At 43.5% G+C, this 72,089-nt stretch overlaps 1 protein-coding gene across 1 annotated transcript; it reads right to left on the bottom strand.

The window, feature by feature from the left end:
- Positions 1–32,624: 32,624 nt before the first annotated feature.
- Positions 32,625–69,073, bottom strand: LOC135875136 (opsin-5-like). The gene is made up of 5 exons (XM_065400125.1): positions 68,986–69,073; positions 65,145–65,307; positions 62,796–62,923; positions 60,719–61,053; positions 32,625–33,242 (listed from the first exon to the last, which is right to left on the bottom strand). Exons 1-5 carry the CDS (start codon positions 69,071–69,073, stop codon positions 32,625–32,627), a joined length of 1,332 nt encoding a protein of 443 aa, XP_065256197.1.
- Between the last annotated feature and the right edge of the window lie 3,016 nt (positions 69,074–72,089).

Here is a 72,089-nt window from a genome sequence, read left to right as displayed (position 1 = left end):
TGTTTGAAAACAGGTATATTAAGGATTGGTTACATGAAAGGGATAAGGGCAGAACCACAAGTAAACACATAAAACTCAGCAAACAGTGGACTGCAACAAAGGAGCTTAAGCTCAGACCCAATATACCTCTACTTTGGCAACAAGAACATAACAAATCCCCAGTATAGCCTACTGCTAATCAGATGTCATCTATGGGCAGGTCAGATGGTAGTGAGCGGTGGGTCCAGGACCTTCTACCCTCAGCCAAACACTGGCCTTTGGGGAGGAACACTGGGTCTCGGCAGCTGGATGGTGACAGGCTGCTGGAACTGAAGTTGCTGGATGGTGGACCAAAGGACCCTGGATGGCAGGTAAGTCGATCGTGTCACAGGATCCTTCACAGCTCTTGATCTGGAGACCCGCGCAAAAGCCCAACCGCACACAGCTGTCTGCTGGACGGACAGCCCCGTGACGACATGGCACCATTCCTTATAAGGAGTGAGTGGTGGGAAAGATCTGAGGGGATGACAGTTACAAGTCAGTTTCAACTGGTTTGAATCAGCCCTCACCCCACAGCTTTGGTGCCTTAATTTTCCCACCTTTGGGGACAAGATGGAAATTCGACTCCATATTGGAAAGTACCAGTGTCCATATGGATGAGGGGAAACAATATAAAAATCTTATCCTAAACATTTTAAATCATTTATCCTATGAAATCACCAACAGCCGGACAGTGGCAGCTGCTGACTGAGGGCCTAGCTCTGCAGGCAGCAGCACAGAAGTAAGGGTGGCAATACCATACCATGCCACCCTTACTTCTGCGCTGCTCCTGGTGGCGGCTCTGCCTTCAGAGCTGGGCTCCCAGCCAGCAGCTGCCACTCTCCAGCTGCCCAGCTCTGAAAGCAGCACAACCGCCAGCAGCAGCACAGAAGTAAGGGTAGAAGTACTGCGACCCCATCCCCTCACACACAACTCCCTAAAATTACAACACTGTGAAATTTCCGACTCCACACTGATTTGCAACTGACCGTAGCAGTCTGGAGTTGCCAGCTTCCACATAGTGATCGCCACTCACCCTCATTCTGTTGTCCTTGCACCGCAGGGCTGAGCAGTGGCGTAGTCATTTTCTAAGAGCAGGAGGAGCAAACATTAAAAAGGCGCCCCCCCTTGGCTCCTCCTCTAGCCACGCCCCCTTGGCTCCTCCTCCGGCCGCTCCACGCCCCCCCCCCCACTTGGCTGGCTCCTCTGGTCGCGCCGTGCCACACCCCCCCATGGCTCCTCCGGCCGCGCAGCGGCCATGCTGCGCCCCCCCTTCAAGCCTGGGGTGCGGCAGCCCCCCCCCCCAGTTCCAGCCCTGTGTGTGTGCAGGGAACAGAGGGGTTACAGCCTGGATCGGGGTTACAGGGCCTGGCTCTGCTCAGGGGTTCTGACCCCTCATGGCTGGCCGGGAACGCAGCTCCTGGCGGGTCGGAGCCCCTTGGGCAGCGGGGCAGTTTGGGGGAGTCTCTGCGCTCCAGGCTGAGCGCCGGCCGCCCCGAACTCATCCCCCGCTTGCCCGGCTCAGGCCGGGCGGCAAAGAGCCAGAGGATCCTGACTAGGCTGACATCCCCGCACACCTCTGTTCTTCCCCGGGGCCCGCCCGCTTCCCCTCACGCACCCCGGAGCAGCGAGAAAGCCGCCAGCTCCATTCGCCTGTCTCCTTCCCCTTCCTCGCCCGAGGCCACCCTCGCTCCCCCGGCCGCGCCCCCCCACCATGGCTCCTCCGGCTGCGCTGCGGGCTGCCATGCTGCACCCCCCCTCGCTCCTCCGGCCGTGCCGCCCCCCCCATGGCTCCTCCGGCCGTGCCGCCCCCTCCCCATGGTTCCTCCGGCTGTGCTGCCCCCCATTGCCTGCAGGAGCCCAGCGCCGGCCCGGCAGGCCAAGCTTCAGAGCGGAGCGTGGGCCCCGGCCGCTGGCGCCATGGTAACCCCTAACTAAGGCGCCGCTTTTGGAAAATGTGCTGAGGGGAAGCGGCTGCTTCCCCTGCACTCCCCCTAGCTACGCTACTGGGGCTGAGGTGAGCTCTGCACACAGTTCCAGGAAGGTGGCTTTGCACATCCAAAAGTTCTGCAGTCACTGCTTGTCATCCCATACATGCATCACGATGTGATCCCCCCACTCTGTGCTTGTTTCCCAAGTCCCGTACTGACGGTCCACTGTAGCAAGTTGGTCCATGAATGCCAGCAGCAATCTTGAATCATTTGTTTCCATGGCAGACAGCAGTGCAGGCATCACTGATTCATTGTCTGGGTCATGGCTCATGAAGTACTGCAGGGCCAGCCGAGTTGTGTTCATAATGATCATCAACACACTACTCAGCAGCTCAGGCCATGCTATCAGGCAGAGATGGCGGACACACAGTTTACAAGGACTGTTGAAAAATGGTGCAAAACAAAGTAGGAAGCCCATGGAATGCTGGATGGAAAGAACTGCTCCACTAATGTTATTACAGCGACTTCTGATCGTCGACTTAATTCTGTAGTGTAGACATGGCCTAAGTCAGCATAGCAGGTGAGTTACATCAGTGGGAGCAAAATTTTAATGTAGACACTAACATAGTTAGGTTGACGTAAGCTGCCTTGCATCAACCCAACTCTGTAGTGTAGACCAAGCCTGAGAAACTGCAGATGTTCAATATTTACGCTATTTTTACACTGCAAGTGCTAAAGCAGCAAGCTGTAGTGCTGGGGCTACACCTCTGCAGTCTAGGCACTTGCTATCGTGACAGAAGAGATTTTTCTATTGCTGTAGTAAATCCACCACATTGAGAAGCGGTAGTTAGAGCACCAGAAGAAGGTTTCCATTAACCTAGCTGTGTCTAGACCAGCTGTGGGGGGGGAAAAACCTGACCAATGCAGCTAAGCTAACTCCCAGTGTAGATGCAGCTATATCTACAGAAGAATGCTTCTGTCGACCTAGCAGCCATTGCTCAGGGAGGCAGGGCCGGCTCTGGCTTTTTTGCCGCCCCAGGCAAAAAAGCCTCCGGCAGCCCCCCGCCCCTGCCCCCCCAGCGCGGCAGGGGAGGGCGCGGGGGGGGGGAGGGCGGCCGGAGCCCCGGGGGGAGGGCGGCGAGCCCCAGCCGGGGCTCCGCTCTCCCCGGTGGCCGGGGGGAGGGTGCCGGGGGGGAGGGCGGCCGGAGCCCTGGGAGGAGGGCGGAGTGCCCGGCCGGGGCTCTGCTCTCCCCGGCAGCCGGGGGGAGGGCGCCGGGGGGGAGGGCAGCCGGAGCCCTGGGAGGAGGGCCGAGTGCCCGGCTGGGGCTCCGCTCTCCCCGGCGGCCGGGGGGAGGGCACCGGGGGGGAGGGCAGCCGGAGCCCTGGGAGGAGGGCGGAGTGCCCGGCCGGGGCTCCGCTCTCCCCGATGGCCAGGGGGAGGGCGCCGCGGGGGAGGGCGGCCGGAGCCCTGGGAGGAGGGCGGAGTGCCCGGCCGGGGCTCCGCTCTCCCCGGCGGCCGGAGCCGGAGCGCCGCGCCGCCCCCCTCCAGGTGCCGCCCCAAGCACAAGCTTGGTGGGCTGGTGCCTGGAGCCGGCCCTGCAGGGAGGTACAATCCCTACACGAATGGAAAAAAACCCTTCTGTTGGTGTAGGCTGTGTCTACACTACAGGGTTATGTCAGCATAGCTACAATGTTGCAGCTATGTTGGCATAGTCTCTGTAGAAGACATACCCTCAGATACCTACATGTGCCAATTGTGGGTAGATATTGAGATTTTAACAGCAACTTTTGTACATGGTTTCTGGAATGGAGGGATCATAAAGCAAATTGCCCAGGTGTTTTTATTATTTTTTCCTATCTGAGATCTTATTCCTCTGTTACATCATTGATTTATACTGGTTTTATGAAAGCACTGACAAACTGCAGCAGTACACACATAGAAAGCCTTCTTAATTTTCGCACTGAGAATTCAAAAACACCAAGACTATCCTTGATGAAAATTCCCAGCCCATTAACTGACATTCCATTAGCCAAATTAGGTTGCATTTTACAAGATAGTTCCCTTCTAATGTGTGTAAGCTATTGTTGGTGTGCTGCATTTCATTTAATTTAGGGATTAATGCAAAGATATGTCATTTTATAAGTCTTTCTTAGGGCCATAGATAGTGCAGGATGCATTAGCAGCTGGGCACTAATGGTGCATAAAATGAAAGCCAAGATAAAATTAAGTTGTTTTGTTAAAATTAGTGAGAAGCAGAAGGTATAATGGAAAGTGACAGTTAGTACTGTAGGTGGAACTAATATATTACATCTGGCTTGAAAGCACCAGTAATCGTTTACTGAAAATAAACCACTCGCCAAACGTGACAGAGCCTGCCCTAAGCAATCGTTGCCTAAAACAGAATTCGACTGCTAGGGTCTCATCTTGTGAAAAGCTTTGTGATTTATTTATTATTATTGTTGTTTGTGTTTTTCAAGATTTATTTTGGGGTATTTAATAGGCTGCATTTAATTTTTAGTGTCATTGTAAAACTCCTGCTCATCAATTTAATCAAGTTTTTTGAAGACCAAATCCTGCCTTCACATGCTTGTTTGCAGCCTGTTAACCTCGATGGAAACACTGCATGTGTGTCCCCAATGGCAGCTTTAGTCCTTGGTAGGCAAAACTCACACTGTTTTAATAGCTTTGTGTGTCCTCAATGTGCAAGTGTTAGTGAATATGTAGAGTTAATAAAAAGAGCCCCATGTCTCCAAGCCAAATGTGAGATTCCTAAAGCCTTTTCCTGCCCTCTGGTGCTGGGTTCCCCCCAAGAGATCAGTAGTGCCGGGTGGTTGTCTTTGGAGTTAGCTTTCCCTTTCTTTTTGGGCAACATTGGCCAATGAGTAGAACTAGGTTCGAGCAATAAAATTTATTTTGGATCCAGATCTCAAACACCTCATACCCTGAACCTGCTCTAATTTGCACCGTTGGCTGAAACAGTTCTCCCAGTCAGCTCCAGGATTTGAGGGAGGGGAAAAGAAATGTATAAGTAGCACACAGATTTCCCCCTCAGGCCCTGAACTGAGTGCAAATCTCTGGACCCAAAGATTGGCCCTGCAGAGAGAGATACAGAGAGACAGAGAGTGTGTGTGCATGCTAGGGTGACCAGACATCGCGATTCTATCGGGACTGTCCCGATATTTACTTGTTTATCCCGCGTCCCGACCGATGTTCGGTCAGGACGCGAATTGTCACGATATTTTGCCCTCCGGTGCACAGGCGGAGGGGGCTCTCGTCCCCCCCTCACCCCAACTCCGCCCCACCCTCCTCCATTGGATCCCTCCCCAAATTCCCACCCTTGCCCCGCCCCCAGTCCCGCCCCCTCACTGCCCCATTGGATCCCTCCCCAACTCCCCGCTCTGGCCCCACCTCTTCCCCAAGCACGCCACATTCCTCCTCCTCCCCCCCCCCCCAGGCTAGCGCTAATCAGCTGTATGGACACGCAAGTGCTGGAGGGAGGGGGAGAAGCAGGATGCGGCAGGAGGCAGAGCGGAGGCGAGCTGGTGCGGGAGGGCGGGGCGTGGAGCTGCTGGTGGGTGCTCAGCCCCCACCAATTTTTCCTATGCTCCGGCGGCTCTTGGTTTTTGGGGGGGTTTTTTTTTGCTTTTGTTTTTGTTGTTTTTGTTTTTTCTTCCGCTGCCGGCTCTTGGGGTTTTTGTTTTTTTTTGCTCCACCGGTACACTCCCTCCCTCCCCCCCCCCAGAGTCCCGATATTTCACGTCTCTCGTCTAGGCACCCTAGTGTGCGCGCGCATGCATATACACAGCCATCCACCAGGCCATATATTTATACACACAAGTCATAATTCTGCTCTATGTAGAGAAGAGTCGATGTAGATGGTTTAAACATAATTAACAAAGTTGTTATTGGAACCATAACTTTCATAATTCCTGACTTTTTAAAAACAATTGTGTAACCTTCAGTGTTCCATTAATGTAGGTTTTGCATTTAATGTTTAAGTAAGGGGTATATGGAAGTGGGCGGGTATGCGATAAAATAGCGCTAGGTAGCAGGAAAAGACTGTCATTCTGCAAACAAACAGAACTGAAACTAATCCAAGCTGAACTAGTCAAGTACAATTTGTCTCAAAATGAACCAAGATGATGCCTTTGTCTGGCATATGACATGCAACTGTGAAGTTAAACAGAACGAGGGGAAACAAGTCCCTATTCTGTAGGTGCTGGAGATGCTGACAGTTTTGAGGAGAATTATATCTTGCTGATTTATGAACTGACTGAATAGCTTCAAACAATTTAGTTTTGTAAGATGAGAAGCCATCTGGTATGCAACTAAACAAGTGAGTGTTACCAAAGCAAACAGATTTGATATGTATATTTCACCAGGGGCTCGCAAAGATCAGTGTATAGATTCATAGATTCCAAGGCCCTTGCGTTTATCTAGCCTGATCTCCTCTATGACAGAAGACATAGGACTTCCCCAAAATAATTCCTAAAGTATCTTTTAGAAAAACATCCTATCTTGATGTAAAAATTGGCAGTGATGTAGAGTCCACCACAACCCTTTGTAAATTGTTCCAATGGTTAATTACTTTCACCATCCAAAATTTACACCTTATTTCCAGTCTGAATTTGTCTAGCTTCAACTTTTAAGCCATTGGATCCTGCTCTACCTTTGTCTGCTAGACTGAAGAGCCCATTATTAAATATTTGTTCCCCATGTAGATTTTTATAGACTAATCAAGGCACCCCTTAAACTTCTCTTTGTTGAGCTAAATACACTGAGCTATTTGCATCTATCACTATAAGGCCTGCTTTCTAATCATTTTCATGGCTTTTCTCTGAACACGCTCCAATTTATCAACATCCTTTTTGAACTGTGGACACTAGAGCTGGACACACTATTCCAGCAGCAGTTGCACCACTGCCAAACACAGAGGTAAAATAACCTCTCTACTCCTAAATAAAGTGAAGGCTTTTTGTGGGAAGGGGGTCAATTAGAACAATGGCCAGATATATATTTCTGACTCTGTTTAGTACAAAAGAGCATTCCCAAGGTTGTAGCTGGAGTGTATTAGCAATGTTTATCCAAGTCGGCTCCTACAGAAATTAATTCCAGGCCCATAGTTAAAAGCTGCCTGTCTCCATCACATCATAGCTCTAATTGAGGTTTCAAGCTTTCTCATCACCTCCTCGCCCATCCAAATCAAATGGAACTGAATACCACAGTTGTCTGAATGTTATATCAAGAACATGGTCCACGTTGGTATATTATGGGGAGGGGGACACCTCTGCCTGCGGCCTGGGAGAAGGCAATGTGATGCCAATTAAAAAACAAAGATTTGCAAAACATCTGTAAATTTTACTAACAGGGAAATCCTATTACTGTCCCTGCATACTAGAAAAGGGAATAAGTTGTTGGGAATGACCTGATGTGTCAGCTGGAGGTGGAATTTTTTCCTGAGCATTAGTGCCTAAGAGAACTGAGCAGTTTTTTGGAAGAGTGATAATAAATGAGGGTGAAGGCAGGACAGTGATTATGATTTTCCTGCAGGCCTCTGATTAGGTCTGATGACACCAGCAATTGGTGAACAAGTAATAGAGAAATCTGTTTGCAAAGCAGCAGACAGTGATCTTTTCAAACTGCACTATTACAGGGATGGAATTAAAGATGACTAGCCACAAACACACACTAGGAAATGCTGTGGTATTTTGGCGATATAGACAAATGGCCAACAGGGCTTAATTGAGACTCAGTTCACTTGCAACTTTAATGGGAACCTGCATCTTTAGAGAAGAAAAGGTGGAAACAAAAGCAGAAGAGGATAAGTGAGGATGAAAGGGAAAGATATAAAAAGAGAACTGTTGAGATCTGGTAAACAACTGTAGGTAAGTGAAGAAGCACTGAGAGAACAGTGCTTGGAAGACAAAGGAAGAGAAAAAGAAAAGATGGAAAAAGAAGGAAAAGGTAAAAAAATAGATGGTGCAGGAGACTGAGAAATAAATTAAATGAACACAGAGCTTGGTCCTGCAAACATAGTTCAGGTGAGGAACTTGACTAAATGAGACTGACACAGGTAAAGGTACTCCTGTACGTACAGAGGGCTCTCCTATGCACAAAGCTACACTCAGACTTGAGGCCATACCGACTGGATAGGAAAAGTGAAAGGGAGAGGCAATGAAAAGAGGAGTTATGAATTTTCTGAAAAAAAGGAAGTTTAGATTGAGCATCGGAAACCTTAAGGTTCTGCCATTCCTGGCTATAATGAAAGCATTGGAAGGCAATACCAATGCTCTGCAAGTCTCCAGCTGTTTCTTCTGGGCAGCCAAGAGCTAGGCCGGGAGTTTCCACGCTGGTGAGTACTAACTAAACTTCAATAATCCTCTTCCTGTTATTAGCTACTCCTGGATCCATTATGCGTCTGTCCCCATTTGACACAACAGCATACTCCTGCTTCCAGAAATTATTGCTCATGACTAAGGTAACCATTTCTGAAAATACAACAATGGCACAGATCATCAGTTTCTCCCTCACTCCCTGCTCTGGGCACATTTACCCCATTCTATGTCTGTCCCTCACTCCTCCTCTCTCATTGTTCTCTGGTTTTATTTTCTCCAGCTTTTTTCTCACTTCCCCTCTTCTCCTCACCCTCTCTCAACTCAAAGCTTAGGTTGAAGAGAAAAAGGGGCTGGAAAGTTTCTCCTTCCAGTTCTCATTACCTTTCTCATTCCCCAACCAATTTTGTTTACCCCCGTTTTCTGCATTACAGTTCTCCTCGACCTGCCCCTCTTTAATTCTCTTTACTTCTCTCTTTTTCCAGGCTCGTTTTCTTTTCCCTAATTCTCCTTGCCATTCCCCAGTTCTCCTCTATGGCACAAGTATGTAATCAATACAGATTATTTATAATTTGTATTGTGGTAGCACCTAGGGCACCCATAGACTAGGCCCCCACTGTTCTAGGGCCTGAACAAACCCATAACAAAAGTCAGTCCCTGGAGTTTACTATCTGAGTGATACCATCCTAAATAATTCTCCCTTCAGTTTAACTACAGAACTATTCAACCAGAAACTATAGCCTCCATCTACGCTAGGAATTTGAATGATTGCTCACAATAGTTTTCAGCAATGGATCCCTCTGGCTGCTAGTATAAACAGGAGAAAACAAGTTGCGGTACAATTTCAGAATGAATACTGCGGCTTGGTGAGGTCTTAGTGAAGTTGTCAATATTGGCTCTGCTGGTCCCCCTGCTGAGTAACCTTGAAAGCAGCAGTTCAATTTCATAGTGCAGACGGGGATTATAACTGCCAATTAACTGCCTTGAGTGCTTCTTTTTGCTTGAGACTGAGCCACTCCTCTGAGATACATGTAGCTGTTTTACTCATAACTGGAAATGATGGCTACTGTGCAAACTATTTCTGCAAAATATGAATCCTTTCAATCACCTCCAACAGGATATTTCATTGTATCAGTTGTGCAGAGAAGAAGAAGAAGAAGTTCTCATCAGACGGTTTTCCTGAAGCATCTGTTGAGAATAACGGGAAATCCAACTGCTGATGTTGAATAACTTGTGATTCACATGAGAAATCACATAAGAATATGCTGTTTTTCCTTCCTCACATCTCCTTTACCTCTGTTTGTGGCGTGCAAGAGAGAATTACAATCAGATTAGCTACACCTGTAAGCAGTATACAAGCACAAAATGCAGGGCTTAGAATTCTCTATTGTACTTGACACAGGAATGGAGAGTAGAAATGAAGGGGCTGTAAATCAGTTTCATTCCCATATTTGTCTGGCTGTCCAGGAGCCTACTTGGCCCTGGGCACAAGTTAGAGCAACCTCAGAGCTTATGTTCTGGCTGCAGTGCCCCTACTGGCTTCATACAGATCAGAATAACTGGAGCACAGAGTAATTTGCTCACATGCCCTTCCTCACCTTCCATATCACCTAGGCTTGAGCAGGCACCTTGGCTGGTGCAGTCAGAGCTTCCCTGCTTCAACCTACTTTTACCAGTGGCCAGGGTGTGTGGGGGCAGGGAAGGGATATTGCAGCAGCACCACACCATGTACTAGGATTACACTCTGGAGATCACGTCTGCCCCTTTACACTGCCAGAGAGTCATGAATGGGCCAGGGCAAAATGGAAAATTGCCCCTGCTAAGAGGGCCTGACCCCAAACTCACTAGTTTCACTCCAGTGGAACTCTACTGACGTCATTGGCATTTCTCCACTACAAGGCTGATAGCCATTGGGCATGATACCCGTTTTAGACAGTGGTGGCCAGATATCCAAAATAAGCACTGGCACTGGGGCTTGTAATCAGATACTATTTCCTCCTCTCCTTGGCACCCTCTGAGAAATTACTTCTTCCCCCACCTTCCCTCCACACACTCACATAATCATTCCTGAGCTCCCAAAATAAGCCCAATCAGCTAAAGAAATTTGGGACTCTTCCCTGTCTCTCCCAGCAAACACATTCTGCCCCTCTCACCCAATAGCTTCCCAGATCCTCCTGAAATAAATAGGCAGGTCCACTCTGCTCTGCTCTCTTTTATTCCCTCACCTCCAGACTACAGGTTCCTTTGCTTCCCTCTTTGAACCCCCAGCCACACTGCTGGATCACAGGCCTCCCTGCTTCCTTTCCATACCTGGTCCAGGATTGCCAACCCCAAGCATTCAAAATAATGAGTCAGGCCTCCATTCTAATAATACTACAATGTAGGTTCTTTTTAGTCATGCTCTGATTTTTGATCCTACAGGGGTCATATTTCCAAGCTTTTCTCCTCCACCATAAGGGCTAGAAACTTGCTTTATTTTTAAAAAGCTGAGATTCTTGCAATCACCTGACTCCAGGAGAAGGAACTTTAGGGGGGAGGGGGAAATTCAGAGATTTAGCAATACTGTGGGTCACAGGCCCACTATTCCCTTTTACCCCACTTCCTGGTGGCAGGCTCTCCATTTCACCCTGATCACGGGCCCCTACCTGCTGCCTTCTTGAAATCACTGGCTGTCCAGCTCCTCACTGCTGCTTTCTCCAACTTGGGCTCTTGCAGTTGCTCCAGAGATGAGGGTGTAATTCTGCACTGAGGCTACCTTGATTGATTCTGCCCAAAGAGCAGGGCTCTGATCTCAGCTCTGCTCCATAGTTTCAATGGTGGGAGGAACTCTCTTAGGGGCTAGACTCTCCCCCCAACCCCATCTTTCCTGGCTGCATTCTATGGTGCTGGACTGAAGGGGCTAAATATCTGCTCGTCCCTCCCATGCGACCCCTCCTGCACAGGGTTGCTGGAGAGAATGCAGAAAAGGAAGGCATGGGTCCCAATGAGTGTATGTGTATTTAAAGAAATAAAGGAGAAGGGATTTAATTGCTGGTCTCTTAGCCCAACATTACCAGCCATTGTGGATTTGAGGATTTGTATGGCATATTTAAGGCTCAGGCCCTTCAATTCTTTACTTTTAAAAGGCTGAAGGAAAAATGGAAGGACTTTATTTTGTAAACATTTACAAAAAATTAGTTAAGCTGAGTCCTTAAAAAAAAAAACCCCACACACTGAGCTGTCTGGCTCTTCTGTCCCTGAGCTGGCTACTTTGTGCTGCCCTTAGTCATTCTAAGGACCTGGGCTTCTCGGCAGAAGAGTGACATCAAATATATGGAAATAGCAGAAGTATGCTTAGAACATCATAGGGTTCCTATGGCATAAGGTTAGAGCCAGTCCTGTAGTCATTCCACATGCAAAGCTCTCCCTGACAGCATGATCAGGCCCTTAGTGACCAGTGCAGGTAGATTTTGCCATGCAGCTTCCAGTGATTGCAAGGGCTTAAGTCACCAGGCTGAAAATGTACCTCTTATTTGATTTCATGTGTCTTGTTTTTTCCATCATATAAGTGCCACCATGCTAGAGCCTATACATACTAGACCATTTCTGGTGAAATTCTCATCCCTGCATATGCTGGGCAAAAGGGACAGAGAGATGTAAAGGGGCTCTAAAAGCCTCAGTTCCAGCTGGAGGAGAATTCCCCAAGTGCAAGAACTGAGAGAGACAGCATAAACCAGTCTTTCAAGGACCCTCTTTGGAAGCTTTGGCAAAGGGCTGTAACCAGGGTGGGGCACGAGGGACAGCTGCTCAAGGCACAAAATTGGGGGGGAGGGGGAAATGGGGCAGAAATGTGACAAAAAATGGCAAGAGGTGCAAATATGCTTGCTCATCCTGGGTGCTAGAATGCCTCGTTATGGCTCTGCCCCGACACAAGGGAACATGTTGGGGGGTGGATCTAAGCCTAAGGGGGGGGAGGGCTGGACACAGTTCCACTTCATGTAGTTCTGCTGAAATTCTGGGTAGCAGTGCTGCTCGTAGGGTAGCCAGGGGAGGCTCTCATGACTCAAGCAGCCCTTCTGGGCTGTCTACATTAGGCTGAAGGCTGCTCTGACCCTTGGGTGGTAGGGGGACCTCAGGCTCAGACCAGCCCTGTGCAGTGTCCCATTTTCGCTTTGAGAAATATAGTCACCTTACTAATGTGGATGAAGAATATCTGAGCCTGGACTTGTTACAGCAGTTTTTTAACAAGCCAGTTGGATTTTCATTGATATTGGGATTGGAATGTTACTGCGGGGAGCAGGGGGAGGGGAATAGATGACTTGTCCATGCTACCACAGTAAAAGTTTCATTGACTGGATCCTTCAGTTTTATAAAGGTGGCTGGTAAGAGTTTAGAAAACATCTGTATGGAAAATTACCATGTATGATTCATGCTGTTGGAATACTCTCATGGAATTCCTGTGACACTATTTAAAATAAACTGACAACAAGCCCTCTGTAGCAGGGTATGCACACCCCATCCTCTTTTGGGGTGGGGCGGGGCTGTTCGGCCTGATGGCCAGAGTCTATACAGCTGCCCTTGGGGTCGGGGCTGTTCGGCCCAATGCCCAGAGTCAGGGGCCGCCACCCTGGGGTGATGACAGCAGGGGTAGGGGGACCCAGGCCCTCCCTGCTCCACCAGGTCCTGGCCCAGGGCCCTGTCAATGGTTAGTGTGGTCACCACCCAGTCAGCAGGGAATCATATAACACACTGACTTTCCTCAGGTGGGAGATACCACTCAGCCCACCTCCCCAGACCACTTCCTACCATGTGTCCTGAAGCTGGGGTCCATTCGTTATTGGGGTACTGAACTCCTTGGCGCAGGTAGCTTGCTGGGATTCAGACTCCAGTCGATCTGTAGGCAACAGGTCTCTGGTCTGCGCCTCGGATCTCTGGTTCCTGTAGTCAGTGGCTGAAGTGGCTCCTGGGCTGGAGCCTCCACCAAGCATCCTTCCTCCTCAGTGGTCAGCCTAGAATGAGTTGGGCTGCTCCCTTTTATACTGAAGCAGCAGTTGGAGCATGCGCAGCATGGCCTGAGGGGCGGGACTTCTGCCACCCATAATGTGGGATTAACTCTATCTTGTCCAGTGCAGGGTATGCACACCCCATCACACCCTCCAAATATTTTCTGCTATAGCATGAACAATAGAATTAAGTTTGAGTAACTAGATTTTGATGTGTAATTCTAGCATTTCTTGGAAACTTCCTGTTTGAAACTTTGTTTTCTTTTATTGACAAAGTTTTTGCGAAGGGTTTACTGGTGCTACTAGGAAGATAAGACCTGGGAAAGTCATTTCTCAGATGTTGAAGACCAGGATGATAATAATGCACACTTATACAATGCTTTTCAAACCAGATGAACTTAAGAAACAAAAAGCATGTCTACACTTTGAGCTTGGGGTGTGATTCCCTGCTTGAAGAGACATGCCTGGGCTAGCTCTGACTGAGCTAGCACATTAAAAATAGAGTGTAGTCGCAGCAGTGTGAGGGGGGCTAACCACCCCAAGTGTGTGCCTGTCAACGATGTTAGGTACATATTCGGGACGTCTAGCATCTTTCATCATTTATGCTGTGGCAGCTACCTTCTATTTTTAGCATGCTAGTTCTGATTGAGAAAAGGGGAGGAAAACTGAAAAAGAAAAAAATGAGGCTTTTAGTTTTATCATTGAAAAAAGGAAATTTATGACCATGTCCATTTTTTTGCAGAAAAACAATTTTTCAATCAATAATCAAATTAATTTGAAATTTTCAACCAGAGCTTGCCAACTTGCAAATGGCATGCAGCCCCTTGGGGACCATAACCAACTGGTATAAATTAGAACAGCTGCTCTAAATTACCCCAGGCCTGGTGTCAGGGCAACCTGAGAATCAGGTAGCTGTAACTGGCTCCCTGACAGTCACCACAATCTGTACTGAGCAGCTCTTGGTGCAGGCTGAAATCTGGGTTGTTGTTTTTAACATGAAGTCCTATGTACTGTGCCAAAACAATTTACTGGGTCAATGATGTTTTACTTCAGAAAGGATTTCATTAATGCCATAAGAATCAAAAATAGAAAATTTATATACCATGGGTCTAATCCTCCACTACTCTATACTGGTTTTATGCCAGTGGAATTACATCAGCATAAAGCCAGTGTAACAGAATTGTGAATCAGGCCTTGTCTCACCTTCCAGCTCTTAAACATCAACTTGTCCTCTGCAGCTCAGTAGAAACATATACATTATTAGCATTGCTAATGATTTATCACAACCCAGTCATTCTGGATTCCCAATTAAAAATTGGAATAGGTGGTACTATGTGGAAAATATGGTTAAATTGCACAAGTAGTTCAGATCTCTGTATAATCTCAAACGGGCGTATGATAACCTGCAAAAATGTGCAAGGTTAATTCAGCTTTCCCAAAAGACCATTTTTCATGTATCTAATCATTGTAAACTGGATTCTCACTTAATACACTACTCTGCAATATTTGCTCCCCCAGTATTAACTGCTTCAGTAGCATATCTCAACTCCAGAGCAAAGACACCCCATGGAGAATCAAATAAACAAACAGAATAACAGCACAATCCTTGTTAGGATTCCATAAAATATGGAAAGTGAATGAAAATAAATCCCTGTCTCTTACATACTGGAGCAATATATGTGGTAGACATTTAGAGTATCCTCTACTGTTCATGCTTTTGATTCCTTTCCCCATGCTTTGGAGGAGCCTCTGAGAACATCTGAAAAGCCACATCTTTATTGACCTTCTAATCCCTCCTCAGAACTCTCCAGTCCCATGACGACTATCAAAAAACTTGACAACAGTTAGACTGCTGGTGTGCAGAGACTGTTGGCTATTATGCTGATGAACGTTGTCTCACTGTTTCCTTGTACTCCTATCTGCCTGTATCTATCTGTTGCCTTTTGTCTTATATTTAGACGATAAATTCCTTGGGGAAGAGACTGTCTTTTTGTTCTGTGTTTTTATAGTGCCTAGTACAGTCAAGTAGGGTGTTGGTCCAGGACTGGAGCTCCTAGATGCCATGGTAATAATAAACAACAATATATACAGCAGGGGACAATAGTAAAGACACTTAAAATTCCAATTCTGGTTGGGCATTTGATACATCACTGAAGAAAGGAACAGCAGTGGGTAGGATAATGGACTTTAAGAGGAAGGATAGTGCTGATACTAGTCAGATAGGCGATATTAGCACTAGAATGACGGTACCCAATCAGGCAAGGAATGTGGGCAAAGCCAAGCAGCAACAATTAAGATGCTTGTACACCAAAGCAAGGAGCCTGGGTAACAAAATGGAGGAACTAGAACTACTGGTGCAGGAAGTGAAACCAGATATTATAGGGATAACATAAACATGGTGGAATAGTAGTCATGACAGAAATATAGGTATTGAAGGGTATGTGCTGTTCAGGAAAGACAGAAATAAAGGCAAAGGTGGCAGAGTAGCATTGTACAGTATATTAATAATAAGGTAGACTGTAAAGAAATTAGAAGAGATGGAATGGATAAGAGTCGGTTTAGGCCAAAATCAATTTGGGGAAGAAAGCTATTAAAGGTTCCCCTGATACAGTGCTTGGGGTGTGCTACAGAACACCAGTATCTGATTTGGATATGGATAGAGACCTCTTTAATGTTTTTAATTAAATACTTTTGGGAATTATGCAGTTATGGGAGACTTTAACTTAGGACAAGTGCTAATAATAATAGTAGGGTCCAGATTATCCTGGATGTGATAGCTGACAGATTTCATCACCGAAGAGTTGCTGAACCAACAAGAGGTGATGCCATTTTAGATTTGGTATTGGTGAGTAGTGAGGACCTCCATGGAAGAACTGGTTGTAGAGGACAACCTTGGTTCGAGTGATCATGAGCTAATTCAGTTTAAACTAAATGGAAGGATAAACAAAAATAGATCTGCAACAAGAGTCCTTGATTTCAAAAGAGCTAACTTTAAAAAAATTAAGGGAATTCGTTAGGAAAGTGGACTGGACTGAAGAACTCAAGGCTCTGAATGTGGAGGAGGCTTGGAATTAAGGTACTTTAAGTCAAAGTTGTAAAAGCTATCTGAAGCCTGCATCCCAAGCAAGGGGGAAAAATTCATAGGGAAGGGTTTCAGACCAAGATGGATGAGCAAGCATCTCAAACAGGTGATTAAGAGAAAGCAGAAAGTGTGCAAGGAATGAAAGATGGGGAAGATCAGCAAAGGAAGCTACCTCTTGGAGGTCAGAAGGTGTGGGGACAAAGTGAAAACTGCCAAAAGTCAAGCAGAATTGGAACTTGCAAAGGGAATTAAAACCAATAGCAAAGGGTTCTATAGCCATATAAATAAAAAGAAAACAAGGAAAGAAGAAGTGGGACCACTAAATACTGAGGGTGGAGTGGAGATTAAAGATAACACTGCTCTACAGCCAAAATGCTTCTGAAATAAATGTAGTCAAACTTTACAAATTCTGGGTCACTGAGAATGAAAATGATGCTTAAAATTGTTGATTGGCTCTAGTTTTCAAGATATGCTATTGGGTCAGTATATACGACCCTTGACTTGGGAATGGCGGAGGATAAGTGAGTTATAAAGGGAAGGGATCTCAATTTAAACCAGAAATGATTAAAATACATCTTTGACTGGATCTATGAATAAATCTATGACTGGGTTTGGACAGTACTTGCTTTTTAGGCAAAACAATGAATGATGCAATCTGAAGCTGGTATTGCGTCATACATGATATGAATTGCATCATGTTATTCCTAGAAGTCATGGATGATGCAATCATAACGAAGCTTACATCACTCTGCTGAACAAATTGCCCTATATCAGCTCTAGAAATCATACAGTGTCGTGCTCTCTTATTTGTCAGTGTTTGATTTTGCAAAGGGACACATTTCTGTTTAGCCAAAGTGAGCAGAGATGCCTCGTACTTGTGTGAACAGTGCAGATAACTTCTGCTATGTTTGTGGTGAAGTGACTTTTGCATCACAAAAGCGCAGTATAACCACTATGGTTAAGAAAGCCTATCACCTTTATTTTGGCTGCAAAATTGGAGATCAGGACAAGAGGTGGGCCCCACACATATGCTGCAACACTTCTGCAACAAATCTTCGCCAGTGGTTTAACAGGAAAAGGAAATCTATGCCTTTTGCAGTGCCAATGATTTGGAGAGAGCCAACAGATCATACCAGCAATTGTTACTTCTGCAATGGTGCCTCCAGTTGGGAAAGGTGTGTCAAAGAAGAAAAAGTGGACTGTGCATTATCCAAACATTCCATCAGCTATACGCCCAGTACCCCACGGAGAAGGACTGCCGGTTCCTGATGCACCAGAATCATTCTCACTTGAGTCAGACGAGGAAGAGGAAGAGGATGAAACTTCTGGTCCTGAACCATCAATGTCACAGGACCCACATTTTCTCCCATCCTCCTCCTCTGAACCACACCTCATAACACAAGATGAACTGAATGACCTTGTCAGGGATTTGGAACTACCCAAGAGTAAGGCAGAGCTGTTGGGCTCCAGACTACAGCAGTGGAATCTCCTGGCAGGTGATGTCAGGGTTTCCATGTTCCGTGACCGTCAAAAGGATCTTGTCCCATTCTTCTTCATGGAAGATGATCTTGTAGCCTGCAACAACATCGATGGTGTGATGGCAGCCCTCAACATCGTTCACGATCCAGATGAGTGGAGACTGTTCATTGATTCATCGAAGACGAGTCTTAAAGCTGTTTTACTGCATAATGGCAATGTTTTGCCATCAATTCCAGTTGGTCATGCAGTCCATATGAAGGAAACCTATGACAACATGAAACAACTTTTGAGGTGCATAAACTATGACCAACATCAGTGGCAGCTTTGTGGCGATTTGAAGGTTCTTGCTCTCTTGCTTGGTCTGCAGACTGGATACACAAAGTACTGCTGATTTCTCTGCGAATGGGATAGTCGTGCAAGAGATTCCCACTACATCAAGAAAGATTGGCCACTCCGACAGTCATTGGAGCCTGGGAGGAAAAGTGTTCAGCATCCACCACTTGTTGAATCAAGGAAGATTTTGTTACCACCCTTACACATCAAGCTGGGTCTGATGAAGAATTTTGTCAAGGCCATTGACAAAACACAAGCAGCTTTCAAGTACCTCCGTGGAAAATTTCCAAGGTTAAGTGAAGCTAAGATAAAGGAAGGTGTCTTTGTTGTTCCTCAGATTCGTGAACTTCTTCGAGATGATGCATTTGACCATGCACTGCGTGGCAAGGAAAAGACGGCATGGAAAGCCTTCCAGTTAGTGGCAATAAATTTTCTCGGAAACAACAAGGCAGACAACTACAGGTTGTTGGTGGAAAACCTCCTCAAGGCATACAAAAGCCTTGGTTGCAACATGTCACTAAAGATACATTTTTTGCACTCTCATCTAGATTTTTTTCCACCGAACTGCGGAGCAGTGAGCGACGAGCACGGCGAGCGATTTCACCAGGACATTGCAACAATGGAGAAACGCTATCAGGGCAAATGGAGCCCATCAATGCTTGCAGACTATTTCTGGACAGTGACAAGAGATGCTCCATTTAATGAATACAAGAGACAAGCCAAGAAGCGCCGAGTAGACACTGAATAGGACTAAACTATGTACAGAATAGTTTTTTGCCTTTTGTTTCATAATACATTTTATTTATATAACCCTTTTGCTGATTTTTAAAGTGTTACATAAACAGGACAGGTGAAATATTATCATGTAAAGCAACCATAAACACATGAAAAGACCTAGGTTTACAATTTATGATTAAAACTCTATCTACACAATATACATAGACATAAAATGTAAAAACTTAAATATCTTAGAAACAGTAGCCAATCAGTTGTTTTAATTGTCATATTTGAATTCAGCACATCAAAATACATAATAAATAGCACATTTTATCTCTGAAGCAGACAACTTCTCAAAAATTGTAGACCAGTGTAATCTAGGCATGGCCCAACACCTAAACAAATAATTTGCCTCAGTTTTTAATGAGGCGAATGAAGTTTAGGGTTGCTAATGGCAACAAGGATATGGAGGCAGAAATGATCACATCTGCGGTGGAAGTCAAACTCAAACATCTTATTGGGACTAAATTGGGGGGCCCAGATAATCTCCATCCAAGAATATTAAAGTAAATGGCACATGAAATTGCAAGCCCAATACAATGATTTTTAGTGAATCTGTAAATTCGGGGGTCATACCCTATGACTAGAGAATTGCTAATATAGTTCCTATTTTTAAGAAAGGGGAAAAAAGTGATCCAGGATACTACAGGCCTATTAGTTTGACCTCAATTGTATGAAAGGTCTTGGAACAAATTTTGAAAGAGAAAGTCATTAAGAACATAGAGGTGAACAGTAATTGAGATAAAATACAACATGTTTTACAAAAGGTAGATCATGCCAGACCAACCTGATCTCCTTCTTTGAGAAGATAACTGTTTTTTTAAAGAAAGGAAATGCAGTAGATCTAATCTACCTGATTTCGGTAAGGCATTTGATATAATTTCACATGGGAAATTATTAGTTAAATTGGAGAAGATGAGGATTAATATGAGAATTGAAAGTTGGATAAGGAATTGGTTAAAGGGGAGACTACAACAGGTCATACTGAAAGGTGAACTGTCAGTCTGGAAGGAGGTTATTAGTGGAGTTCCTCAGGGATCGGTCTTGGGACCAATATTATTTAACATATTTATTACGGACGTTGGCACAAAAAGTGAATGTGCGCTAATAAAACTTGTGGATGACACAAAGTTGGGAGGTATTGCCAATACAGAGGAAGACTGGAATATCATACAAGAAGATCTGGATGACCTTGTAAACTCTAGTAATAGAAATGGAATGAAATTTAATAGTGCAAAGTGCAAGGTCATGCATTTAGGGACTAACAACAAGAATTTTTGCTATAAGCTGGCGATTTATCAGTTGGAAGCGACAGAGGAGGAGAAAGACCTGCATGTATTGATTGATTGCAGGATAACTATGAGTCATCAATGTGATGCAGCTGTGAAAAAGGCTAATGCAGGCCTAGGATGCATCAGGCGAGCTATTTCCAGTAGAGATATGGAAGTGTTAGTATCATTATACAAGGCACTGGCAAGACCTCATCTGTGCAATTCTGGTCTCCAGTGTTTAAGAAATGGCACAGGTACAGAGAAGGGCTACTAGGATGATCCGAGGAACCTATTTTATCAGAAGAGACTCAAAGAGCTTAGCTTGTTTAGCCTAACCAAAAGAAGGCTGAGGGGAGATATGATTGCTCTCTATAGATACATCAGAGGAATAAATATCAGAGAGGGAGAGGAGTTATTTAAGTTAAGTGCCAATGTGGACACAAGAACAAAAGGATATAAACCGTCCATTAACAAATTTAGACCTGAAGTTAGGCAAAGGTTTCTAACCATCAGAGGAGTGAAGTTCTGGAACAGCCTTCCAAGGGGAGCAGTGGGGGCAAAAGTCCTAACTGGCTTCAAGCCTGAGCTTGATAAGTTTATGGAGGGGATGGTATGATGGGGCTGCCTATGATAGCATCTGGCCCATCAGTGATTGCCATAGGAAAAATCCCCAATGGCCAGACAGGAGATTAGTTGGGGAGGGCTCTGAGTTACTACAGAGAATTCTTTCCCAGGTATCTGCCTGTTGGGTCTTTCCCACATGCTCAGGATCTAACTAATTGCCATATTTGGGGCCAGGAAGGAATTTTTGCCCGGTCAGATTAGCAGAGACCCTGGGGGGGAGGGCTGCCTTCCTCTACAGCATTGGGCACAGGTCACTTGCAGGTTTAAACTAGTGTAATGGTGAATTCTCTGTTAATTGAAGTCTTTAAACCATGATTTGAGGACTTCAGTAACTCAACCATAGGCTAGGGGTCTATTTCAGGTGTGAGTGGGTGAGGTTCTGTGGCCTGCAATGTGAAGGTGGTCAGACCAGATGATCACCTTCTGATCTTAAAGTCTATGGGTCTATAATGACTATTTTTCATATTTTCTATATTAAGATAGGACCATAAATATGCATGGTGCTTTAAGGACTTGTAAAGAGACAGACCCCTATTCCAAAGAAGGAGGGGCAAATGGATATAGAACACAGTACAAAATACGTAAGATAGAAACATATAGTATTTACAGCCCAGACTTAAAGGGGAAAGCTACATAAATCAGAAATAAGTCACAACCAAAAAGGTTGTACTTCTAGGGAAATGGATTTCTAGTTAGCAGCAGCAGCAGCCAGGACCCAGAGAGTGAAGAGCCCTTTGTTGATAATGCACATTAATCCCAGTAGCGCTAATACTTTAACTGGTGGGGCAGGAAGAGAGACACAGGGCATAAGACCACAGGAAAAATTGTCACAAATGGAAATGAAGAGAAGCTTGTGGTAGCAAGAGTAAGATTTCTGCAGTAGCACGGATCAGTAGTGAATGTCCCTCTGTACTCACATTCTACACCCTATTGTAATAATCTTTTATACAAAGTATGCCTTGTGAGGGATCATTTGAAAACTCATAACTTGCTGGTAAGCATTGGCATGGTAGGATGTGCTTTATATGTAAAGTTATACATTTCCCCTGTATGATGTTAAAAATACATGTTCAGACTCATGTAGCATCAAACTGGTCAACATACCTGTCTTGAACAAAGCAGTGTATGCTTATCTTAATTTGCATTTAAGCAGTAAACAGAGTCGTCAAGCAGAAGGGGGAAGGGACACTGAAACAATTTGTACAGTGGGGGTGCTGAGAGCCATTTAACCAAGCTGCAAACCCTGTATATAATGGAAACCACTTCAAACCAAGGGGTGCTACCGCACACCCCAACACTCCTAGTCATAGACACAGACTTTCTAATTTCCAGGGGGGGCTCCACCCCAGGCCGCACCCCTTCCCCCAAGGCCCCACCCTGCCCTGTCTCTTCCTGCCCCGCCCCCACCCCGCCTCATCCCACCCCATTCCATCCCCCAAGCGCGCCCCATCCTTGCTGCTCCCCCCTGCCCCCAGCGCCTCCTGCAAGTTGCTGAACAGCTGTTCCGTGGCAGGCAGGAGGCACTGGGAGGGAGGGGGAGATGCTGATTGGTGACTGGGGGGAGGGAGAGGTGCTGATATGGGGGAGCACCCATGGAGTCAGAGCCTATGCTCCTAGTTCCAGCACCTATGGAAGGGTGGGGGAGTAAGATGCAAAGGAAGCTCACACAGGTGGACATCCTTCTATACAGACTCTTGGTCCCTGGTTCTCAGCTGGAAATTTTTTCAAGAGGAGAACTGATATTATAAAAAGGAGAGCAAACACCCCAAGACAGTGTTCCACTCTCTCTCCCTGTCTCTCTCACTCTTTGCACCTGAGAAGACAAAAGCCATCATTGAACTCCAGGGGAGGGGTCCTGACCTGAAGAGTTTGGTTGGTAATGCTGTTGGAAACATATGGTGAGAAACTTTGCTTGAATCTAATAAACATTGTTATGTTAGGCACTAGAAAGTGTATTATTTTATTTTCTTGTCACTATTTCTGACTTTGCCCCTTTGCTTGCACACACTTAAAATCTCACTCTTTGTAGTTATTAAACTTGTTTTATTGTTTTATTTAATCCAGTGTGTTTAAGTTAAAGTGTCTGGGTAGCTCTATTTAAGATAATAAGATGAAGGAATAATGGCCATATATATGTACTGTCCAGGAAAGGGTTAGGCAGTACAAGACATATATTGAGGGGCAGGGGGGAAATCCGGGACTTGGAGGCTGTTGGGGTCACCCTGCATAAGTAACCCAGGCTGGTAAAAGCCAGAGTGTAACCCAAGTGTGGCTGGTAGGCTGCAGTTACACACAGACACTCAGGGTGTGGCTTGCATGCTGGAAGGCTGTTTGTGAGTGGTTCAGGTGAGAGCTACTATAGCAAGGCATTCTAAGGCATCCACAGTTGCATGGCAGGAATGACACAGCCCCTCACTAGTCTGGATTGTACCCCCATATGTCTCACACAGTCACCTGCATATGATTATTAAAATATATCTATTGTGATGTTAACAACTGTCCTGAAGAGGTTTTTGCTTGCGTGGTTTTAAAGCCTCAAAGATAAGTCATTGTTTCAATGAGATGGTCGAGTTCAGGATCCTGACACAAGGAAGAAAGGAGAGCAGCAGAATACGGACCCTGGACTTCAGAAAAGCAGACTTTGACTCCCTCAGGGAACAGATGGGCAGGATCCCCTGGGAGAATAACATGAAGGGCAAAGGGGTCCAGGAGAGCTGGCTGTATTTTAAAGAATCTTTATTGTGGTTGCAGGAACAAACCAACCCGACGTGTAGAAAGAATAGTAAATATGGCAGGCGACCAGCTTGGCTTAACAGTGAAATCCTTGCTGACCTTAAACGCAAAAAAGAAGCTTACAAGAAGCGGAAGATTGGACAAATGACCAGGGAGGAGTATAAAAATATCACTCAGGCATGCAAGAGTGAAATCAGGAAGGCCAAATCGCACTTGGAGTTGCAGCTAGCAAGAGATGTTAAGAGTAACAAGAAGGGTTTCTTCAGGTATGTTAGCAACAAGAAGAAAGTCAAGGAAAGTGTGGGCCCCTTACTGAATGAGGGAGCCAACCTAGTGACAGAGGATGTGGAAAAAGCTAATGTACTCAATGCTTTTTTTGCCTCTGTCTTCACAAACAAGGTCAGCTCCCACACTGCTGGACTGGGCAGCACAGTATGGGGAGGAGGTGACCAGCCCTCCGTGTAGAAAGAAGTGGTTCGGGACTATTTAGAAAAACTGGATGAGACAAATCCATGGGGCCGGATGCGCTGCATCCGAGGGTGCTAAAGGAGTTGGCGGATGTGATTGCGGAGCCATTGGCCATCATCTTTGAAAACTCATGGCGATCAGGGGAGGTCCCGGATGACTGGAAAAAGGCTAATGTAGTGCCCATCTTTAAAAAAGGGAAGAAGGAGGATCCGGGGAACTACAGGCCAGTCAGCCTCACCTCAGTCCCTGGAAAAAGCATGGAGCAGGTCCTCAAGGAATCAATTATGAAACACTTAGAGGAGAGTAAAGTGATCAGGAACAGTCAGCACGGATTCACCAAGGGGAAGTCGTGCCTGGCTAACCTAATTGCCTTCTATGAGGAGATAACTGGCTCTGTGGATGGGAAAGCAGTGGATGTGTTATTCCTTGACTTTAGCAAAGCTTTTGATACGGTCTCCCACAGTATTCTTGCCGCCAAGTTAAAGAAGTATGGGCTGGATGAATGGACTGTAAGGTAGAAAGAAAGCTGGCTAGATCGTCGGGCTCAACGGGTAGTGATCAATGGCTCCATGTCTAGTTGGCAGCCGGTTTCAAGCGGACTGCCCCAAGGGTCGGTCCTGGGGCCGGTTTTGTTTAATATCTTTATTAATGATCTGGAGGATGGTGTGGACTGCACTCTCAGCAAGTTTGCAGATGACACTAAACTGGGAGGCGTGGTAGATACGCTGGAGGATAGGGATCAGATACAGAGGGACCTAGACAAATTGGAGGATTGGGCCAAAAGAAACCTGATGAGGTTCAACAAGGACAAGTGCAGAGTCCTGCACTTAGGACGGAAGAATCCTATGCACTGCTACAGACTAGGGACCGAATGGCTAGGTAGCAGTTCTGCAGAAAAGGACCTAGGGGTCACAGTGGACGAGAAGCTGGATATGAGTCAACAGTGTGCTCTTGTTGCCAAGAAGACTAATGGCATTTTGGGCTGTATAAGTAGGGGCATTGCCAGCAGATCGAGGGACGTGATCGTTCCCCTTTATGCGACATTGGTGAGGCCTCATCTGGAGTACTGTGTCCAGTTTTGGGCCCCACACTACAAGAAGGATGTGGAAATATTGGAAAGAGTCCAGCGGAGGGCAACAAAAATGATTACGGGTCTGGAGCACATGACCTATGAGGAGAGGCTGAGGGAACTGGGATTGTTTAGTCTCCAGAAGAGAAGAATGAGGGGGGATTTGATAGCTGCTTTCAACTACCTGAGGGGGGGTTCCAAAGAGGATGGAGCTCGGCGGTTCTCAATGGTGGCAGATGACAGAACAAGGAGCAATGGTCTCAAGTTGCAGTGGGGGAGGTCTAGGTTGGATATTAGGAAACACTATTTCACTAGGAGGGTGGTGAAGCACTGGAATGCTTTACCTAGGGAGGTGGTGGAATCTCCTTCCTTGGAGGTTTTTAAGGCCCGGCTTGACAAAGCCCTGGCTGGGATGATTTAGTTGGGAATTGGTCCTGCTTTGAGCAGGGGGTTGGACTAGATGACCTCCTGAGGTCCCTTCCAACCCTGATATTCTATGATTCTATAACTCATAGTAGCTACGCTAATAAATCTAACTCCTTACAATGAGAATTACTGTATGACAAGTAAGCACTGACTGATTAGTCATCCTTTAGAAATGCTTATCCCCATTGTGTCAAAAGTATTGTACAAGTAGTTATTTTATTAAATTACAGACATGCATAGCTTGAATCTATGGCACTGAATATACTTGACACTATCATTATTTATTATTTTTACAGTAGGGTCCAGAGGCTCTGAGGCAGGATTGGCGATCCATTGTACAAACACATACCAAGAGACAGTCCCTGCCCAAAGAATTTACAACCTATCTTAACACAAAGACATGACAAGGAGGTGTACCAAATAAATGGAAAGTCTGGGAGAGAGAGGATGAGGATAATAGTTTCATGTGGTTACACAGACTAGCTGTCATAGAAATGTAGGGCTGGAAGGGATGTCAAGAAGTCATCTAGTCCACCCCCCCTCACTGAGGCAGGACTAAGTATATCTAGACCATCCCTGACAGGTGTTTGTCTAACCTGTTAAAAACCTCCAGTGATGGGGTTCCACAACCCCTCTAGATAACCTGTTCCAGTGCTTAATTATCCTTATAGTAAGAAAGTTTTTCCTAATATATAGCCTACATTTCCCGTGCTGCAAACTAAGTTGCTTACTTTTTGTCCTACTTTCAGTGGACATGGAGAAAAACTGATCACTGTCCTCTTTATAACAATTATAATCATGTACATAATCATCAGCTGGTTTTAAATCAAAGGTGTTTATTTTTAAAGTTCTAAACTAACCAGTAATATTAACATCAATCATTCCTACTGGCCACCTGCCTGACAACAAAAGTGCCAGTTCATGGCAGTTGTGATAGCATTTGTGTGTGTGATGAGGTTAGCCATCTGCTAGGATCTGAAATCACCCACATGTATCGCCAAACCTTTCAAACAGCCACCAGATGGTAATGACTTTCAATCACTTCTGATTGGGATCACATTTGAATTGGTGACCTTGAGAGCCAAAGGCTTCATATTCCAGTACAAATATCCTGAGCAATCACATTCTCTTACAAAATGTTTAAACTTTGAGAAGTGTGGTATTTCACAGTGTTGTTGTAGCCATATTGAGTCCAGGACATTAGAGAGTCAAGGTGGGTGAGGTAATATCTTTTACTCTATCAACTTCTGTAGATAGGCATGACATTTTTTACTATATTCTTTCTGTTGGGCATGAAAGACTACTACCTGCAACAGAAATCCCCTTGCTTTTACTACCACTGCTGTTATTATTGACATTTATTCTGAAACCTGTCCTTAAAAGTTGATTTTACTCAATATATTTAAAAATCGCACCACATCATCAGCAACAGTAAGCATGAATTCACTCCACCGACATGATGATATCACTCCTTTTATTGTTTCACCTTGAAAAACAATTTTTTCTTCCAATAATTGACACCAGCGTTTTTCATAAGACCTTAATACATAATGTCAAGAAGACCCTGTAATCAGCAGCATCATGATTTGCAAATACATTTATTTGCAAGTAACTCATAACAATAGTCTAACTCTGAAAAATGATAGATGGACCAATCCAAAGGCAGACAGGTTGGGAAGAATTTTCTGTGACTGATTACACCAGAAAAAGCATTTAACGTAAGAAGAACTTTTTTCAAACAACAAACATAATTCAGAATTTGACTGTCAGTCTGATTGCTTGGGGACACTGGGCATTGCTTCATAATTCTCTTCAAAGGCACAATCCTGCTCCCATTAACTCCAAAAAGGAATAAGCTGAGGGTTCGACGTTCATTGTAAAACAAAAAATGTTCTACCCATCATCTGAAATCTGAACTGTGGAGAAAAGAAAAGTTGAAAGTGACATGTTGATTTTTATGCAAATGTTTTACTCCACACTCAGAACCTATGACTAGTTCAGGCACTCCAATGGAGATTTGGAGGGAAGAAACAGTGATACATTAACTTTATTTCTATACATTATATAATAATCAGTGTATAAATACTCATGAATTTCCCAGAGAACATAGACACTGTATAGTGCAAACTATTCTTATTCCTCCCGCCCCCAACATGTGTTTTCAATTGAAAACCTGAGGGTTTTTTTTCTGAGTTCCTTATATGGAGCAAACAAACAAACAAAAACAATCTTCACTGTTCAATCTGGTTATTCCGAACATTAGCTCATCAGATAGGTGATGTACAGCTTGGCACAAATAGGAGATACAGCGAGAGGCTCAAACTGGTTATTCCGAACATTAGCTCATCAGATAGGTGATGTACAGCTTGGCACAAATAGGAGATACAGCGAGAGGCTTCAGAATTTCCTGAGTGTTTTAAATAGGGAAAAATATTACAACCAATATTGACAGGCCTAAGGAAGATGGGTGCTTTGAAAATCCCAGCCTACTAGTTGTTTTTTCCTGTTTTATATAGTCCTGCATTCTTATCGTATTCCAGTTAATCACAACGTACAGGTCATTCATCTCATAGTAGTGAGTCAACCATCTAAGGCCCCAGTCCTCTAGAGCAGGGGTAGCCAACCTGAGCCTGTGAAGGAGCCAGAATTTACCAATGTACATTGCCAAAGAGCCACAGTAATATGTCAGCAACCCCCCCCCCCCCATCAGCTCCTCCTCTCCTCCACTCCCAGCGCCTCCTGCCCACTGGCAGCCCCGCCGATCAGTGCCTCCTCCTCCCTCCCCACATCTCCTGATCAGCTGTTTCGTGGTGTGCCGGAGACTCTGGGGGGGAGGAGTGAGGGCACGGCAGGCTCAGGGGAGAGGGTGGGAAGGGTTGGAGTGGGGGCCGGGCCTTTGACAGAGCCAGGGGTTGAGCAGCGAGCACCGCCCAGCACACTAGAAAGTTGGCGCCTGTAGCTCCAGCCCCGGAGTCAGTGTCTATACAAGGAGCCGCATGTTAACTTCCGAAGAGCCGCATGTGGCTCTGGAGCCACAGGTTGGCCACCCCTGCTCTAGAGACTTGTGTGCATGTGGTAAGAAATCTCATTGAAACCAGTAGGACTCCTCGCAGGGAATATCTACACAGTAGTGGGAGGGTGTTTCCCAGCACATGCAGAGAGATGCGCTAGCACACTAAAAACAGCAGTATGGCTGCAACAGCACAGAGAGCAGCTCAGGCTAGCTGTTTGAGTACCCCTGGGGAAGTCCACTGGGATAGTATTAGGGCTCCTAGCCCAAGCTGCCACCCAGGCTGCCACGGCCACACTGCTATTTTTAGTGTGCCAGCTCGAGCAGAGCTAGCCTGGGTCTACCCAGGCTGAGAAGTACCCTCCCAGATGCTATGTAGACACCCACAGGGCATAGAGTCTTCTTCTTAGCGTATGCGCAAGGTGACATGTGGCCAGGATCCATAATTAGTTTAGGGCCTCATCCTATTCCACCTGAAGTCAATGGCAGAACTTCCTTTAACCTCAGTGATGCTAATCGAAACTTCAGTTTTAATTTGCACATCCTTCAAAAAACAAAACAGCTCATTTATAGGGTGCATGGCTTTTAAAGAGGTGTGGTGTTTTAGCCACACACGAGCTTTTTCTCTAATACAGTCTAAATGTTTTATAGTCTGCAACAAACAGCTACTCATGTAATTTTAAACACTCTGCAACTATGGGAAACTAGCAAAAACATCAAAAGCATCATGTACATGGGAATAGATGGAGGGTGAAGGGGGAGACAGTTTAAGTAGAGGGCAAGAAGCCACACAATAGGTCCCAAGTAAACAAGCTGTATACTATCTGTTGCAATAACATCCATTTAAATAGCGGCTTACTCCGAATTTCAGGGGGGAATACAGTCTGGAAACCATCAAAATACAACACCAAAACCAAACTCAAGATTTATCAGAGCTGTGTACTTTCAACATTACTTTATAGGGCAAAATGCTGGGGAATGAGAAAGTATGCCATGTCTAACTGTCTTCAGTCCATACAACCTGCCTCAGAAAAATCCTCTGTATCTTTTGGCCCAGAACAATCTCAAACTAAGATCTATTGACACAGTGCAGCCAAAAGGATCTGAGCACCATCATTGCCAGGAGGCGCTGGAGATGGATTGGTCATGTGCTTCGGATGGAAATTGATTTCATCATCAGAGTAGCAATAAGATGGACACCTGAAGGCAAGCAAAAACGAGGCCACCTGAAAACAACATGGCGAAGAGCTGTGGAAGCCGAGCTGAAAAATCTGGGCCACAGCTGGGAGCCATTGAAAGACTTGCCAGAAACAGACAGGAGTGGAGGAGCTTCGTCACTTCCCTAAATGCTAAAGGCATAATGGGAACATGATGACGATGATTACTCAGAATCACTAGTAGAGTTTAAATGGTTAGGTCACTGGCATTCAAGTACTTTCCCTATGAGCCACCATAGAAACTTCAACGAAATGTGCTGGTGCCACATGATTATTTATAGAACTAAACACATGCAGTTTATTTCACTGGTGGTTTGGGTGGTGTCTCTTGAGGAACATAAGACTAACTACTTGGATTGCAAGTTCTTTGGGACAGAGACTGCAGCTTTGTGTATGTTTATACAGAACCTAGCACATTTCTGCCCCAATCCCGAGAGAGGCCTCTGAGCACCACTGCAATATAAATATTAAGTAATGATGACTGCATACTTGAACCACAGGGCTGTGGCCTGACCAAGATGGTAGCCTGGCACTATCAGGGTGACCTCTGCTTCCATGATAGGAAATGATATAGCACTTCTTGTTGACTGAGCCGTGAACTGGCAGTATAGAAAAAAGGGTGGTGGTGGTGTTAGGTGAACCAACCTCCTCCCCAGCCCACTACACTCACTAATAGGGGTGTCAGTAGGGTTGCCAACAGTCCCTTATTACAAGGAACGTCCCTTATTTTTTCATCTCTGTACAACAAGATCAGGAGTTGCTGAGTGCTGCAAAAAGCAGCAAGAAAATACCCCAGGCGAATATAAGTGAGTCATGCTTATTAATAATAATGATGATGATGATGATAATAATAATATAATGATAATATTGGGATGAGAGGTGGGGCATGAGATGCTAAGAAAACAGTCCCTTACTTTTGAAATACAATGTTGGCAACCCTAGGTTTTAGAAGTCCTTTTGATCTCTCTCTCCTATCTCCGGAAAAACAAAAAACAAAACACCAGGGTCAAGCAAGTGAACATCATAACCTCTGCAGCTGCACAACCCTGACAGAGATCTATAATGTGGTGCAAAAGGGAGCACCATTGAGGAGGAAGGATAACAAGAAAGGAGGAGGTAAAAGAGACTGGGAACAAATACAAAGAAAAAACCATGCGTATTTCTATCCGGTAAGACTTAAATTGTAAACCAAACAGAAAACCCCGGCACCACAGGCACCAGATCTTCAGTTAGTGTAAAACTGGGCAGCTCCATCAATATCAGTGCAAAGCTGCACTGATTTACACCATCTGATATTCATAGATTCTAAGGCCAGAAGAGACCATTAGGATCATCTAGTCTTACTTCTTGTATAACACACGCCATAGAACTTCCCAAAGTAATTCCTGTTTGAACTAAAGAATGTCTTTAAAAAAAAAATCCAAGCTTGATTTGAAGATTTACAGTTATGAAGACTCCACCACAATCCTTGGTAAGAGGGTTAATTATCCTCATTGTTAAAAACTTACTCCCCTATCTAAATTTATCTAGATTCAACTTCTAGCCATTGGATCGTGTTATACCTTTTTCTGCTAGATTGAAGAGCCCATTATCAAATTTCTGTTCCCCACCTGGGTACTTATAGACTATGATCAGGTTACTCCTTAACCATCTCTTTGTTAAGCTAAATAGATTGAGCTCCTTGAGTCTATCATTATAAGGCATGTTTTCCAATCCTTTAATAATTCTCATGGCTCTTCTCTGAACTCTCTCCAATTGATCAACATCCTTCTTGAATTGTGGGTACCAGACTGGACACAGTATTTCAGCAGTGGTCACACTGGTGCCAAAGACAGAAGTAAAATAACCTCTCTACTCCAGCTTGACATTTGTCTGTTTATGCATCCAAGGATGCTTTTGGTCACAGCTTTGTACTGGGAGTTCATTTTCAGCTGATTATCCACCATAACCCCCCAAAATATTTTCAGAGTCACTGCTCCCCAGAATAGAGTTCTCCATCTGTAAGTATGGCCTGCATTCTTTGTTCATAGATGAGTACATTTACATTTGGCTGTATTAAAACTCATATTGTTTGCTTGAGCCCAGCTTATCAAATTATCCAGAGTCTCACCCTTTGAGTTCTCTCTACTCCTTCTCTTCACCCCAGTTATTCCAAGGTCCTTACTAGGAAACTGGGACTATTATTTTGATATTTCTGGGTCAAATTCCTGTCATTTGCACCAGTGTAAATATGGAGTATATCTGTTTAAAAATCAACAGAGTTACTCTGATTTTACTCCAGTGTAAATTGGAGCAAAAGTTGCCTCTTTGTCTCTTCATGGTAAGGAACAAAATTATCTTTGGTACCGACATTGAAAGCAGCATACATGATTATTCTCCAGGGCTTTTTGGAAAACAGGCATTTCATACAGCATCTACCTTTTAATTTCTGTAACAGTTAGAACAACATGAGGTTGTCTTTTTAAAATTCTTATATGCATTATGCTATTTGTCTTGAGTGTACAGAATATAAAACATACAACTTTTAGAAAGAATAACAACGCCTTACAGAAATGTCCACAGAGTACCCAGGGGTCTGTTTCCTTGAAAACAAAGTAAACAAGAGCTCTGAAACTCGAAGTGGGAAGAAGATTAATTGCAGTAGTACTGTTTGAATACAGTTAGCACAAGATACTTACTGAAGTCTGCATTGTGAGAGTCAAACATCCTTTTTAACAAGTTCATGCTCCATTAGGCATTCTATCAAAGGACACGTGAGGGAACCAGGAAAACTGTATAGAAAATGGGCAGTGGGTGGGCTGTTTAGACAAGGTTACATTCAGAAGTCTGGTACCATTACTTTATTGTTTCTTAAATGAAACCCTCCAGACTCTAAAGATTTGCAAATCTGCTGTGTGCAGGTATTGTTTCCAAGGTGATTTCAAAGTTATCATTTTGAGTGTTTTTTTCTCCTTGAACAACCACCTTTACAGATTTCTTGGCATCCTGCTTCCGTTTTGCTTGGAGACTACTCTCCAAAGATACACTTTCTTGGGGAGTATATTCCATAGTGCTTAACCTCTCCTGGCAGCATTTTGGATAGTTCTTAAAGCATTCAAAAGTATCATTGCACTTTTCACAAGGGAAGTAAGAACATCCTTCCACAGTCTGCACTGAGTTACAGCTGGACTCATTTCTCCCTTTAAATGATTTCAGGCCGATTTCCAGAACTGACCTGTAACTGCAACTCTGTAGGGCCTTGAGGCAAAAACAAGTCCTGATGCATAATTGCTGGAGAACTCCAAAATCTTTGGCAAGGGTGCTTCGGAAATTGGGCTTCAGAAGAAGATAGGTAACTGGGTTGTAGAGTGTTGAGGACTTTGCAAAGACAGCTGGCACAGCAAAGGCTAGTGGAGGAATCCCTTCTATGGATCCAAAAGCTGCCCACATGGCTATGATGGCATAGGGGCTCCAGGCAGCAAAAAATCCAATGCATACAGCAATGCTCATCTTGCAATGGAAGGAAAGAGGAAAGAAGTGGTGTTAGCTAAAACAGCATATGTGAGAAACATACTTCCAAACTAGTGTGGGCATAAGACATTATCATGACTAATGCATCTGCTGAAGTGACTCTATGCCTTCCTCACTTTTCATCTTGTCTACTCTATACATAGCTATTCTGTACTTGGATAATTGTTTCAGATAAGAAGCATACCAGGCTCCATTGTATCTGGAGCTTTTTGAGGACAGCTCTAGCATCTTAATCCTATCTGTTTCTCATGTCAGAGAAGGGCAAACATTGCCCTTGTAAAAACCTGAGGAAAAATGCAAAATCAGAGGAAATTCTCTTCTGACCATCAACAATAGACTTTTCTATTTCCTAGCCCAAATAATTGGTTTATATTGACTTTACTGTGTGCAGCATTCCTTTAGAGATAGAGTTAAAGGAAAGAAGTTAAACTAAACTCTAATAAATCTATAAAACTTAATCTGTGATGACTCATCTCATCACCAGTATCCAGAATAAAGAATTCTATGGGAGTTGCACACAGGCAACTGATGGATTAGTCAGGCCACTGGTTTTTAAAAACAGTTTTTAAAAAATACATGTAAATATTTTTTAAGCAGTTAAAATATTTAAACCAGCAGCTGACTCGAATGAATGAATTCATTTGAACTGCTGTTGCACAGCTGATTGATGAAGTTTTGATAGCTGCTTTTAAAAAACATTTGTTAAAACCCACCATTTAAAGAAGTGTATATGTATAAAGCAAAAATATGAGAGTAAATACCAGAATTGGAATACAAACACCAAAAGCCAGAAATCCCAGATATATTGTAAACTTTCATTCACACAGAGAGACCATAATCTACTATGAACCATTCTGAGCATCATTCAGAAATAAACTGTACTGAATACTTAAAAGATATATACAGACAAGAGTACTCTCAGATAAGTGTCAGATTTATGAACGAGTTGCATGAGCTCTGAATTGGTCAAGAGTTGCAATTTCAAAATGAGAAATGATGAAGAAAATCCATTTCATCTAAAGCAGTGTCAGGTCAAGGTGTGTTTTGGCAATGAATGCACTCATGTTTCCAAAAGCCTATTGTGCTCTGTGCCTGTATTTTAGAACTACAAAGAGCTGGTAACTAGCTCATCTGGCTTTAAAATTCAACCATTCCCCCAGGCAGACTCAGGCTACAAACTCTCATCTGCCAAAAGCATGTTTATATACACAAGTTCCATTGGTTTATGTAAGGGCGATACTGAGAAAGGCCTTCTGAGCCCAGAATAAAACCAACACGTGTACAAGCTGTGCAGTACAATCTATTTTAAAACATGCGTCTCTCTCCCAAGATTTTAATTAGTCTCGCCCTAAATTTGCAAATGTCAGGAACTGCAGGATAATTAAGTACAACATCCTCGGGAGAAAAATCAGTCCAAAAGACACTAAGCATTAGAAATGGAGATGTAAAACAAAAACTGAGGGACCTAGTCAAAACAATATCCTTTAAGTCAAAGATGAAATTAAAATCCTGAAAAACTCAGCTTGGAGGCTTAGCGCAGGATAACAGAACCACAAAAGGCATGCATCCTTAAAACAATAAAGAACTTAGAAAAGCAGAGGAAAATACTACAGTTAAATTGCACAGTTTAACAGCAATTAACACACTACTGGAAGGCTGTCAGCTCCTACAGTGATAAGGGTAATACAAGATTCTGAATAGGTTATTCCAGCCAACCCTTTTCAAAAAATGGAAATCCAACCCAGTGAAACTAAAAAAGGAGCATAAATTATGGAGGTTGTAGCTCAGTGGTTTGAGCATTTAAACCCAGGGTTGTGAGTTCAATCCTTGAGGGGGCCATTTAGGGATCGGGGGCAAAAATCTGTCTGGGGATTGGTCCTGCTCTGAACGGGGGGGTTGGATTAGATGACCTCCTGAGGTCCCTTCCAACCCTGATATTCTATGATTCTTTCCTTAAATTGAATTGATAGTTCTGTGCAGGGCCGGCTCCAGGGTTTTGGCCACCCCAAGCAGCCAAAACAAAAAAAACCAAAACCAAAACCAAAACGAAAACAAAACAAAAAAAGCAACAAATTTATTAGAGCATAAGCTTTCGTGGGCTACAACCCACTTCTTCGGATGCATTTCGTTGTAGCCCACGAAAGCTTATGCTCTAATAAATTTGTTAGTCTCTAAGGTGCCACAAGTACTCCTGTTCTTTTTGCGGATACAGACTAACACGGCTGCTACTCTGAAACCACTACTGAATGGAGTTTCCTCCTTTTAAATGCCTTCTCCATTCCTGACATGACAGGCAGGTGCAGCAGGGTGGGGCTACTCCAGCCCAAAGTAGCTCCTGAACCCCGTCCATGTCAATGCAGGGTTTACACACCCTGTCACAAAGGGGAACTGGGTGATACATGGACTTTTCAAAAAGACTTTGACAAAGAGACTATTGAAAAAAGGTCATTGTGGGGTGAGATTGGATTGTAATGGATTAGAAACTGGCAGAGACAACTAGGGTGACCAGATCAGCGCTATAAAATATCGGGACGCAAGGGGGGGGAAGCAAAAAAAAAAAAAGGAGGGGGCGGAGCAAAAAAAAGGAGTTTCAAAGAGGCCGGGGGAATTAGCAGGCCCCAGCCACGCGTGCTGCCCTCTTCGCGGAGCCACGGGCATATGCAGCGCGCGGTGGGTCCGGGGCAGCGCGGAGCGGGCAGAGGCCGGCGCGGGCCGAATCCCCACTGCTGCCGGGGAGCCCCGTGCCTCTCCCTCCCACTTGCGGCTGCGGCTCCTTCCCGGCGCGACGCGGCTCCCACCACCCCGGCCACATGCAGCGTGCATCCCCCGCGCCTAGTCTCCCTCCCGCCGGGAAGGAGCCGCTGGACGCGCGCCGCATGTGCCCGGGGCGGGCCAGGGGGCGCATCCCACCGGGAAGGAGCCGCAGCCACCAGCGGGAGGGAGAGGCGCGGGGCTCCCCCACAGCAGCGGGGATTCGGCCCACGCCCCTGCGCCGCCCACCCGGCCCCTGCCCGCTCCGCGCTACCCCCGCCCAGACCCACCGCGCTGCCCCGCGGGCTGCAGGGCTGGAGCAGCCTCCAGGCTGCGCTCCCGGCTCCGGTGTGCAGCGGCCCGGGCAGGAGCCCTCTGGCGCGGCGGGGGGCTCAGAGCTGAGCCCCCCCCCATCTCCCTCCCTTACCAGCCCCCCTTTGCCCGCCCGGTGCCTGGGTGCCAGAGCTGACTCACCAGCTCCAGGATCCAGGCACCGCCGCCACCCCCTCCCTCCAGGCTTGCGCCGCCATGCAGCTGCAAGCCTGGGAGGGAGGAGGAATGCTGCGTGATTGGGGAAGAGGCGGGGCCAGAGTGGGGATTTGGGGAGGGAGCCAATGGGGGCAGGAGGGGGTGGAGCTGGGGCAGGGGGCGCGAGTGCCAGAGCGGAGGGCAAAATTTCTTGTTTGTCCAGTGTCCCGACGCGGGACAAAGAAGCAAATATCGGGACAGTCCCGATAAAATCGGGACGTCTGGTCACCCTAGAGACAACACAAAGAGCAGGAATAAATGGTCATGGTAAGAGATTAACAGTGGACTGTCTACATTTCCATACTAGAATTGGTGATATTTAGAACATTCATAAATGATCTGAAAAAAATGGAATTAAACAATGAAGTGGCAACAGGTGCAGGTGGTACAAAATTAATCAAGACTCAGCGGGATCCAACTGGACTAGATGAATTGGCATCAAGGTAGCAGATGTGAATTATTTTGCATTTGTCAAAAATGAACTACATTTGGAGAAATAATCTGAACTACTCATACTGAAAAACAAATATTGCAGTGTTCTCAATCAGCTGTAACCACTCAGAGGAAAGATCTAAGTGTCATTGGGTGCCAGCTCAATGTAATGCACTGTTTGCACTGGTGCAAAATAGGACTAGCATCAATGTGACCTGGGCAAATTGCAACAGTGCAAGCCCCATCTAACTGCAGTGAATGTACCCTCAAGGGTTGCACTGGTGTACTTCCATTGGTGAAAATACAACGATACACCCCTCCCTCCCCAAAAAAACCCTCACCCCTCACCACCACCACATTCCAGTATAGACAGGACCAAAAAGTTGATTCAGAAGGTTACAAAAGCAGGTTACCATTTACAAGATCAAATTGTGCAAATGTTTGAGTGGCAAAGGCTGATTTCACCAAAATCTAGAGTGTAAAGGAAGCACCTTGATCATTTACTACACAAAACACTTCATTATATTATATATAAAGTGCCCCTAAAAGAATGAGGAGAGATGTTAAATTGGATTAAGCCATAGTTAATCAAGTCTTTATGCATTTAATTTTTATTTATTAGACCTTTGGATTCCCGGTGTTTGTGTCCTAAAGACACATTGATCAAATGTAGAATTGTAGGAACAATTATGACTACTCTTCAAATCAATCTATACAGTAGGGATGGATACTCTCAGCTTTATGGGCTTATCTTTTAAAGCCAGCTGTATTTGACTGGTATGTTTATTAGCATTCACAATTTTATCGGATCCCCAATATTATATTTAGTGTATAACCTTTTCTCAACCAAAAACATTTTGAATAGGATACAAGATTCTGGACTTTCACATTTGGGTTCCAAAGAAACATTTTAGGTAGTGAAAGGACAGAGCATTTTTACTTGACTAGAAAAATAGCGTTTGACCAGAATATGCTGGTTATTTAGAAATCTATGTTTCTCTTTATCCAGAAATCATCATTCAGCCTAAGTGATTTGTTAATATTTTTGTATATTCCTTTTACTCACGTATCAGCTATATACACCACAGAGAAGTGATTGTAAGTGGGTGTAACTTTCACACCAATACGGGGAGATCTGATGGGTCATCTAACCCATCCTCCCTCTCCCCCTACCCCCCAGGATGTGATTGATTTAATTATTGTTAAACCATTCTTGATAGATGGATGTCATTTCTGGCCTTGAATATCTTCTGGTGAAGGTGATACCATCTCCCTTGGCAAATTGTGCACTCATCTATCCAATGAAAGCCCAGGCAGGACATTAAAATCAAGCAGGAACAGACTTTGTGACCTTCTGATAATCTAACTGTGGGCTTTGGGCCAACTGTTCCACACACTAAAATGAGAAAGATAATGATTTCTCTAACTTTAGACTCAGGCTGTAATTCAGCATTGCTGAAACTGCAGTAGCAGCAACTATGAGGACACTAATCCAGAATGGGTCACAGAGAAATACGACTCTGGATGAGGGACAGTTTGAAGAGGTGACTTTGAAGAACATTCATAAACTTAACAAAAAAGGTATAAATACATTTTTAGATTGATAAGATGTCCTATCTAAGTAATGAAATCATTCCATAAGGCAATAAATAACTCCCTGAGGTTTGTAAAGAGTATCCAGAACCTAAGGCCTGTTCCAAAGCCCATTGGAGTCAATGGAAAGATGACTTCTACTGACTCCAGTGGCCTTTGGTTCAAACCTCTATTTACTATGGGCCCACTACTGAAGAACAAGGATTAAAAATCAAACAACATTAACAATGGTTATCTTCCAATGACTACAAGCATTTGTGGGAAATTATCACTAATTTTTATTAAATTAACACTTATCGAATCAGTGTCCCACTCTCATAGGTGTTCTACAGACATAGTAAAGACAACCCCTGCCTGCAAAAGCTTAAAAATAGTTAAAAATACGACATAAGTAGATGAAAGAAACAAAATGTAAAACTGTATATAGTGCAGAATTATTGTATGTATTTGTACTGAGGCAGTGACTAGAAGCCCCAGCAAGAATTGAGGCCCCATTGTGCTAGCTACCATACACAGACATGTTGAAATGTCAGTTCCTGCACCAAACAGTTAAGTCTCTAAGTGGTATAGTCAGGGCCGGCGCTTCCATTTAGGCGACCTAGGCGGTTGCCTAGGGCACCAGGATTTGGGGGGGCGGCATTTTGCCGCCCTTGGCGGCAATTCAGCGGCGGGGGGTCCTTCCGCGCTCTGGGTCTTCGGCCGCTATTCGGCGGCGGGTCCTTCACTTGCTCCGGGACCCACCACCGAAGTGCCCCGAAGACAGGGAGCACGGAAGGACCCCCCCGCCGCAGAATTGCCAACGATGACCGGGAGCGCGGAAGGACCCCCGCCTATGGTGCCAAAAGCCCTGGCGCCACTCCTGGGTATAGTAGCAACCTGATCTTTCCAAATGGGGTCCTAGTGCTCGCCCAGATTTAGCTAGTTATTCCTCAGTGAATGATGCAGTTTGTAAAATATATCTCACATGGCATGCTGTTAGGACTCAAAAGAATACAAATGTAAAGTAATGATAATGATTTCCTAAGTAGTGTTGGCAGAGACAATGCATTGGTGGGGGCATGCAGGGTCATGTGCCACCCCAGATTTAACTGTTTGACTTGTATTGAGCATGCTCACACAGACTGAGCATGCTCAGTAACATCTGCTGAAGCTGCTGCCCTCACTCTGCCCTTACTTGTGCCCTCCTCCCCCAATTTTTGGCAGCTACAGGTCGTCTCTCAGTGCTGAAATATATTCATCCTTGCCCTGCCTGTGAGTTTGGCCACTACTGTACAGTAGGGTCTGAACAATATAGCTTGGCTTGGAGGCAGATTAAAAAAAAAAAAAAAAAATCTCTGTGCATAAATAAATCACATACGTAGGCATTTTTCTACACATTATCCCTTTCCTATCTCATCCTACAAATGATCAACATGCAAAACTCCTTTGTGTGTGTGTAAAAACAAGCACCTTTTGCACAAAAATTTTCATGGGCATAAAATTCTTCACAGAAGCTATTGCTCTAGCAAAGTTGTATGAATGCAAATGGAGGCCACGTTGAGGTTCCTGTACAGGTGTTTTACATAAATAATATCCACATACCATACTGGTTAAGTAAGTATGGAGGAATATGGAGGAGAGAACAATTAAAGAGTGATAAGGGGAAGAATCAGATCATAAAAGATTTTTTGCATTGTATTTCTTGTTAGTTACTATTTTATTTTATTGTTGTTTTTGTTTGTTTGTTTGTTTTTTTAATATCAGGCACCAGAGTGGGTGTAGTTAGTACTGCACAGGAGTTTACTGGCAGAAATCTAGGGGGAAGAATAAAAGAGGATGCAGGGAACTATAGACCACTTAGCCTGACATCAATCCCAGGCAAAATAATAGAACAGTTAATTCTCAATCAACAAAGAATTAGAGGTTAAAAATATAATGAATGTCTGTCAACATGGCTTCATGGAAGGTAGGTCTTGTCAAACAAACCTGTTTTTTTTTCTTTTCTTTACTAAGGGTAGGTCTATACTTACTTCCGCGTCCGGCGGTAAGCAATCGAATTTATCGCGTCTTGTCTAGACGTGATAAATCGATCCCGGATCGATCCCGGAAGTGCTCGCCGTCGACGCCGGTACTCCAGCTCGGCGAGAGGAGTACGCGGCATCGACGGGGGAGCCTGCCTGCCGCGTCTGGACCCGCGGTAAGTTCGAACTAAGGTACTTCGACTTCAGCTACGTTATTCACGTAGCTGAAGTTGCGTATCTTAGTTCAAAGTGGGGGGTTAGTGTGGACCAGGCCAAGATCTCGGGTCTGGTCAATGAAGCCAACTATGTTAATATAGTATCTAGGGATTTCTTCAAGGCATTTGACTTAGTACCAATGACATCTTGAAAACACTTGTTAGGTATACATTAGATGAATTAAAAACTGGTTCACTGACAGATCTCAAAATGTAATTGTTAATGGGGAGACATCAATAAGCAGGGTTGTTTCTAGTGAGATCTCTCCGGGATTGGTTCTTGGTCCAATGCCAATTTTTTATCAACAATATATGATCATATAAAATCTTTGCTGGTACAGTTTGCAGATGACACAAAGATTGCTGGGTAGTAATGAGGAGGTTAGGTTATTGTTCCAGGGTTATCTGAATTGCCTGGTTATAATAGTTACTGTGCAATCCAACAAAATCCATGTTAATACAGCCAAATACAAGGGAATACATCTGGGAAGAAAGAATGAAGACTATACCTACAGGATGGGAGATTTTCTTGGCAAGCAATGGCTCAGAAAATGATTTAGGGAGTCTCTGCCAGGACCTGCCTCCATGGTGCCCCCTTCTGGCCCAATGGGCACTACTTAGACTGCTGCAGGGTTTCCATTGGTCGGTTGCCGCCTCTAATGTGTTTGGTGCAGTGGCGTTTTAGTCCTTCAACTCAGGCACACTTGAGTCCCACTCCTTCCAGGTGTTAAAGTGCAAAAATAAAGGAATCCTAAAACTCAAAATAGGGTCAATCCAAGGACACTTCAGCAGAACCCCACTCTTTTGTGCAGGGCTTGTCTTCGTGCAGCCAGTCCTTTGATCAGTCTCCATGGGCCTAGTTGTTCCATCCACCAGGAGGTTGGTCCAGGCAGCAAGTGGTCTCAGACTCTTGGCTGAAACCAGGCTTCTCTCACCAAGGGAGAAGCAAAGCTCTGTTCTCCATCCTGGTCAGCCCCAAACTGAGCTGGGCCTTCTCCATAACTCCCCTCTCCACATCTGACATCTGTTACCAGTGTAGCAGGACAGGGCCAGTTGGGTCCACAGACCCTCCTTAACCTCCTCCCCACCAGTGTCATTATAGAGAACTGCCTGAACATGAGCTCTCAGTGCAATGCTGCAGCAAAGAGAGGCCAGTGTGATCCTTAGTTGTAATAAAGAGGGAATATCAAGTAGGGAAGTGGTCTTGCCTGTGTACACAGCATTGGTAAGACCACTCCTAGAATACTCATGTCCAGTTCTGGTGTCCCCACTTCAAGAAGTATGTGGAAATGTTGGAGCGAATTCAAAGGAGGGGCTGGAAATAAAGCCTTAAAATGTGAGGCTTAAAGAGCTCAGTCTAGTCAGCTTATCTAAGAGCAAGTCGAGAGGTGACCTGATCACTGTGTGTAGATACTTACACATGGAAAAGATGTCTGAGGCTTTTCAATCTTGCAGGCACAGGCATAACAAGATCCAATGGCTGGAAGTTGAGGTTAGATAAATTCAACCTTGAAATAAGACAATTTCCTAGCAGTGAGTGTAATTAAACACAGGAGCAGCTTACCAGAGGAGGTGATGATTCACCATCACTTGGAGTCTTTAGATACCTTTCTAAAGAATATGCTTTAATCCGGCTTCTGGGAAAAATTCTATAGCTTGCATAGACAGCTTGCATTGATCCCTTCTGGCCTTAGAGTCTATGTGTCTGTGAATACGAATTAAGTTTTGAAGAGGTAACTGAAGGAAAACTTTAACAGACTGCAACGAAAGCTTTGAAGGAAGGAGTATGGACTGCAGGATTAAGCTGTTATATCTCAGAGGTGTAGAGAAAAGAAAAGGAGAGACTGTTTTTCCAGCTGCACAATTAAAGTTACCTGCACATGGAAGCCCAGATCCTCAGATATTATAAATCGGTGTAGTTCCACGGACCTCAATAGAGCTATAGTTATTTACATCATCTGAGGATCTGGTCCAGAATGGTTCAAATGACGAGTGTATTCCGAGTATATAGTGAATTTAATATGTTTGGATTAGAGACACTTTAAATAAATGGTGCATTAAATCTTTTTAAATGTGAACACTTCGGCATTTTAATTTGCCCACTCAGTCAAGATATTCCTGGCTAGCGAATGTACACCAAAGGAAAGGAAATGTTACTGCACACAGAGCAAAGTGAATCTGTAGTAATCATTGCCACGTGAAATTGTCAAATCAGCTGGGGCGACTGGATAATTTTAGGACTAACAACATTTCCACAGTCTTAACAGTAAAATTTCACCTGTCCTGCAGGATTGTGCATCTGTTTTTACAAGATATCAAAATGATTCAATAGATTTCACCGTTTGGACCAGGAAAGCCCCTGCACGATAGAAGCAATTTTAAGGCTCCAGAACTGTAGCTACATCTGCTAAGATAAAGGTAATCAAAATCTCATGCTCCAGGATGTAGTCAAGATAAAAGAGATGCATATTCTCTGAAATAGGAGACAGTTTCTCATACAGATCATAATGAAACATTAAATAAGAGAAAAACCCAGTAAGAGGTCTGTATCATTGATAAAGTCTCTATGGCATTACATTCAGCAAATTAATCTATTACGAAGAGGGAGAAATAAACTGACCTCAGTCCTGTTAGAAAATAAGCATCATTAGCTGCCTTTGAGCAATAAATGCAAACTACACAAAACATACAACTAATTCACAACTTCAACTTTTAGGATTATTGTGAATGTCTGTAGTATGAAAACACAGTCTTTGCAAAGCATATTTTATGCATAAAATGTATAATTGGTTCCACACATATATGAAAGATTGATGCTATGAAATAATTTAGTATCTATTATATATTAATGTTTTACACTGAGTTTCAAAAGGTAAGATCTTGAATTTTTCAAAATCTAATATTCAAATTCTTTTTATTGAATATTTGTTGCTAATTTTTGGAAGGACATTTTGAGCCAAATTTTCAATGGAAAATGCCTCAGTTTCACATGCAAAAGTGTGTATGCATTTGTGCATGCACATACTGAGATTGTGTATGCAACCACTGTAATTGCATATCCAAAATGCAAATTGGTATCTAGACAGGTAGAAACCCATGTGTACGTTTAGTTGTAATCATGCATGCAAGTGAGCATGTACTTTTGCATGTGGCCCTTAGGATTCCACCTGTGTCAATTTAGCCATCGTATTTGTAAAAAGGGAAATTAAAGGATCAAACATAAGCTCATTGGTATGTTTTATGAATCAAAATATAAAATAAAATGTTTGTCTTTCTCCTTTAAAATAGAATAGGTCTTTCAAACAACCCATTCTTCCCTCATGGAGAACTAGCAAGACCTGGAAACAAAGCCCTCGACCCTTTGTTGCAGTTGAGAAGCAATGGTGCTGTACAAATATAGCTTTCCCACCCAATCTTCCCTCCTGAGTAACAGTCCTTCCTCCACCCTCAACCCCATCACTACCACTTGTGCACACATATACAACAGGATAATTTGTAACAAACTCCACACATTGAAATTCACTACTGCTATTAATGATAATTAATGAGGAACTAGATGAAATACAAAAGAAGAGCAAGCAAGCAAGCATGAGCATTAGGAAAAGCCAACCCATATATATAAGTATACATTCTACTGGTGTAGTGCATCATTTCAAAGTTTTATTCCACAAAATGTTCTAGCCATTCATCCTGACTAAAATGATTTTAGTTATAATCTTTAGAATCTTCTAAATCTGTTATAAAGCTTTAACTTTTTGAATCTCAATGTCTACGGTCATTAAATTATTGTCTGACTCCTCTCATTGTCTGATCCCCAGATTTCCTGCAACTGTGAAAATTTAAATCAATAAAAATCAAAAAAGAAATGCTTAAACTCATAATTTTTCAAAAGCTGTGAAAATCTAAATTGATAAAGAACAAACTGATATCGGTTGAAATTATAAAAAATACAAATTGAATTCTATTAAACTTAATAACTCTAAGAACAGATACCCTAGGAACATCGTGGTTGTCACTATGCTGCACACCATAGCATTCAAAGGACCAGACAGATAAGGTAGAGGGCTATTTGTACATTGCGTGTTCCCTGCACATAGTAGTTTGAGGAAGAGGAACTCCATTTAGAATTACATCAGGAACTACGCAGACATATCCAATGGTGAAATGGCTATTTTGAGTCAGTAGATCAAACATCGTTTTCCATTTTAAAGGGCTGTTCTCACCATCTTAACAATTTTTGAATATTATGAAAGATGGAAGTTAGCAAATCCCCAGTTAGTTTTGCTAGCTGCAGGAACCGCCATGGCCATTCTCTGCTCCCTAGACCCTCGGCTCATGCCTGGACTCCCTCCCACACTTCCTGTTCCTCAAGTTGCTCTTCGAGACTTGGTGGGGAGGTGGCAGTTCTTGCCACTATCTCTGGGCTTGGGAGTGGAGTCTCCCAGCTCCCTTCCCCTTCTCTCTCCTTAGGTTCAGGAAGGACACTCCTAAATCATGGTAGAAAGCTGGCTGGAAATCCTGTCCCTCCACAGACCTTACATGAAGGGTCTGAATATTGGGTTGGGAGTGCATGTCTCCACAGAGGGAGTGGTAGGGGACTTGAACCACAGACTGGGCGAGCTAGCAGTTTCATTGCTGCTTTCATTGTCAGCTCATTGAGCATGGCAGAGTTCCATGCTAGCCATAGGCAAGGCATAAGGCTTCGCCTGCATCCAGCCTCCTCCATGCCCATGCTGTATGCACCCCTACGTAAACCAGGAATCACTTCATCTACCACTGAAGTGAAGCCACCTCTTAATAATAGTACATTGCGAGGCTAAAAGGTACTTTGAGTTCTACTCAATATTTCGCAAGAGCTTCTGGGGGGAGGGATAGCTCAGTGGTTTGAGCATTGGCCTGCTAAACCTAGAGTTGTGAGTTCAATCCTTGAGGGGGCCACTTAGGGATCTGGGGCAAAATCAGTACTTGGTCCTACTAGTGAAAGCAGGGGGCTGGACTCAATGACCTTCCAGTTCTAGGAGATGGGATATCTCCATTTATTATTATTATATACTTTATGGCTGGTGCTAAACAGTTGGAAGAATCAGGCTGTGTCTGAAGTTTTAGTCTCATTAACATGCACTTCGTGCTGTGCTTTACATAAATCACATGGCTTGCTATCATTTCTCTGTGGTACAGTGCATTTCACTCTTGTTGGCAGCTGAATTAATTCCTGTTTGCAGAAAAAATTAATATTTACAATATGTATTTTAGTTTTCTCACTGTATTTCAATAATTCATTTGTTCAAGGCCTCCAGATTCCTGATGGGTGGGGAAAAAAATCTTTTCTGATGCTAACACAGGTAGAGTCTTAAAGATAAGTGGATAAGGCTATATTGGAGGTAATAAATTGTATGTTCCTCTTCTCTTTCACATAATTGCTGTTGCCAGAAGTGTTTCAGGGTATTTTGCTGTGAACAGAAAGTACAAAAACAGTTCCTTCCCACAACTTGTGCAGTTCTAGGACTGCTCCAAATTGGTTAAGTGCAACTACCTTCAGTATCTAGAATACTTGGTCCAAATGCACAAGAACAGAGGCCAAAACAGTTTCATTGATTTTAAGGCCAGAAGAGACCAGAAAGATCATCTAGTCTGATCTCTTGCATAGCACAGGACAAAGAACCAATATATTGTTCAACTATAGGAAGGAGGAAAAAAGATGGTGAGCAAAAGAAATTAGCAACCAGTTTGGAAAATAAAAGCCACATATTCCCCTCTGCCTCTCCCCCTCCCACAGCACAAAGTTCCAATGAGATCCTGCTAGAGTTATATAGTTCAGAAAATTGCCTTGTGATTTCAACAGCACTACTGAGTAGGGTTACCATACCTGAACTTTCAAAAAAGAGGACACTCCCTCCCACTTCCCGCCCCCTGACAGCCCCCCCAGAACCCCCGACCCGTCTAATCCCCCCTGCTCCCTGTCCCTGACTGTCCCAACCCCTCTCCACACCCCTGCCCCCCTGACAGCCCCCCCAGAACCCCTGACCCATCTAACCCCCCCTGCTCCCTGTCCCTGACTGTCCCAACCCCTCTCCACACCCCTGCCCCCCGACAGCCCCCCCCAAACTCCTGACCCATCCACCCCCGCTCCCTGTCCCCTGACTGCCGCCCCTTCTCCAACTCCCCGGCCCCCTTACCGTGCCGCTCGGCTTAGAGCAGGTGTCTGGCTCCGCACCCCAAGGAGCGCCCCGCCCTGCCGAGCGGCATGCTGAGGCTGTGGAGGAGGGGGGAAGCGGGGGAGGGGCTCTGGCCGCCGCTGCCAGCCCCGCTGCCGCGTTCCCTCGCAGGCACACAGCCCCGCCCCCCAGCGCTGCCGGGCGGCATGTTAAGGCTGCAGGGGATGTGGGGAACCGAGAAGAGGCTTTGGCTTCCGAGGCCCCAATGAGATCTGTGCTCGGCCGCTTTTCGGTCGATAAATAGCCGACCGGGGGGAAATCCCGGACATTTTTAGATTTTTAGAAATTCCCCCCGGACGGCTATTTAAAGAGCGAAAAGCCGGACATGTCCGGGGAAATCCGGACATATGGTAGCCCTACTACTGAGTCTCATTTGGGGTCTGAGTCAGTCAAAGCCGATTGAAGTCAATGGGAGTATTTCCAATGGATTCACCAGCCCTTGGATCGGGCCTTTGGAGCAACGTGATATTTTCAGGTGCCTTGGTAGTATTTTGTTCACCAGCTCCTCTGAGAGTGCTTGGAGAGTCACACTGAACAGGATTCAAAGATTGGCAAAAAGCTTACTGCGGCTGAATTATGCAGAAAACACGGTATTTTTTCTGCAATTGCCATGTACTAAAAATATCACCAAAGTGTTTTTATTAATCAAAGCCAACAGCTAGCAGTCATGTCTGCTTTGTTAATCACTAATCGCTAGCTGAGGGACTTTTTTTTTTTTAAGTGGACCCATAACACAGCACACACTTTACCAAAATAATAATCTGTCTTCCATCCTAGCCTCTCATTTACAGGGGCACTTAAGCATATTGCCTGTAACTCTAAATAGAAAGGGTGACATTGTGTAGTGTAAACATTATCTCTGATCTGTATAAATTAGCTATATTTCTTTGTGCCAGCAGCCTCTCCCCCAGACTCTTGGTGTGATATTCTCAGTGTTAAGTCATGCTAATTAGATCACTTTATGCAGCCTCAGGGCTAAAGTACATTTCAACACCCACTTGAGGATATGGATCTCCACTTAGGGCTAATGCCTGCCTTGTGTACCTTCCTCCTCAGCCCTTCTTGTGCTCCTGGTCTGTACAGTACCTGGAGTTCTTTGGAAGAGAAATTCTAGCTCACTCAGTGGGGTGTGGGCACAGCCATGGTCACATACTCATCCTGCCCTCTTTTAGGCACCTAACACCCGCCGGGACATTACGGTCATGTGCACAACAGCACAAGATGATGGGGAGCCCTTTGTGCCTTTCCTCACCTTGTGCACCCACTCAGGGGCTGACTAAAAACTCAACTTTGATTTTAAAACCAAAGAGGTTTACTCCTACCCTATGCATGCCCTGCCAATCAAAATGATCTGACCAATACTAGCCTGTCTTCTTCTCTCTGCTATCCCTAAGCCTGTGTGAGGCTGTCACTTCCAGTTCAGCATCCAGGTTTTGAAGACAGAGAATGAATTAAAGACTTGCAGACCTCTCCAGAGCCACAGCCAAGGTCAGGTACTCAACACCAGCCAAAGAATAAAACTCTTTTGAAAGAGCTGCTGCATCGAAAGACCAATGCTTCCCCAGTGATTATGCCATCCTGGCTTCTAATCATAAGGACCCCTACATTTCAAATACAATTATCAAGAAAACAGGTTTAGGGCCAAATTCTGACCTCCGTTGTACCCATGCAACCATTTCTTCTATGCCAATTTGGTTGTGTGATTATAAGCGCAGCCAGATGTAGCTCCTATTCTACACCTAAAAGACAATTTGATAATCTAGCACTCACACATTAGCCAAAGCTCCAACAGTCTGAAACTGATCTGTACAAGCCATCCTATTCTCAGACTAGAGAGTATCCACTCTCATGAACCTAAGTGTTTGGGTGGATTTCTAGGTTCCATTGAGGATCTAACTCAGGGGTCTCAAAGTCCCAGCCCTTGGGCCATCTGTGACCCGAGACCTCCCCACTGCGGCCCATGGAGGAGAGACGCATGCAGACATGCTGCCGGCAATGTCTGCTGCAGGCACCGCTCCCCCACAGCTCCCATTGGCTGGGGGAGAGGGACAGCGATACCATCACTAGTCGCCGGGCAGAGTCAGCCATAGAGGCAGCATCATTAGTTGCCGGGCAGAGTCAGCCACGGCTGTAGCGTCACTTTTCCACAAAGAATATAAACAAGTCAAAATACTGAACACAACTAGCTGATGCACACCTTGCTGCAATCCTGAAGGTTTCAGCTGCTCAGTCACCGAGGCCAAACATCAACAAACTGACAGAACTGAAGTGTTGCCAGGTGTCTGGCAAACTCTAAAAACTCTCTGGCAGGCGAAGAATTGTATAAAGTTGTATGACAGTTTTATTATTTTAAGAAATTCGAAATAAAAAATACAATATAAACGTTTTCTCTTTTGAACACCATCTTCAGTGACGTTATTGGCCCGCTGGGAGGATTTGAGGACTGGCACTGGCCCTAAGGTAAATTGAGTTTGAGACCCTTGATCTAACTTGTGACTTCCTGGCACAACAATTTATCCAGTTCTATTGTAAAAAACAGTAAGAGCACTGTTCGCATGTACTGTCATTGGGAATAACATCCTCTGGGCTGATCCAGGTACAAAGATCTCAGTGAGAGAATATAAACATAATACTAGTGATCAGGCCAGCTTAGTCTCAAAGCTCAAGCTATTTAGCTTAACAAGACAAGGTTAAAGGGGACTTGAGTGCAGTCTATAAGTACCTACACAGGGAACATATATTTGATAATGCCCTCTTCAGTCTAGCAGAGAAAGTTTCAGAAGATCCAATGGCTGCAAGTTGAAGATAGACAAATTCAGACCAGAAATAAGGCATACATTTTTAATAATGAGGATAATTAGCTATCAGAACAGTTTGCCGAGGGTTGTAATGGATTCTCCAACACTGGCAATTAAAAAAAAAATCTATTCTGTCTTGATTTTAAAGACATGCTCTAGTTCAATAGGAATTATTTTGGGGAAGTTCTATGGCCTGGGATCTACAGGAGGTCAGACTTGATGATCACACTGGTCCTTTCTGGCTTTAGACTCTATGAATTGAGGACTCCCTCAGGTGTGCAGTTTATTTGGACAATTGTCCCTTCCAAAACATTTTTAAATGATGGCAACTATGTCTGTGTATCAGCACAATCAGCTGGGCTCCTTTACTACTGCAGCAGAAGCAGTGGGCATGATGAGGGGAGAATCCAGACATTCCCCCGACATACTTTCCCTATTAAAAGAATCAATTAAAAGTGGAGGTGTCCCAAAGAATTATCACCAACAAACCCAAGTTGTCAGGCCAGCCTATGTAGCATGGGGTGACCACTAGAGTGAGAGGTCAGTAACAGGGTGGGTAGAAAGCAGGAAAATTTGCTTTGTGGGCCTATCCATAAAAGGTAAGGCCAGCTCTGCTTTAGTTAGTGTTATTCTTTGCAAATCACAGGGAGAAATGTACTTCAGCTTCTGTCCAAAACTCCTCAGGGAAATTTCCAAAGAAGCACATGGAAAGTATTGTATAGTACAGTATGTGCACCAAAGTCCCTGAACAATTAAGTAATGGGAACGAATGGGTTCCCTTCTCACCTAAATGGAGTCTAGAAAATATCCCCTTTAGGTCTAAAAGTATTCTATTAGTTGGAGTGTTTTTAGCCAGGCTGATTCCTGGTTAATGGCTTAATCCCACAATTACTGCACATGCCAGATTCACACGGACCTGAAGTCAAAGGAAGTTTTTAGAACTGGACCTATGATAAAAAGACATGTTCATTTTTTGACTGAGGGTGGAATTCACAAGGCTTAGATACTGCTGTGCTCAGCATTGCAGCCTGTAACTTTTAGGAACCCAGCTGCCTACTGGAATTCACTGAATTAGGGGCCCAAGCTGTCTATGTAATGCATGGGGAGAGTTAGGCGCCTGAGAACGGGATTCAAAGAAGCCAGCACACTGAGCCGGTGCCACCTAAATTAGCCAATAAAAATGCTGAGGAGTCTGGTGGGGCCAAACCCCCAACCTTCAATGGCAGTTAAGCACTTAAGTCTGGGCCTGAGGGAGGCACCAGTTTCTACATGGGATTTTCAGCCATGAACCCTCTCCTGGAGGTAGGCCTAGGCCAGGTCAGTCCTTTTTCAAGAAAAACTGAGGTGGAGATCAGGTATCAGAGGGGTAGCCATGTTAGTCTGAATCTGTAAAAAGCAACAGAGGGTCCTGTGGCACCTTTAAGACTAACCCACGAAAGCTTATGCTCCCAATACTTCTGTTAGTCTTAAAGGTGCCACAGGACCCTCTGTTGCTTTTTGAGGTGGAGATGGTGGTCTCCTTATAGCCCAGTGGTCAGCACACTCACCCAAGCTGTCTGAGACGTTGGTTCAAACCCCTCCTCTGCCCGATATGCTGCAAGGATTTGAATGTGGATCTCCTACCTCCCAAGACAGTGGCCTAGCCACTGATCTTTGGAGTATTTTGGGGCAGGGCTCTCTCTCAGTCTCTCCTGCTGAAGCCATTCTCCGTGTATAAATAATTAAATAGTCCTTGGAACAGGGCAACTAGAACCCAGCTCTGACATAAGCACCTAATTAGTGGGCGATAGAGTCATTCTAACTCTGTCCCTATTTAGGCAGCTGTGCACATGCCCTGCTGCCAAAATTTAGGCATTTGGGAGATTTTAATGACAGAGATTTAGAAACCTGTATAGGGTTCTGTGAATGGCACCGAAGTGTTGGACAAAGGCACCTAAAGTGGCAGTTAAACACCTAAGTCTCCCTTGTGAATCCTACCCCGCAAGTTCCCACAGAATGATCTGATTCTCATGCTACGTTTAAGAAAACTGAAAAAAAAATTAGCAGAGTTAGAATATAATAAAAGTTTTTAGGAACTGTGCTGTGTTCACATAAGAATCTAAAACCAGTCAGCCCAAAAAAGACCCCAAACCAAAACCCTCCTTCATTTTTACAACTATTTGTAAAATAAAAACAAAATCAAAAGTTTGATCATTTATTTCAAAATGACCAAGTCCTGACTGTACCTCTTCCAAATCATACTTCTCCACACTGACTCCCATAACATTCTGTGACACCAGGTTGTCATTCCCATTTTTTCCATATATCAGCCAGCCTCATACACTTACCAGCGAGGTGAGCATTGTTGCCTCCTCCTCTGGAATCAATAAACAATACCTGGAGTCAGTAGTGGAGGGAATTCAGATTTAATTTGGCTTCTGTATTGCTTCCCTTCATGCACCATGCCAATACAACTGACATTTGGAAATTGAATGACGTCTAACTGGTAGTCACCAAGATCCCCAAATGGTTTTGAACTCCCTGCAGCAAATCACAGTGACTCAATGCATTACAAGTAAAATATTTGCTCAAAGTTGCCCAAATCCAGAGAGGCACTGAACAATTTCCCCTTTCGCTTTAATGAGAGCTGCAGGTGCTCGGCACCTCTCAGGAGTTGGTGCTGTGAGCTTGTATCCACATCTTGTTCATCTTCTTTGTAGAACATCATTCATGCAATTTTATTTCTATCACATTTCCCATGATATTCTTGCCTCTCCCCAACACTTAAAATCATAATCAACCACAGCTTTCAAGCACGCTTCCATTGGCACATGTATACCTCTAGTTTCAAGAACTGATCTTACTCCCATTATAGTCGTGGCAAAATTTCACTTAATTCAGTGAAGATGAAAGAGACTGGCACTAAGCCAGTGCACCATTTAAGTCCAACTTAGACCATATTTTATGTGCTTAATTGGGGCTTGTGCTGGCTCTCTGTACATGAGTGAATTTCATTCTGAGGAGGATCAAATCCTTAATGAATACAATTAAAAATAAGGTACGTGCTATTCAGACCAGCAGCCAGGTGGCACTTCTATGCTTACAATCATGCATTTTCAAGCTATCACAAGTGATGACCAGACTAAAATAGAACATTTCTATTTATTAAGTAAAAATCTGATAAAGATTCTTAGTTATTTCTATACTGATGTAAGTGACACGTAAGTATTGTTCTGCTGCTAAAAGAAAAATGGCAGTTTTTACATTGTAAATTGAATTTGATTTTATCTTAATTAAAATGGACTCAAATCACTTTTATAACTACATTAATTTTAGTCTTTTGCACCAATTTTTGTTCAGCCTCGGTAGGCATGAGTGCAGGGCCGGCTCTAACTTTTTTGCTGCCCCAAGCAGCAAAAAAAAAAGCGCCGCCCCCCGAGCCCCTCCCCCGCCGAGCGCCGCGCCGCCGGAACCCCCCCCCCAGCGCCGCGCCCCGCGCCGCCCCCCTGCTGAGCGCCGCGCCACCGGAGCCCGTCCCCCCGAGCGCCGCGCCCCGCGCCGCCCCCCCCGCCGAGCGCCGCGTCGCCGGAGCCCGCCCCCCCCGAGCGCCGCGTCCCGCGCCGCCCCCCACGCCGAGCGCCGCGCCGCCGGAATCCCGTGCCGCCCCCCCCGCCGAGCGCCGCGCCTCCGGAGCCCCCCCCCCGCGGAATGCTGCGCCGCGCTGCCCCCCCGCCACCCCAAGATTGGCCGCCCCTTACCAGGTGCCGCCCCAAGCATGTGCTTGGTTGCCTGGTGCCTGGAGCCGGCCCTGCATGAGTGCATTCGCTGCATGTGTTGAGAACACATATTGCAGGCAAAGGAATCAGACATGCAGGGTCAAGTGCAAAGAAGATGTGTACACAAGCGACCAATCACTGCTAGAGTGAAAGCAAATCACATAAACATGCACACAAATTACTAGCTATTTGCACATGTATGCACACGGTGGCAGTGGCGTGCATTTGAGTGGGCACTTTTCTATACTATAAATACCATGCAGGCTCCGATCCAGCAAAGCACTGAAGTATGCGCTTAATTTTAAGCGGGTGATCAGGCTAAATATCTAGTTTTGATATCTAGTGTACTTACATGGCCTGCATTACTATAGTATCTGAGCACTTCACAGCCTAATAATGTACTTCTATTCTACATCCCTGTGAGGCAGGGAAGCACTTTTATATCAATTTTACAAATGGGGAGCTGAGGCACAGAAAGACTTGCCAAAGATCATATGTGAAGCTAGTGGCAAAGCAGGTTCAACCTGGTCTCCTTAATCACAGACTAGCACCCTAACCACCAGACCATCCTGTCTTTCAATAGTTGGATGAAATACTGACCTATTAGAATTCATATTTGGCCAATAGTTGGTGAAATACTGACCTATTAGAATTCATATTTGGCCAAAGTTGAACAACATGAAGCTCACTTACACTCATGGAGTTTTTGGTCTTTCACTTCCTAGAAGGACCAGGATGTGTTGTAGGACCAACATAATTAACAAGAGTGACTTCCAGCTAGGAGGGCATTCTCTAGTTCTCTGCTGAAGCCCATGGGGTTTACCTGTTTGTGAGCTCCCACAATGGTTTTAGAAGTGGAACACAAATACATACCTCCATACAGAAATCAGAACAGAGCAATAAACAATGCAGTCCACATATATTTTATTTGGTGGTATATTGCAGTAACTAGCTAGTAATAAAAAAACAAGTAGTTTACCAACCTCAGCCTCACAAAACTTAAACATATTAGTGAGGCATTTGTTCCACACTAAATCTTCTTAATAACTTGCTATTGTCATCAGAGCACGTGAGAAAAGCACCACAGGTAGAAATAATCACTTTCAATTAAAACATTTAAATGAGGTTAATTATAATGAATGGATGTTAGTAAAAAATTTCTTTTATTAAAAAAAACTTTTTTCTGCACTTGTTCTAAACTTTTTTCTGAACTTGTTCTGCACTTGTTCCATTTCTAAACAAACATTAATGTGTTCTGGAAAAATTACAGACCTTAATCTGAATGCTTTTAGTTACACTATTGACTTGGAAGCTCAGATAATAAATCAAAGAGAGGCTGATACTAATAGCATCATTTCAAGTACATTGGCAAAACAGTTGTTTAAAAAATGCAGGGCCTGTTCCTGCTCCCAGGAACATCAAAGGTAAAACTCCAATTGAGTTCAACAGGAGCTGGACTGGGCCCAAACAGTATAAGAGTGAGGAATGAGATATGTCGCTGTTTTAGGGACTATGGGAGTTAATCAATGGGAGTTAGGTGCCTAAATCCTTTTCAGGATCTGGGTCTATAAGCCTGATCCAACTCTCAGCAACTTCAATGGGGGCCGGATCAGGTTCCAGAGGCATATCTCAAATTTGAAGTCTGCCAGGGTACCGGAGTGAAAATGGCTGATGTTAAGGAGGGGAGGAAATGGCAGTAAAGAGGCAGCAGAAGAGAGAATCTATACCTGGAAGGGAGCAGGAGGTACATTGTATTGGGAAGCTCTAACATGAACTGGCTAAAAGGAGGAAGAAGCAAGTAGTAGTCACTGTTGTTATGGGGATGCAAAAGGAAGAAAGGGAAGCCTCCTCCTGACCTTCTCTCCACCCCCAGCTATCAGAACTGGCTGTTGGGAAGAGAGAAGCAGCAGCTATGTAGGGAGGAGGCAGCTCTTTCACCTAAATATTTAGCTTTGCACTAACACAGGTAGGAAAATTATTTGCCTGAATCCAAATACCATAATTTGGACCAGACTGTGGCTGAAAACTTATCTGAGACCAAATTGTGCTACAACCCTTAATTCTTATGTTTTACAAATGAATATTTGTACCTCCATTCAACTGGAATGAAGGGCTAACTGTTCCCCAGATTCCTCGCACCACAGCCATTATGTAAGTGTGACAAGGCAGAGATTGGGTGGGATTTGTAACATTCAAGAAATAGACTGGTTCCTTTTCATTTATAAATGCTCCAACAAAATATATTCAAATATTTTCACTTAGGTGAGATGATCATCAGCTGGTGCACGATAATTTCAATAGAACTATGCTGAACTGTAGCAGGTGGGAACCTGGCTCGTTTACATTTTACTGTGAACCCAAAGCCATAAATGAATGCAACCAGTAATGAATGCTCATTCAAAATATGCAGGAAATGGACAAAATTGGGCAACATTTTTCAGCAATAATCTTTTGGCAAGAAGATTGTCCCCTGTTCTCTCACTAGACGTCTCACCATGGCTTATTTCCTCCTAATTCTAGGGATTTCTCTTAAGTGTTCCCACTTACCCAGGCCAGCCTGATTATTTATAGTAAGCCAAAGAGCACATCAGTGTCCTAATTATAGTAGGCAATGTGCTGGCCCAACACTTCACGCTGTGCAAGCATCTGGGCACTGCATATTTCTCCTGAGAACAGACTTGTTTCCTTTGAAGCAGATGAAAGTTCTGGAATTGAATTCAGGCACTGGAAGTCCCATGTGTTTCATAGATTCCAAGGCCAGCAGGGACCATTGTGATCATCTAGTCTGACTTCCTGTATGACACAGGCCATAGAACTTCCCCAAAATAATTCCTAGAGTAGATCTTTAAAAAAGCATCCAGTCTTCATGTAAAAATTATCAGTAATGAAGAATCCACCACTACCCTTGGTAAACTGTTCCAGTGGTTAATTACTGTCATTGTTAAAAATATAAACTTTATTTCCCACCTTAACTTGTCTAGTTTCAATTTCCAGCCATTGGATCATGTCATATCTTTCTCCACTAGACTGAAGAGCCCATTATTATATATTTTCCCCCCAGACAGCTACATATGGACTGTGATCAAGTCACCCCTTAACCTTCGTTTTTCTTAAATTAAATAGATTGAGCTCCTTGAGTTTATCACTATAAGGCCTGTTGTCTAATCCTTTAATCATTCTTGTGGCTCTTGTCTGAACCCTCTCCAATTTATCAACATCCTTCTTGAATTGTGGATATCAGAACTGGACACACTATTCCAGCAGTGGTTGCACCAGTGCCAAAGATAGGGGTCAAATAAGCTCTCGTCTCCTACTCAACATTCACCTGTTCATGCATCCAAGAATTGCATTAGCCCTTTTGGACATAGCTTTGTTCTAGGAGCTCATATTCAGCTGGTTACTCACCACCACCCACAATCTTTTTCAGAGTCACTGCTTCCCAGGATAGAGTCCCCCATCATGTAAGCATAGCCTATATTTTTTGCTTGTGCACAGCTTACAAAGTAATCCAGATTGCTTTGAATCAGTGACCTGTCCTCTTCATTATTTACCACTCCCCCAATTTTTGTGTCCACTGCAATCTTTGTCAATAATTATTTCATATTTCTTCTAGGTCATTGATAAAAATGTTTCAATAGTGTAGGGCCAAGACCAATCCCTGCAGGACCCTACTAGAAACATACTTGATTGATGATGATTCCCCATTTACAATTATCTTGTGAGACCTATCAGTTAGCCAGTTTTGAATCCATTTAATGTGTGCCATGTTAATTTTATATCATTCTAGTTCTTTTAATCAAAATATTATGTGGTACTAAGAAAAACACCTTACAGAAGTCCAAGTATATTACATCAACACTATTATCTTTATCAACCAAACCTGTGATCACTAAAAAAAAAAAAAAAAAAAAAAAAGATATAACATTAATGCAAATCAACATGGGTTTCTGGGAAGTAGATCCCATCAAATTAGTTACATTACCCTCCTTTAGTTCTTTATTGAGTCCTGTATCAGCTGCTCCATTATCTTGCCTGGGATCAATGTCAGACAGACAGGTCTATGATTACCGGGGTCATCCCATCTATCCTTTTTAAATTTTGGTACATTAGATTTCTTCCAGTCTTCTGAAACTTCCCTGGAGTCCCAAGAGTTATTGAAAATCAACACTAATAGTCTAGCTCTTTTAAAACTTTTGGATGCAAGTTATCTGGACCCACTGATTTTAAAATATCTAACTTTAGTACCTGCTGTTTAACATCCTCTGAGACCCTAGAGGAATGGCATAATCTGTTTTTTCTCCAAATACAGAACTAATATTTATTGAACTATTTATTGAACAATTCTGCCTTTTCTGCATTGTTATTGATAATTATAGCATTTCCATCTAGTAATGGATTGATACCATTGTTAAGATTCTTTTTGTTCTTAAAAACTCCTTATTGTGGGAGAAGGAGAAAAGGGTACATTAAAGAAACAGGGAGTAAAGCACAGGGCACTGAAGATGGAGTACGCAGAAATAAGAGGTAAAATATATGCCCAAGCAAAGCTCCAAACTAGAGCTGAACAGAGGATGGAAGTTCCATTTTGCAAAGGATATTGAGATTTTGAAATTTGGCTTTGTTCTGAATAGGAAGAAAATTCTGAGGTTTGTTTTCTTCCCCCCATCATTCAAAATGTTTCATTTAAACAAAATTGTTTTGTTTCAGTTTTCACTTTAAAATTTTTGTTTTAGGTTAGACTATATAATACAAAATTTAAAATTGCAGAACAAAAAGTCATTTTAAACCAAAAACATTCAGAATGAAACATTTCAATGTTTTTGTTCAAATTGGCAAAATGGGATGTTCTGACTGTTGGATTTGTCTGGTTTGCCTTCTGAAAGAAACACAAGTGAAACTGACCAGATTTCACAAAGTGTTTCAATTTTGGCAGAACTGCATATTCCATAAGAATATGACTCCACTGAAGTTGCTCCAACCAACTCTATTCCAAACAATGCACAAAGCTAACAGAGTCCATCACCTTCCCAATGCAAGCTTGTTCCCCTCCACTGTATTCTCCAGTTTAGTTTAAATGACTCAGACTGAGGTTCCACCACATCACTTGAGAGAGACGGATCTTTGTTTTATGTAATTGTTTTTTTCAGATTTATCCAAAAGTCAAAGTTCCTCTGGAGAACTCCTGTGATTTATCTTTACGTTTCAAACTTAGGAGCCCCGTTTTTAACATATGGGACAGTGAGATGTGTGGCTTAAAATATCTCACTTCAGAATCTTTTTCCAAATATATAAAAGTTTATCAGATTTGGTCTACATTTCTTCTAATAGACACAATAGCATCCAATATGCAAGAATCTTTCAAAATATGTTTTAACGGTATAAATGAATTACTTAACCTTGTATTCTCTCAGGATATTGTAGGAGCGTAAACATTTATCAGCTCCTTTGTTTAGCCCTGTTTATGCTCAGTAATTCTCTCTTGTCAAAACACAATCCTCTTCCTTTAGTACCGATTCCTCAGCACATAGCATAGGTCTCAATATTTAGCTATTTCTCACTTCTTTAATGCAATCTGATTTTCTTTTTGATCTAGATAATGCTACCAAGCTGTTATGAGTAATACTGCAAGCTTAAAATGAAACTATATGCTACAAAAAACACTGCAATGCAATGTTACTACACATCCGTCATTACAAAACAGCCCATCTCTTTGCCTATCTGGGACAATATCTACAAAATATCATACTACGAATGACAGGAATATATTTTGGGTTTCAAACTTTCTGAAAATAGAAAGATAAGTGTTCCTCAGAACGCTAAAGGCAAACAGATGTGGGGGTGAAAGTGAGGTATGGGACCCTGAAAACAAGGGGAAAGACAGATGGACCTGGGAGCCAAAAGAAAGATGACCTCAACACAGAAGGCCAAAATGTAACTCTCTAAGAGTTCCTTCCAAATAACTGGCAACTGTATGTTTAGGTACAGAATTTGCTTGCATGCTACAAGTAGTACATTTTTCTATTGCAAGTTTCAAAGTTTTATTGCATTCAGCATACATTTTCCCTTTTAAAAAAAGGTTTTCCAAAGAAATCCTCCAGTCTTCCAAAATAGTTTGTAAAATATATAGAACTTTAAAGAAGAAAAAAAGGTCTGAAATTTTCACAAAACTCTAATAAAACTTCTGCCATACCTTTGTTACCAGAGACTAAAGAAAAGGCTACAGAAACCTCACAAGCTATCCAGGGCCGGCTCTGGCTTTTTTGCCGCCCCAGGCAAAAAAGCCTCCCGCCGCGCCCCCCCCCCCCAGGGGAGGGCGGCGAGCCCCGCCAGGGAGAGCGGAGCCCCGGGGGCCAGAGCGCCGGGGGGAGGGCGGCGAGCCCCACCGGGGCTCCTCTCTCCCCGGAGGCCAGAGGCTGCGCCAGGAGGAGGGCGGAGAGCCCCGCCGGGGCTCTGCTCTCCCCGGCGGCCAGAGCGCTGGGAGGAGGGCGGAGAGCCCCGCCGGGGGGGGGGGGCGGCGAGCCCGGCCGGGGCTCCGCTCTCCCCGGGGGCCAGAGCACCGGGGGGAGGGCGGCAAGCCCCGCCGGGGCTCCGCTCTCCCCGGCGGCCAGAGCGCCGGGAGGAGGGTGGAGAGCCCCGCCGGGGCTCCGCTCTCCGCGGCGGCCAGAGGCTGTGCCGGGGGGAGGGCGGTGAGCCCCGCGGGGCTCCGCTCTCCGCGGCGGCCAGAGGCTGCGCCGGTGGGAGGACGGAGAGCCCCGCCGGGGCTCCGCTCTCCGCGGCGGCCAGAGGCTGCGCCGGGGGGAGGGCGGTGAGCCCCGCCGGGGCTCCGCTCTCCCCGGCGGCCAGAGCGCCGGGGGAGGGCGGCGAACCCAGTCGCGGCCCCGCTCTCGGGCCGGAGCGCCGCGCCGACCCCCTCCAGGTGCCGCCCCAAGCACCAGCTTGGTGGGCTGGTGCCTGGAGCCGGCCCTGAAGCTATCACTTGAGGGGTTTTGCAGGAACAATTCATTTGCATGTGGTGAATCTGCACAAGGTAACATTGCATGCTTGTTTCAGAAACAAATGGAACTGATCATCTTTCCTTTCTCATTCCTCTCTTGGGATCCCTCTAGCACTCTAAATGGTGCTGCCCGTGCATGCAGAATGTGGCTTGAGAACACAAATGTTCAAATACCTTGACTGTAATAGCCTGCACGTTGCTCATCCTGGTGGGACCTGAGACATGCTGTTCCACTGCTTTTCTGGATTCTTTGACAGTTATCAGAATGAGGGTATAGGACGTAACAATTACCCCACAGGGGATGATAAAGCAGAAGACAAAGAGAGCTACGGTGTAAGACATTGCCACCGTGTTTACATTTGATGAATGCCAGTCAATGCAACAAGCTGTACCATAGGGCTCTGCTCCATACTCTCCCCAGTGAGCTAGGGGTGAACAGGCAAAAATTGCTGCATAGGCCCATGCGCAGGCTATCAAGATTCGTCCATGTTCTTGCCTAAATCTGTTCCCTGGAAGACATGAAACAATCAGTGAAGAACTGCTTGCAGTAGCGTGATGGATTCTAATTATACAAGCCAGAAAACAATACATAGGCCCTTTTTATTGGACACTGGGTATTACAATTGTTTACCCCCCATGCTTGGGAGGAGCCCCCATAAACATCCACAAAGCTATCTCATTGTTTTCCTTCAAATCCCCTATTAAACTCTCCCTTTTCTGTGATGCCTTAACAGATAAGCAGCAAGGGAACTTAAAAGAACTCAAACAGATTAGCTTAAAATGAAAACTGGCACCCTCAGGCTGCTTGGAATTATGCTGGGAAACCAGACCAGCACAAATTAGCACAGAACTGGGGGAGCAAGGGGTGATTGCAAAGGGGAGTTTCATGGTCACCTTACACCCCTGTTCCTGCAACTTGTGCTGTGTGTTCCTTGGTCATAGTCAAGGACCCGGCTCCCTGCAGCTTCAAAATGTGCTCCATTTTAGAATGGTTCACAGTATGACTTTCAAACACAATGTTAACAAACACTAATGAATCTAAAGAATGATCACCCTGATTTCAAACTAAAGAAGGGCTGTCACCTAGAGAGATTCTACTAAATGTTTTGCCCCACACAAGTAGCGCCAAGTACTTGTAAGTCAGAGTTCATGATCCATGCCTAAAATGTTTAGATCTGCCATTTTTCAGGTTTATATGATAATAAGACATTATATGTACTTAACAGGGATGTTGCAGCTTCAACACACTTTCACATTAATTAACTATTTAACCTCACAATTATAATTTCTTTAAACAATCCAACACCATGCATAGACAAGAAAAGAACCAAGATACTGTTAGTTAGTGTGTATCTGGATTCAAGAGAAGGTCATCTTTGTTCTGGAAAATTTATCTCACTAAGAATAAGTAGTTCTGTTGGTACTGAATATAAAAGAGAGGGGCACCATTTGCATGGCTACACTTACTACAATCATGCGCATTTTTCTTGCAACACAACATCTTCAGGGATTTAAAAATCAAATGTAAAACCATCTTCTAAGCTAAAAGTTACCAGGTGAGATTTTAACATAAAAGCAAGTTTATTTTAACAAATTTTAAAACCACAAGGACAGTTTGACCTCAAGGTAAAATCTGATTAACACATGATCTTTTCCACCTAAAGTTCCACTCTCGCAACAATGAGATACTAGAATTTTAAAGCTGTTCTTTGAATAGCAGTAAAATCTGATGCTACATTTGTCTTTTCTATGTTACATTGACTGGCATTCCTCTTATCCTAAGAAGTGAGTGAGGTAATAAAGAAAGAACTTGAGTAGATGAACAAAAGAAACCAAAAGAAAACATCTGAAAAGGTCAAAAGAATATAGTATGCATCTCTACCATTTACAAAAAAAGTAAGGTACTGAAATGCTGCTCATACCTGTATCAAGTCAAAGATAATTGTACAAAATGAATCTTAAAAATGGTATCAACTTAACCCAACCTTGCTGTCATTTTAACAGTTACCTCATGGTCCTCTTCTGAGTCATTTACCTCAGCATAAGTGGGTTTCGATATAATAAACGAGGTTTATATAGCACCAAACTCAATTACTGGGGAGAACAGATATATAATCATTTAACCCTCCCCTCCCCCCACGTAACACACCTTTCTATATAAACATTCTCCAAGATACACAGACTAGCCAATGGCTGTCTTTGTTCAAGAGACAAATACTGAACAATCTGAGAGAGAAGGAAATTAATTTACCATAAGCTGGAAAACAAATTTTGAGGCAGCACACAGTACTCAGTAATGTTAGTGTTGACAGACTGCAGATCCCAAAAAGTACACCGCAAAATGCATAGAACAAGCAAACTTGTTTACCATACAGCCATCTGAAAACAAACAAAACAAAAACAAGAGTCAAGATTTAGATGCCAGCATTCTTCCTGTAATTCAAAGGCACATGGTAGAAAGTCCCTCGTAGTGGTCATTATTACAATGTTGACATTTACCATTTGAAAGTAGCGAGCATCACTGTGATGTTAATGCTTGGTCAGCAGGTAACTGAAGGAGGGCGTTCTTACTGGAATATTCTAGTGCCATTAAGAAAATCGTTGCCTGCCTTCATTTTTGAGGAAAGGTGAGAAAAAAAAAAAAAAAAGAGAGAGGCTGTTCAATTCAGCCACTTCTGCCAAGCTGTTCGCCCCCTTTTTCTCTGGCACCAGCTGCTAAGAATTCTGGTCTCCTCATTCCTCTTCCTCTGCAACACTTTTAGGCACTGTCTACATGGAGAGTTGCAGCAGTTTAACTAAAGATATGAATTTAAACTGATTTAGTTAAACTAATGCAGTCCCCTGTGTGGACACGTATTTTCGGTATAAGAGTAGCTTATTCCAGTTTAATTTAAATAGATTAGAAACTGGTTTAAAATAAACCAAATTAAGCTACTCAAACCAAAATCAGAGTGTGTAGACAAGGCCCTGAGAGAGGATAAGAGACACATTCTGAAAGCAGCACTAATTAGGAGAACAGTCCTGCAGTAAGGAGATGGAATCTCAAAAATCCCTCTCTCCCTTCTCCCGCATACGGAAGAGTTAAAAGAGGTGATCTTATACCGTAGCTCTTGGAAGCAGATTGCTCAGGAGGTGATACAGTCATGAAAGTAAACAGTCAATAGCACTGACTTGAGCTAGGCAGTGTGTGGGCAGCTTTTATGCAAGCTCTCCCACACGGATCAGAATTTGGCTTGAAAGACTTCCTCTTGAACCTTGCCATTTAGCTAGATTACATCTCACCTTGTTGCTTCCTAGTGCGGCTCTGCAGGAAATGCCAACATTCAGAGGGTTTTTTTTTCCATTCTGAATCAGATGAAGTTTTCAAAATATTTCGTTCTGATAAAATGCATTCCAATTTGGGGTTTTTAAAAATTATATTATAATTTATAGTTTAAAGTACAATACCCTTTCATAACAAAGTCATTTCAAAACAAAACATTTGCAGTGTTCAAGCCCTGATGTCATGTTCTGTTTGATCTTTTCAAACCTTTTCCCAACAAAAAATTCATCAAAAAAATCAACAGTTTCCCCAGGAAGGTCCGTTCCCCTCCCCACCATCCTCCAGCCACTTTGTGTGGATTTCAACATGCTGTGAACACACCTCCTGGATGGGACCCAAAAGGGGAATGCCTAGCTCGTGAATCCTGCTGGGGCGTAGATGGGAGTTAGGCACAGAGCTGATGGGCAGGTCAGGACTTGGCTATGGGCATGTTCAGCCACTAAAATGTAGGCACCTAAAGTCTCCAAGACACCTACAGGGCTCGGCAGCAGCAGCTGAGCTGATGTTTTGCAAATGCCATTTGCTCTTAAATGTTGGACTTCAGTGCCCAAAGTGGCAGCTAGGTGTCTAAATCCCTTTGATCTGAATAAATTAGACTCTGGGGGGCTAGATTCACATTCTCCTCCATCCTGTGAGCACCTCCTTTTTCCTCTCCACAATCCCAAAAAGCTTCCATGGGAAAACTCAACAGCATACCAAATACTGCCTAGGATCCAGCAAGGGCATTTATTAGCGATTCTGAGCCCCATGTAAAGATCACAAAAGCCAGGTATTATGGAATATTATTAGGTTAAACTTGCAAGGATGAGGGAGGTAGAGGCAAGAGAAAGAAGAGCTAAATTGGAAAGAAGTCCAATTGTGAGTTGAACATTAACCATAACTTTAAGGCCTAGGATTAAATTTAATCCCCAGGAGTCATATACAGCCTCAGATTTGTTTGCATATTAGATTTGTGTTTTTTTTAAACAGCTACATTCCAATAGCTTTTACATTTCCTCCCACAGAAGATTTCAGACAGCAGGTAGAGTGATTGTATGGAAGAAATACCCCCAAGCCCCTTTCCCAGGAGGAATACAAATTGCAATGGCCTCAGACTAGAAAACTAAATGCAGCCAGCAGCTCTGAAAGCTGCTCTTACGTAACATACTTCTCTCAATCTCTGTAATTAATCTTCCCTGTCCTTTCTACAAAAGTGGCAGAATAATTCAATCCTGTCTGCTGACAGAGGCCTCCAGTCTGTGCAGAGGATATTAAATACTATTTACATATTGAACACACCTGTGAGAAAGGCTGGATGTAACAGCTAGAGGGTACAAGGTCAGAGTCATACCAAGGTCACTGATGGCAAGGTTGATCATGAAGTATTCTGCTGGTTTTAGCAAATTCTTTTTCTTGTAGGAAACATACAGAAGAATACTGTTTCCACACAAGGAGCATATTCCTATAGGGGAATATAAAATAAAAAGAGGAATTCATTACTCTCATTTATTGGCTTTTCATTTTTAACACTCTTTGCAAGGAGTAAGGCATTGCCAACCTAGTCAGTGTTTATGGGATGATCTTTTTTCTATGATGAAATTAATTCAACTCAAATTTTTTTTCCAGGAATGCCTTATTTAAGACTCATTTGCGATAATGATTAAGGATACAAAGTGAATCGTGGAGAAATAAACTTAAATTATATCTCTATTATCGCCAGATTAAAAAGTTCATTTTCTTAGGATCTGATATAATTCTAGTAGACGATATACTGTTTCTAACATTCCAACACAAATAACAGGGAAAGAATATTAATTTGCTCTCTAGCTCGGAATGAGTAGGATAAAACCTAGTTCTTATAGTTGTGGAGAAAAGTATGGCTTAACTAGTAGCCATGCTGATTTCTAGGTTAGAAAGTCATGTATTCAAATCCTAATACCACAACTCAGTATTGACCTTTCAGCACAGCAGTAAGAGGCTTTACTTCACTTAATATATCCTTATATTTACCAAGCCAGTAGAATTTTATTTCCACCACCCCCCCCCAACCTCTCAGTATTTTTTCAAATGTTCTCCACAAATTATCTTGCTTTCACTTGAAGGACTATGCTAGCTGGATTCATTGTTATTTTGATTAACAAGGAATTGTAATAAGCAGTAACAAACTGTTTTCTACCGTATTAAACCTATATCAGGTGCTGAGGGCGGAGACTTTCTTGAAAAGGAAGAGGAGAAGAGGGATTGATCTGGGGAAGTTTTAGTCCTATTGTAATAATATTACAGCTTGTCAAAACATTTTGTTCAAAACTTTTTTCATACAAATGGCCTTTTTTCTAAACTGAAAACTTTTCAAAAACTGCTTTAAACATTTTCCTTATTTTTCACCAAACCCAGAAATTTTACAATTTTGAAATGTTGGATTTTCCACATGCACCCACCTGCTTCTCCCCCTCCCACACACACGGAAAGCACAGAATGAACAATATCCTGATTTGCTTAATACATATTGACTTTTTCCATTTTAAAAAAAAATTCCTTTTGCCACTGCAATTTTTGAAAAATTCTTTAACTTTTGAAAACTTAGAGTGGAAGAAGGAAACACAAAGAGACAAATGAAAAAGTGAAGAAAAAACTGGGTATCGTTCATTTAGTGACAAAAGGGGGGACCTAAAATTCAAAATATCAACATTTTAAAACATATTTTGCCACAAATTTTGATTTGAACCTTACAGAATGGGAACACCTTTGAAATGGTTCCACTATTTTGTGAAATAGTTTTTCCATTTTTCCACCAGCTCTACCAAATATTTCATGACATATCTCTACAGGAGACATGATCTGAGACTATGAGATCAAATGTGGCCATTGAAGGCATGGGAACTTAAACATTAGAATTACTTTCACTTATCAAAATGGATTGCAACTAGCACATGAAAATTCCATCCACTTTAGTAATACTTGAATGTTCTCAGTAGCCGGTCTACGATCATCACTTGGCTCCATAAAAACAACTCACCTTTTCTGTTTGCTTTCAAGGTCCCACAGCACCCAGCCCTGTTTGGATTACCAGCTCAAGCTCTGATATGATATCCCAGCATGCACCATGTGGATGTCACAGCTGCTTTAGGACTCTGCTGGAGCATGGAGATTGGGGAAGGTCAGCTTTGATGTCAGTTTTTTAGTTATTAAATTGTGGAGGGAGAGGGGAATTTAATAAATTACAAAATTATATCTAACATAAAAGTTGCACAGTACTTCTTGTAAAAGCAACTTACCTGACACCCCCTTGCCCAAAAGGCTGGCTCCTTTCTCTTACAAGGTCCTGTAGCAGCTGTGACGCCACTAACATAGTGCATGCTGTAAAATCACACTGAAGCGAGCCAGTGATCTGAGCAGGGTTGGCTATCATGGGATCTGAAAGGGAAAATAAAAATAGTAAGTTACTAGGCAACACACCTTGCTGAATGCCTTTTTAGCAAAAGGTGGGAGAGTGGGGCATAACATATACTGCTGAAGTAGATGGAATTTTCACAATTTCATGTGCAGTTCACTTTCCAGCGAGAGCAAGTTTGCACCTTGCTTTGCTGATGATGATCTGCATGCAGAACATCAGAAACAGAATGAAAGCATCACCAGAAAATTCTAGTTTTCACCTGCAATGAGCAAACAGCAAGACTCACGTATTTGTTTCTAATCAGAAAGTACTTTATAATATATATACCAGTTCCTGCAAAGCTACAAAGAGAGTTAGATTTCCAATTACATTTCAATGGCCAGTCATGCCACAATTCTCCTCTCAGATTCTTTATTTGCTTTTCCAGCCATGAAGTAGGACTGATGTACTATATTGGTGCTCCTTGTCTTGGGGGGTGATGTTGTTTAGAAGGAGATGTTCTTTACAGACAACCCTCAGTTTCTGCATTTGAAACACTTGACTTGGTTCACAGAAAGCAGAGACTAGGGATCAAATTCTCCCACCTGGATTTGCATCACACAGCTCAAAAGCCAACATCCATCGCAGAGAAGACCATACTAGCGTAAAGGAGGTCCTCCAGTTGTATACAATGAATGTAGAGATGTCTACACAATTCCCTGCTGACAATGTAGCGGGGAAAAGGAGAAAGGGATCCTTCTACATCATCCTTCCACTGCATGCATCCGATGAAGTGGGTTTTAGCCCACGAAAGCTTATGCTCAAATAAATTTGTTAGTCTCTAAGGTGCCACAAGTACTCCTCGTTTTTTCTACATCATACTAATCCCCGGCTGTCAGTAGTCATAAATTAAAGCAGTTACCAGGTAGACTGGCCCAGCATACAATATGAGCAGTATCAGGGATTGAAAGAGTGATTTTAAGGCACTTTCTCCCCTATCTCCATGCAATTTGTGCTGTATGCAGTTCAGCTACAGCCAAGGATCTGGCCTTTTCTCAGCTAGAATATGCATTTTGTTTCTTACCCATAAAGAATTCATAAGACCATATTCACCAGTGGTATAACTGGGGTCAAATCTATTGAAGTCAATGACTGAGGATTTTAGATGCAGAGAAATTCAGTGTTACAGTTCCAGGAGTAACTTGGCTTCATTGCTCATGTTTAAGGCTCTAAACCTGCATCTGGATCTACTTTCATGGGCCACTGTGCCCATGAGGAGTCTCACTGACTTTTCTGGGTCTCCTCATGAGTACAGGGGTTTGCACTACTAGATGTTGATGCTGGATTGGGATTTAAGGATTCAATGTTAACACCATAACCAGAAATACAAAATAGTGCTAACCAGAACCTCATCTGGTATAAGTTGAACCAACCACACAATATTTTGCAGTAAATCATTCTTAAAAATATTTAATGGCTTCCAAAGTTAACACTGTTATTATTGTCAAACTATTATAGTAGATTAAAATTGAATAGGTACTTTCTTTTTGATGAAAAATATGTCACTAATTAATGTTATAGAAGTTGTAATTAGGTCAATCTATTCTTTTATTTTATTGTTATGAAAACTTTGAAGTAATCCGTGTCAGTAATTAACTCCATTTCCAGACCCTCTACATTCTCATCAAACCTTTGGAATGTGAAATAATCAACATGAAACAACGCAGGAGAAGCTCCAAAACATACTTACCATGAAAACATACTTACCAAACACTGTATAAATCATTCCAACAATAATATCTTCCCCTTCTGTTATTTTGGACTGGAATGTTGCATTAACAAGATAGGAACCCATCTGAAAAACAAGAAAATGGGAATTCAGCATCTGAGAATCTCTCTGTTGGCATTCTGCGAGACTAGCAATAAGCTATTTGTTGGGGGGCGTTGGTTTGATTTTTCCAGTGTTTGCAATGACAAGTTTGAAGATGAGAGATGTGGCATGGGGTTGTTGCTGAGGAAGGTTAGTTTCTGTCACCCTTGAGCGGTGTCCCTTTGACTCATTAGAACATGAATACATCAAGATTTTCCAAAAAATGTCTTGTGACTCTGTATGCCTCGATTTTTGGATGCTCAACTTGAGAAACATTAAAAGGGGGCTGAATTTCAAAGTGTGAGACTGTTCAGCACTTTCCAAAGATAGGAGGCACGAAAGGCCAAAAACCATGGAAGAAAATCTAAAATTCAACGGGAGCTGGATCAGGCCCTAAGTGAGCCTAAGAAAATATAGCGGTCTAATATAGGTATAATTTACACTTTTTCTCCCCTCTTCAACATGTATGGTACATCAATATACTCTCTGAAGTTATTTATTACATGCTTTGACTCACTTAGGTTCACACCCACTTACCAACATGTAAGTGATTTTACCCATCCTGCACAGACACACTCATTTCTGAATTTGTCCCACTGAGTGTGTGTGTAAAGAAGTCTAATTGTTCTACTCCTCTTTTCACCCCTAACAGGATAGCATATAAAGGTGCAAATTAAAGCAGGACATTCCTACATTAATTTACACTTTCTTCTGGCTGGTTGGTTCTTAAATTACACCAACTTGGATTCCCTTACATTTCAGAGAGGGCACTTAAGTAAATCTAAGGGACTCTGACTGCAAGAGATTCTATAGAACACCTCTGAATTTGCCCTCAAGAAATTCTTCAGCAACTGATATTCAACAACAAATAAATTAGAGAAAATAGTGAACTGCTTGCAAAGCGCAAGAAGAATTTGGAATCCTGTTCCAATGGGTGAACTTGAGCCACTTGTATCTTGCCAGGGGTTCTCTAGCTACTATGTTAGGGACTACAGAGCACTTCTGCCCCTGGCCCGAGTCTGGCTATCTAGCAGTACATCCACTAGTGTTTTCCCAGCTCCCACTGCCCTACTGAGAACGCATCTTGCTCCCAAGAACAACTTTATAGCTAGGCTTGGCAGAATTTGATTTTTTTTATATAATTTCAATGGATAATATCAGTTTATTTTAACCATTGTTTCCAATTTTATTGATGTAAAATTTTATGACTCTGGGAAGTTATTGGGGGAGGGGGGAGTCAGACCATTGTTTAAAGACAAACATTGAGATGCAAAAAGAGAAAGCATTGTAACCATTAAACTACAAATTGGCAACATCACATGTCAAATATATACTACGTAAATATCCTTAAATCAAACTCTAGTAAGTGCTCCAAAAGTAGTTTTCTTACTTTGTCTAGCTGTAAATTTCTATCATCATCAATAGAAATATTACCGATAAAAATCTAATCCTTCCAAGTCTATTTATAGCATGTGAGGACAGACGCCCACAACAAAGAAGCCCTAGAAGGGCATGCTAGAGCCAGCAATCACTGAATACTGACAGGAAACCTGGGGAGGAGGTCATCAAGGGCCACATCTTCAAAGGTATTTAGGCTCTTAACTTCCATTGGTCTCAGTGCAGCTGGAGAAATTGCTGAGCCTTCCTTGGCCTTCAGTGGAGAGAGGAGTGGCTGAAGGCTACAGGGCCTTGGGGCAAATGAGCTGCAGTTCATTGCATTTGGCAGTGAAGCATCTCTTTATGTTCAATCTGTTGTGAATTAAACTGCAGGATCTACACATCTCTAAGTGATACTATATAGACCTGTAAGAAATACATTATTGAGGACTCAAGAAAGTCATGTCCCTTCCTATTTTCATGGCCTATGCAATGTGGATGATGGGGCTGGTAAGGTTTAGCTGGAGCTTTTCCTCAGCAGACAAATTACAGTTGCTATACAAATAGACTGACAAAAGTAAAGCAACATTCCCTAAGCCTGGCCATGAGTCATTGCCATAGGGAATGGTAGATATAATTGCTACTGGCAGCCTTTTCCCCTTCTCAAGTTTCTCTGATTGTGCTTCTTGATAAAAAAATAAAGGTTCATTGCTCTCCCTGTTCTGTAACTGTCATATGATTAAGTGCCCTAAGGGCAATTTCACCCCACATCCCTTAGCATAATAGCAGGAAATGATGTAGTTCATGCAATTTTGCACATTTGATTTTAGTGCAGCATGTGAAATGTCAGAAAAAACAAGGTACAAAAGTCATCTTAACAAATGGTCTAAGTAGGGTCTGTACTTAACACTCTGGATCTGAGCCAACCACTGTATACACGCATTTAGTAAGAAGGTTACAGCCTGCTTCACTCCTGCAATGTGGTAGGTAGAGGTAATCTGCATTCAGCTGGTCTGTCTTCACTTCAGCTTTTCTTAACTGAATTTGAATTAAGTCTATTCTGAAGTTTCACTCTCACTATTCCATGGATTCTTTTTAAACAAACTGTTAGATCCTCAGCTGGTACAAACAAGTGTAGTTTCACTAAAAATCAATGGAGTTACACTAATTCAGACCACCTAAGGGTCTGGATCTTTACTTCCAATGGCAATCATGCCTCTTAATTGTCTATTTTCATTAGCTTTATTAGCAAATGCATTTACTGGTAGGAATGTTCTCTGAAACAGAATTAAGTCAACAGAAAGTGAAATTTGAATTTTATTCAGTTTATTTTTAATAAATCACTCATTAACCATCAACTGCAGCAGTGACTATTCACAGCAGAAGCCTGATTATAAGATTTACTAGTGTCCATTACTGTAGCATGTGAGCGCCCTCAAAAGAAGAGGAACAAAGAGGACTAGGGTAATTATAGACCAGTCAGCCTAACTTTGGTACCTGGAAAAATACTGAACAAATTAAAAAAATCGATTTGCAATCACCTAGAGGATAACAGGGTTATAAGTAATAACCAGTATGGATTTGTCAAGAACTAATCATGCCAAACCAACCTAATTTCTTTCTT

Source organism: Emys orbicularis, chromosome 2, assembly GCF_028017835.1.
Source record: "Emys orbicularis isolate rEmyOrb1 chromosome 2, rEmyOrb1.hap1, whole genome shotgun sequence".
NCBI classification, from domain to species: Eukaryota; Metazoa; Chordata; order Testudines; family Emydidae; genus Emys; species Emys orbicularis.
The sequence above is the reverse complement of the archived record's forward strand: the minus strand, read 5'-3'. Positions and strand labels throughout refer to the sequence as shown.

Bases quoted from the DNA above. Each gene is read 5' to 3' on its own strand.
- LOC135875136 (XM_065400125.1), bottom strand. From the start codon at position 69,073: ATGGGTTCCTATCTTGTTAATGCAACATTCCAGTCCAAAATAACAGAA. The intron at 62,924-65,144 runs GTGTGTTCAATA...GTTTGTTTTCAG, and splicing joins ACATCCAGCCTTTCTCACAG to ATGGCTGTATGGTAAACAAG. The intron at 33,243-60,718 runs GTATTTGAACAT...TTCCATTGCAAG, and splicing joins TGCAGGCTATTACAGTCAAG to ATGAGCATTGCTGTATGCAT.